Source organism: Lolium perenne, chromosome 5, assembly GCF_019359855.2.
Source record: "Lolium perenne isolate Kyuss_39 chromosome 5, Kyuss_2.0, whole genome shotgun sequence".
In the NCBI taxonomy this organism is placed as follows: Eukaryota; Viridiplantae; Streptophyta; class Magnoliopsida; order Poales; family Poaceae; genus Lolium; species Lolium perenne.
This window is the reverse complement of record NC_067248.2, coordinates 604,794-669,756: the sequence shown is the minus strand read 5'-3', so window position 1 is coordinate 669,756 and position 64,963 is coordinate 604,794. Positions and strand designations below refer to the sequence as shown.

Below are 64,963 nucleotides of genomic sequence, written 5' to 3'. Positions count from 1 at the left end.
TGGCTCAGAATTGACGGTTACCATCACTCATGGTTATAACTTGTCATCACTGTTTAGAAAACCGGTTAAAACTGTGTTTCAGAATTTGTTTTGCCCATGTGTTTCAGATTTTCTTTTTTACTTTTAGGTTTCTTTTCAAGTGGGTGAAAACTGTATACCACATGGAGATCATTAATTAGCATTCCTATAGTCTGTTTAGTACTCTGTTGTACTAGTGTTTAACTATTTCCTGTTAAAAGCATGATTAATTCTACAAATGTCCAAAAATCACAAACTTAGTACTGTTAGCCTCTTGTTGTCATGCTTCATATGTAAAAAATGCCAGAGGCTCATGATCTGATAATTTTATTCCCACCCAAGAATTTGTACCTTTAAGCTTGTATAAATCACCTTTAAATCATATAATGTCCACAAAATGGTAAAAATGTGAAATGTTAGCTATTGTCACTTGTCATTTTTGTGTAGAAAATATCATAAACCCAAATGATATGAAACCAACTCCTATCTAGGAAAAATAATGGCCATCATGTTAAGTATGGCTCAATAATAATGCCACTTGATTCCTTTTCTTTCCTATACGAAAAGTTTAAAACACATACATTGATTCATTTTCTTTCCTATAAAATAATATTATTGCATCTTTCTATGCAACAATAATCCAGTTGTCGAGTAAGTACCATGGAGCGTAAGAAACCAGAAGAGGGCGCCCCGGCACAGACGCCGATCAATAGCGGGCACTCCGGCACAGACGCCGCTACCAATAGAGGGCGTCCCATCACAAGATGGGGCGGATACAAGCAGGAGGTCGGATAGGAGCCCAAGCCCTCACCAGTCATCCCCCTCCAACAGCAGCGGAAGCTCGGGGTCGTAGTGCAGCCCGAGCCCTATTCCATCCGTTCGGGAGACCCGATGTCAGGAAAGTGACAACGACTACGATCCCACCGAAGAGGTATTTAGTTGAGTCAATGCATTTTATACTTCATAAATGGAGGAATATCTTTTGTTTATGTCAACTCTCCTTTTTTTCTCTCTAGAGGGTGAGGGTGCAAAGATCTTCGCATCGATCATCTGCGCCACAACCCACCGCTACCTCTGTGCCCAAAACTTCGGGCCCCTCTGGGGGTACGCAGAAACAAAGAAGGGCGAGCGTAGCAGAAACAAGTTGTCGTCCGGCATTTATACAATAACACATGTCAGTGTTGAAGGGGAGCCTGTTGCACCTCGTGAGGCCTGCGCCAAATTCCGCAACAGTTGTGGATTTCAAAACAAAGAAAATGAATTTCCCTTTTTCCAAATTTTGGAACCAACAAAAACTTTTATTAAATTAAGTTTGATGCATAGTACTCATGCTTAATTCTTGTGCTATTGCCATGATTGTGTGTTGAAGTATTTTTGAAATGATCTTGAACCCTAAACCCTATCCTTTTCACCATCCAAGGTAAAACAAAATAAAAAGAAATTAAATAAGAAAAAAGCCTATGTGCCTATGGCTACTTTTGGTAAAACCTTTACCTAGGCTTTTCTACCTTGTTTATATGTTTTGAAAATCCTCAACAAACCTAACCTAGTACTTACCAACTAATTCAAGTGAGAAACAAAAAAATAAAATAAACTTTGCATAGAGGCATATGTGACACATAGCCATATTACCCAATCTTGCCCTATGCCCTCATACTCTACCCAAATGGTTTGAAACCATCTCTAAACCTAATCTAACCCAAAATGGACCCTAGACCATGCCCAAGTAAAGCAAGGGGAACAAAATATAAGATTAAGGAAAATTGGAATATCACCTCTTATGTGTTTATGGCCATTTTTGCAAATCTTCGGACTAGGCCTTTTGGAATGGTTTCAATGGTTTGGAAATGTTCCTAAACTAATAAGAATCACTGTTGATTCAAGAAAAACCAAATCAAAGATGGAGAAATAAAATAAATGAAAAAAAATGCAAATCTCACTCACATACCCATTTAGCCAAATATGCAAATCATTAACCAAGGCCACCATTGCTTGTGCCATTGCTTGTGAAACACTAATACATCAATAACAAACACATTTGCATCAAAGAAACACAAATCAAATCGAAGGAAATATCAAAATTCACTCACATGTGATAATGGTCACTTTTGACCTTTTTAACATCATGCCCACTTTGAGCCCCTGGTTTGGCAGATTTCTAAACTAAACTTGGCCAACTCTTTCCACCTCATCCAAGACCATGTCAAGGTGAACATTTTTGGTGTTGACCATCAGGGTTGACTCTGCCTACATTGACCAGAATAGAGATGACAAGTGGAGACTTTGAAACAAAGAGAAGATCATCTCATTTTTTAAATTTTGCAAACCAGCACCAAATTGACCACCACCACCACCATTCTACTCCAATATTTATTCAAACCAACTCCACCAAAAAGATTTGAAAAATTCAAATATTTTCTTCATGCGGCCATTGTGTCGAACACATGGCAGGCAACAATTTGCAAAACTCACACACCTCTTTATCCAGCAGTTCTTTGCCTAAACCCCTTTACATTTGTGATGATTATTGCTCCTCTGCATCTCCTGCATCAACACAAGTACTTGCTCGTGGTGATTAAAGGGTGGAGATGCTCAGAACAAGACCATGCCGAGCACCCTTGCCACCATCATGCCAACCCTGCCCCTGGACCTCACCTCCCCCTCTGACCATGTCACCTAGCTCCCCTTTTCTATGCTGACCCTGCTAGACAAGGTTCTAGGTCAAGGAGAAGCAGCCAAGGTCCAGTACTTGACATGCCCCAGCGTGATCACCACGCCCAGGTCGTGCCAGAGCGCGCAGGAGCACGTCTCTGGACACGACAGAGCGCACGCTCGCCCGATCGCTGTCGTCCTCCTCTCGCCTTTCCCCTTCGCACGCGTGATCACCACTGCACCAGCTAGCCCCTAGATAACCTCACTGGCTCGCGGAAGCCCCGTCGACGTCGCCATGATCGCCATCCTTCCGACAGTACACGCACGGACATGGAAGCAATCCGAGCCGTCCCCTCATCGATTCTCTGCGCCAGCTAGACGTTGAGAATCGCCATGATGCCAGGAAGTGCATGCCCTCCTCGCCTTGCCTCCTCGCGCCTCAGAGACGCCGCGCCACCATCGACCTTGCCCGCACCCCACGGCCACCTCTCGACTCTATAAAAGGAGAGCTCCTCCTCATCAATTGATCACACCCCTCGACTCCCCTCCTCTCTCTGATCATTCTCAACCCCTCTCCACTCCACCTCATCGCCGGTAGACCTCCAATCGACAGCTGAAGCCCGCGGCGGTGCTGCAGAAGGCGCCCTCGATTTCCGCCACCGTTCGAGTCGCCGTCGGTACCAGCCGCCTCGCCGTCGTCCGCAACATCACCTCGCGTCAACGCCGCCGTTCGCCAACCTCCGGTGAGCTCTCCCACCCCCTAGCCTCGCCGTGCCAGAGAGCCCCTCTCGTCGACGTAGACGACGAGCGTGAGCCGTCGATCCGTGTTCTAATCCTACGGCCCGCATCACCCCGTACCGCTTCGGCGTTAAACGTCGCTGACATGTAGACCCCACCCTGTCAGTTGGCCCACGGCGCACTGAAGCGTTACTGGGCCAGCCCAGCTCCTTCTCCCCCCCTCTGCAGCCCATTTCCTTTCCCGCGCTGGCCCTTTTATTTGAATTTGGTTAATTCTTTTAGTTTCAAATTCAATACTGGTGCTTACTTAGAATTTGAATAACTCTCAATCCACTCAACCAAATTTGACCAACTTTATATTTTTGGAAAGCCCCTGAAATGCTCTATCTAACCACACTGGTTTCAACCTCATAGCTGTTGTAGTTTTCGAATAGCAAAAATAACAAGGCAGAGAGTTTTCAAAATTCAAATAAATTTATAAAATCAACCATAAATGATTTTGAGGTGATTCCACCTCCCATAATTCACATTTCACAAACTCTAATTGTTTATGCAAAAATATGATATGGGTACTGATACGTCTCCAACGTATCGATAATTTCTTATGTTCCATGCCACATTATTGATGTTATCTACATGTTTTATGCACACTTTATGTCATATTCGTGCATTTTCTGGAACTAACCTATTAACAAGATGCCGAAGTGCCAGTTGCTGTTTTCTGCTGTTTTTGGTTTCAGAAATCCTAGTAAGGAAATATTCTCGGAATTGGACGAAATCAACGCCCAGGGGCCTATTTTTCCACGAAGCTTCCAGAAGTCCGAAGACGAAACGAAGTGGGGCCACAGGGTGCCCAAACCTTATGGCGGCGCGGCCCCCCCCTTGGCCGCGCCGCCCTGTCATCTGGGGCCCCCGTGCCGCCTCCTGACTTGCCCTTCCGCCTACTTAAAGCCTCCGTGACGAAACCCCCAGTACCGAGAACCACGATACGGAAAACCTTCCAGAGACGCCGCCGCCGCCGATCCCATCTCGGGGGATCCAGGAGATCGCCTCCGGCACCCTGCCGGAGAGGGGAATCATCTCCCGGAGGACTCTACGCCGCCATGGTCGCCTCCGGTGTGATGTGTGAGTAGTCTACCCCTGGACTATGGGTCCATAGCAGTAGCTAGATGGTTGTCTTCTCCCCATTGTGCTATCATTGTCGGATCTTGTGAGCTGCCTAACATGATCAAGATCATCTATCTGTAATTCTATATGTTGCGTTTGTTGGGATCCGATGAATAGAGAATACTTGTTATGTTGATTATCAAAGTTAAATCTATGTGTTGTTTATGATCTTGCATGCTTTCCGTTACTAGTAGATGCTCTGGCCAAGTAGATGCTTGTAACTCCAAGAGGGAGTACTTATGCTCGATAGTGGGTTCATGCACGCATTGACACCGGGACAAGGATGACAGAAAGTTCTAAGGTTGTGTTGTGCTGTTGCCACTAGGGATAAAACATTGATGCTATGTCTAAGGATGTAGTTGTTGATTACATTACGCACCATACTTAATGCAATTGTCTGTTGCTTTGCAACTTAATACTGGAGGGGGTTCGGATGATAACCTTAAGGTAGACTTTTTAGGCATAGATGCAGTTGGATGGCGGTCTATGTACTTTGTCGTAATGCCCAATTAAATCTCACTATACTCATCATGATATGTATGTGCATGGTCATGCCCTCTTTATTTGTCAATTGCCCAACTGTAATTTGTTCACCCAACATGCTGCTTGTCTTATGGGAGAGACACCTCTAGTGAACTGTGGACCCCGGTCCAATTCTCTTTACTGAAATACAATCTATTGCAATACTTGTTTTACTGTTTTCTGCAAACAATCATCTTCCACACAATACGGTTAATCCTTTGTTACAGCAAGCCGGTGAGATTGACAACCTCACTGTTTCGTTGGGGCAAAGTACTTTGGTTGTGTTGTGCAGGTTCCACGTTGGCGCCGGAATCCCTGGTGTTGCGCCGCACTACATCCCGCCGCCATCAACCTTCAACGTGCTTCTTGACTCCTACTGGTCCGATTAAACCTTGGTTTCTTACTGAGGGAAACTTGCCGCTGTGCGCATCACACCTTCCTCTTGGGTTCCCAACGGACGTGCCAAGCACACGCATCAAGCAAATTTCTGGCGCCGTTGCCGGGGAGATCAAGACACGCTGCAAGGGGAGTCTCCACTTCTCAATCTCTTTACTTTGTTTTTGTCTTGCTTAGTTTTATTTACTACTTTGTTTGCTGCACTAAATCAAAATACAAAAAAATTAGTTGCTAGTTTTACTTTACTTGCTATCTTGTTTGCTATATCAAAAACACAAAAAAATTAGTTACTTGCATTTACTTTACTTATTTCATCATGTTTCCTTTTAATTTTACCACAAAAGAAATACCGGTAGGACGTGGGTCTATAGTTGGGAGAAATAATATAGAAGAATTTTTCAATCATGTTAGTACCATTGAAAATTTTGAAGATAGACACTTGGTAGACCTTGCGCCTACTTATGAAATTGCTGCTGCGCATTTAGTTCGCCTGTTGGAGACTAAATTTGTTAATCTTAATCCTATAATCCAACACATGTTTCTCACACTTGGTGATATGGAAGAAGGGGAAAAGAAAGATTTTGTTTTAGAAACCCTTCTTAGAGAATTTGGTGGTCTAGCAAGAGAAGCTAGAAAGGTCTTTGCCAAACTTAATATGCTTGGTTCTCATACTAATTTTGTTAGTCTCCTTGAAAAGATGGACATGGATAGAATAAGATGCACTAATAATATTGATGATGGTGGGGAGATCAAAGCACCAATACCATGTAAACTCCTAGCTATGAATGATGCACTAGAAAATAACTATGCTTGGCTTGTTCCTGAAAATTTGTTTGATGAGAGTAGCACGCCTAAGACTAATGAAAAGGGAGATGCTAAAACTTATGTATCTAATATACTATGCCTGGTTGAGAAAACTCCACACCCTGCTAAGAATGCATCATCATTTGATAATACTTGATATACACTTTCTGCGCCTAGCTGAAAGGCGTTAAAGAAAAGCGCTTATGGGAGACAACCCATGTTTTTACCTACAGTACTTTGTTTTTATTTTGTGTCTTGGAAGTTGTTTACTACTGTAGCAACCTCTCCTTATCTTAGTTTTGTGTTTTGTTGTGCCAAGTTAAGCCGTTGATAGAAAAGTAAGTACTAGATTTGGATTACTGCGCAGTTCCAGATTTCTTTGCTGTCACGAATCTGGGTCCACCTCCCTGTAGGTAGCTCAGAAAATTAAGCCAATTTACGTGCATGATCCTCAGATATGTACACAACTTTCATTCAATTTGAGCATTTTCATCTGAGCAAGTCTGTGCCATTTTAAAATTCGTCAATACGAACTGTTCTGTTTTGACAGATTCTGCCTTTTATTTCGCATTGCCTCTTTTGCTATGTTGGATGAATTTCTTTGATCCACTAATGTCCAGTAGCATTAGGCAATGTCCAGAAGTTTTAAGAATGATTGTGTCACCTCTGAATATGTCAATTTATATTGTGCACTAACCCTCTAATGAGTTGTTTCGAGTTTGGTGTGGAGGAAGTTTTCAAGGATCAAGAGAGGAGTATGATGCAACATGATCAAGGAGAGTGAAAGCTCTAAGCTTGGGGATGCCCCGGTGGTTCACCCCTGCATATATTAAGAAGACTCAAGCGTTTAAGCTTGGGGATGCCCAAGGCATCCCCTTCTTCATCGACAACATTATCAGGTTCCTCCCCTGAAACTAAATTTTTATTCCATCACATCTTATGTGCTTTTTCTTGGAGCGTCGGTTTGTTTTTGTTTTTGTTTTGTTTGAATAAAATGGATCCTAGCATTCACTTTATGGGAGAGAGACACGCTCCGCTGTAGCATATGGACAAGTATGTCCTTGGTTTCTACTCATAGTATTCATGGCGAAGTTTCTCCTTCGTTAAATTGTTATATGGTTGGAATTGGAAAATGATACATGTAGTAATTGCTATTAATGTCTTGGGTAATGTGATACTTGGCAATTGTTGTGCTCATGATTAAGCTCTTGCATCATATGCTTTGCACCCATTAATGAAGAAATACATAGAGCATGCTAAAATTTGGTTTGCATATTTGGTTTCTCTAAGGTCTAGATAATTTCTAGTATTGAGTTTGAACAACAAGGAAGACAGTGTAGAGTCTTATAATGTTTTCAATATGTCTTTTATGTGAGTTTTGCTGCACCGGTTCATCCTTGTGTTTGTTTCAAATAAGCCTTGCTAGCCTAAACCTTGTATCGTGAGGGAATACTTCTCATGCATCCAAAATACTTGAGCCAACCACTATGCCATTTGTGTCCACCATACCTACCTACTACATGGTATTTTCCGCCATTCCAAAGTAAATTGCTTGAGTGCTACCTTTAAAATTCCATCATTCACCTTTGCAATATATAGCTCATGGGACAAATAGCTTAAAAACTATTGTGGTATTGAATATGTAATTATGCACTTTATCTCTTATTAAGTTGCTTGTTGTGCGATAACCATGTTTATCGGGGACGCCATCAACTTTTCATTGTTGAATTTCATGTGAGTTGCTATGCATGTTCGTCTTGTCTGAAGTAAGGGCGATCTACACTGAGTTGAATGGTTTGAGCATGCATATTGTTAGAGAAGAACATTGGGCCGCTAACTAAAGCCATGATCCATGGTGGAAGTTTCAGTTTTGGACAAACATCCTCAAATCTCTAATGAGAAAAGAATTAATTGTTGTTGAATGCTTAAAGCATTAAAAGAGGAGTCCATTATCTGTTGTCTATGTTGTCCCGGTATGGATGTCTAAGTTGAGAATAATCAAAAGCGAGAAATCCAAATGCGAGCTTTCTCCTTAGACCTTTGTACAAAGCGGCATAGAGGTACCCCTTTGTGATACTTGGTTAAAGCATATGTATTGCGGTGATAATCCAGGTAGTCCAAGCTAATTAGGACAAGGTGCGGGCACTATTAGTACACTATGCATGAGGCTTGCAACTTATAAGATATAATTTACATGATGCATATGCTTTATTACTACCGTTGACAAAATTGTTTCATGTTTTCAAAATCAAAGCTCTAGCACAAATATAGCAATCGATGCTTTTCCTCTATGGAGGACCATTCTTTTACTTTCAATGTTGAGTCAGTTCACCTATTTCTCTCCACCTCAAGAAGCAAACACTTGTGTGAACTGTGCATTGATTCCTACATACTTGCTTATTGCACTTATAATATTACTCTATGTTGACAATATCCATGAGATATACATGTTACAAGTTGAAAGCAACCGCTGAAACTTAATCTTCTTTTGTGTTGCTTCAATACCTTTACTTTGAATTATTGCTTTATGAGTTAACTCTTATGCAAGACTTATTGATGCTTGTCTTGAAGTGCTATTCATGAAAAGTCTTTGCTTTATGATTCACTTGTTTACTCATGTCATATACATTGTTTTGATCGCTGCATTCACTACATATGCTTTACAAATAGTATGATCAAGATTATGATGGCATGTCACTCCAGAAATTATCTGTGTTATCGTTTTACCTGCTCGGGACAAGCAGAACTAAGCTTGGGGATGCTGATACGTCTCCAACGTATCGATAATTTCTTATGTTCCATGCCACATTATTGATGTTATCTACATGTTTTATGCACACTTTATGTCATATTCGTGCATTTTCTGGAACTAACCTATTAACAAGATGCCGAAGTGCCAGGTGCTGTTTTCTGCTGTTTTTGGTTTCAGAAATCCTAGTAAGGAAATATTCTCGGAATTGGACGAAATCAACGCCCAGGGGCCTATTTTTCCACGAAGCTTCCAGAAGTCCGAAGACGAAACGAAGTGGGGCCACAGGGTGCCCAAACCCTAGGGCGGCGCGGCCCCCCCCTTGGCCGCGCCGCCCTGTCATCTGGGGCCCCCGTGCCGCCTCCTGACTTGCCCTTCCGCCTACTTAAAGCCTCCGTGACGAAACCCCCAGTACCGAGAACCACGATACGAAAAACCTTCCAGAGACGCCGCCGCCGCCGATCCCATCTCGGGGGATCCAGGAGATCGCCTCCGGCACCCTGCCGGAGAGGGGAATCATCTCCCGGAGGACTCTACGCCGCCATGGTCGCCTCCGGTGTGATGTGTGAGTAGTCTACCCCTGGACTATGGGTCCATAGCAGTAGCTAGATGGTTGTCTTCTCCCCATTGTGCTATCATTGTCGGATCTTGTGAGCTGCCTAACATGATCAAGATCATCTATCTGTAATTCTATATGTTGCGTTTGTTGGGATCCGATGAATAGAGAATACTTGTTATGTTGATTATCAAAGTTAAATCTATGTGTTGTTTATGATCTTGCATGCTTTCCGTTACTAGTAGATGCTCTGGCCAAGTAGATGCTTGTAACTCCAAGAGGGAGTACTTATGCTCTATAGTGGGTTCATGCCTGCATTGACACCTGGACAAAGGATGAAAGTTCTAAGGTTGTGTTGTGCTGTTGCCACTAGGGATAAAACATTGATGCTATGTCTAAGGATGTAGTTGTTGATTACATTACGCACCATACTTAATGCAATTGTCTGTTGCTTTGCAACTTAATACTGGAGGGGGTTCGGATGATAACCTTAAGGTGGACTTTTTAGGCATAGATGCAGTTGGATGGCGGTCTATGTACTTTGTCGTAATGCCCAATTAAATCTCACTATACTCATCATGATATGTATGTGCATGGTCATGCCCTCTTTATTTGTCAATTGCCCAACTGTAATTTGTTCACCCAACATGCTGCTTGTCTTATGGGAGAGACACCTCTAGTGAACTGTGGACCCCGGTCCAATTCTCTTTACTGAAATACAATCTATTGCAATACTTGTTTTACTGTTTTCTGCAAACAATCATCTTCCACACAATACGGTTAATCCTTTGTTACAGCAAGCCGGTGAGATTGACAACCTCACTGTTTCGTTGGGGCAAAGTACTTTGGTTGTGTTGTGCAGGTTCCACGTTGGCGCCGGAATCCCTGGTGTTGCGCCGCACTACATCCCGCCGCCATCAACCTTCAACGTGCTTCTTGACTCCTACTGGTCCGATTAAACCTTGGTTTCTTACTGAGGGAAACTTGCCGCTGTGCGCATCACACCTTCCTCTTGGGGTTTCCAACGGACGTGCCAACCACACGCATCAGGTACTGTTTATGATCATGGGCTAGAGCAAAATATTGGCTATGTAGTCAAATTCTAGCCCATTTGAACTACTTCAAAATTAGGGTTTCAAATCTATGAGGTGTAGCACCTCATTTAAATCATCTTCCCAAGCAGTATGAAGTAATGTGATGACCCTTGTTGCATGGTCTCATATTTGCTCACTTGAGGATATTAAATCAAATAGGATTTAAAATACCTGAGGTATAGAACCTCATTTAAACCATGTTTCTCAAATAATAAGTGTGAAGTGTTGACCTTGGTCAACATGTGACCATACATTGTTATTTGAGGAGATTAAATTTTAACCAGGTTCAATGAGAGGAAATTATTTCTCCAAACTAAATAGAAACCCTAATCCACATTTCAATGAGAGGAAATTATTTTCCCAAACCCTAAGAAGAAACCCTAGCATAATTTTGAATAAATGTTAAGTGATGATGCTAGATCATCTTGAGTGAGCCATTAAGGCTAATTAGTCTACTTAAGTATTGTTTGGTGATTGTATCCTCGTATTCGTTTATAGACGCTAGTACCGGAGACTATCAAGAGGAGGAGGTTTACTTTGAAGAAGAGGAAGAGAACTTTGATCACCTCACCAATCAAGGCAAGCTAACACTCTTGCAAAGTTCCCAAGTGCAAAGCTCTAATGGAGCAAGGCACCATTACACTTATTTTTCTGTTCAAGGATCCAATCCCAAGTTTTATTCTTACAAGCTTTTACTTTGGTTATTTAAAGCTTACTTTTATAGTTACCTTTGGTCTAAGTATAGAGTGTTACAAGAGTATCAAACTTAGCCTAGATAGCTACAAATTAGTTAGCACCCCTCATGACTAGTTGCTAGTGCTAAACTAAAATTGTTTACTCTAGATGGGAACTTGTGAAAACCAATGACTTTGAAAACCTTGGAATGATGAGTCATTCTATTGAAAGATTTTGAAGGTGAATGTGTCTTGTGAATGACATGGTGAACTTTACAAAAACTGATGGTTAGGTTCGGATGCGATACCATTCCAATTCTTGAGCACCCCCACAATACCTAATTATGGGTAAAGGCTTAACTAGAAATTTATGTGCTTTAGTATGGGTTCCCTCTAAACAAGCGTCATCGGGGTTATGCCGAGGGTTGCCTCCACAAAGAAATGTGAAATGATGTGAGATGACGTGAAATGAGGTGAATGTCCGGCCCAAGCCCTGTGCAGTTCCCAGGCTGACAGTTTGTCTTCACTGGGAGGCCAAGCTCATGGGGAGAGGTGCCTATACTAGGGTATGTAAGTGAAAGGTTATGGTTGGTAGTCCGCACACGGAGTGTGATAAATCAGGGCCAGTTAACCCTGACGGATTATTACAAATATTGTGGCACAAGTGTGCGACCTCTGCAGAGTGTAAAACTATTCGAATAGCCGTGTCCACGGTTATGGACGGTTGAAAAGGCCATACTGTTCCGTCATCAGATCTTTTTTTTCAAAAATGTGAAGGGTGACTTGTGACTTGATCTTGAAAGGTGAATTTGAATTGATCACAACTTAGTTGTGGGAATGACCCTAATGTTCCCACTGGAGTTAGTTAGGCAAATGAAGAGTCTTTTATTACTAAAGTGCTTCTGAAATAAAACTGGCTTTATGCAAATGAACCTAGAGCTTAGAACCCCCTTACTATAGTTGTGTAGTGCTTACACTAGTTTTAGTTTGCGAGTACTTTAAAGTACTCATGGCTTTGTCCCTGGCTATTCAAATGGCCAGACTTTGAAGACGAGCCCCAGTACCAAGGTGAAGGACATCAGGACGTCTACGACAACTAGGACCACTCCTGACGTCAACAGTTGCCTGTGGAATAGATGGACCACAACCACTACTTCGCTTCCGCTATGTGTTTTGTAATAGGATCTCTAGATCCACTATGTTGTATTAAGACTGGATCATGTGATCCGTTGTTGTAAGACGATTATGTTATGTAATGAATGATGTTCTGTGATATCAATCTATTATGTCTCGCAAAAACAATATTTATGGGATTGCGATGTACGGCATAATAGGCATCTGGACTTAAAAATCCGGGTGTTGACAAGTACGTCCCAATCACTGTAACTGATTGGCGGTTGCTGCCGGATGAGATGAAGGAGTTCCTGTGGGCAACATTGCAGAGTACCATCCGATTCCCCTCGGGAACAGAGGAAGCAGCCAAACAGAATGCATTGAACACTATGGGAAAGAGCTTCCGGGGCTGGAAGAGTGAGCTGAATAAGGAATTCATGAAGAAGAACCTGGTACCTTTTAATAAATACGGAAATGTTGGGGATAGCCTCACTAGCCCCCTTCGGTCACCAGGTCAAAGACTAATTATGCACAATCTTGACTGATGTAGACTGCAGTCGCAGTCTTCGTGCAGGGATTCAGCCGATGGTCGAAGGCCGAGTGAAGCCTTCGGCGTGAAGGCGAAGGCCCTCACGAAGTGTTGGATGTTAAAGCAGCCGCGAAGAGCCGAAGTAGCCATCAGCAGCGAAGCCTCTATTGGGCCTTCGCATGAAGACCGAAGGCCATAACGCTTCATGACGCTGAAGACAACCAAAGGCATGCGACCCTTCGGAACTTGGCGAAGGGAATGACCTTCGCTGGAACTAAGAACGAAGAAGGGTGCGGTTGTAAATACGATAATGTAATCATAATTGTACCAAAATACCTTCAAATATTCTAGAAATGTAGCAGTTGGAGGGATAGAATTGTAAATTGTATCAGTGGGTAGTTGAGTACGGGCTAGAAATAGCCCGCCACTGTAACTGACATGACATGTGAATACAGTTGCTACCACAGTTACCCTTGGGCGTGGGCTGTTGTGTTTCACCAAGCCTTCGGTTCCTCTCAGATCCGAAGGTCCCCTTCAGTGTTGGTAACTCTCATTCCAACAGTTGGCGCCGTCCGTGGGGATCGACACATTCCGAAGCCATGTCTCTCCAGAAGAAGGCGAAGGATATCAAGGGATCGAAGGCTAGTTGGATGCAGTACTAGCCGGGGCCTTTGGCTATGACAAGTTCTGGAATATCAATATCAGCAATTATTGGTGGATCCAATCAGGAAACTGAGTCGAAGAGACAGAGGAAAGAGTATGGGCGAAGAGTCAGCCATGTCTGTGTAGGACCCACTTATGTCAGCAACAGATGGTCTCATATGCTAATCGCCCTCTCCCAAGAAGACATGAGGGTCTTGGATTATCGTCACAAGGATGCCTTCGTCGTCATTGCCGCAAATATTTCAGGGAACGAAGTGCACATAATCCTGATAGATGGTGGCAGTTTAGCTGATATAATTTTTGCTAGTGCTTTCGATAGGATGGGTTTAAGGCGAAATAATTTGCAACAAGCCGCCTCCATGTTGATAGGCTTCGGAGGAAAAGAGGTCAATGCTCTGGGTAAGACAGAAATTCGAATGTCCTTCGGCGAAGACTCAAATTTCAGGACAGAAGACATAATCTTCGATGTGGTCCATATGGATTATCCCTACAATGCAATCTTCGGCTGAGGAGTCTTAAAAAAGTTCGGTGCGATACCGCACCACGGATACTTGTGTATGAAAATGCCAGGTCCTAAAGGTGTCATAAAAGTGCTTGGGGATCAGAAAATGGCCCGGAGGATCGAAGTAGGCAGTACTCCAGAACGACACAACATCTATGTTGTGACAGAACCTTCGGAAGAGAAAGAAAATGATGAAGACTAGTTGCAGGAGCAGCACAGGATGAAAGCTGTACATGGAGGACAGACCAAGAAGATACAGCTCTCCCCAAACGGGGAGTAGAGAGAGGTGATCATTGGAGCAGAAATGGCGGAAGAGGACGAACGAAGGTTAGTACAATTCCTTCGCAGCAATGAAGAAATCTTTGCCTAGTCACCAAAGGATATACATGGCGTCAGCAGAGAGATCATTGAGCATGAACTGAAAGTTGACCCGAGTGCTAAGCCGAAGAAACAGAAACTTCACAAATCTTCGAAGGAAAGAGAAGAAGTAGTGATGGCCGAGGTCTAGAAATTGCTCGATACCAGAGTAATACACGAAGTGCTGCATTCTGAATTACTAGCTAATCCAGTTCTGGTCAGTAAAAGCAATGGTAAAAGGAGAATGTGTATTGACTTCACAGATCTCAACAGACCATGCCCAAAGGATGATTTTCCTTTGCCACGCATCGATCAGTTGGTGGACTCCGCAGCAAGATGCAAAATGTTAAGTTTTCTGGATGCATACTCTAGGTATCACCAAGTCTGGATGGCGAAAGAGGATGAGGAGAAAACAAGCTTCAGGACATCCTTCGGTATATATTGTTATGTGAGGATGGCCTTCGGCCTCCGCAATGCCGGAGCCACCTTCGCAAGGCTAGTCCAAATTTTATTGAAGTCACAGTTGGGCCGGAATGTATCGGCATACGTGGATCACATAGTTGTCAAGAGCGTCAAGCAAAATGACCACCTGAGTGATCTTCGCGAGACCTTCGCTAATCTGCGAAGTGTTGGGCTCAAGTTGAACCCAAAAAAGTGTGTCTTTGGCGTACGCTCAGGCAAGCTATTAAGTTTTTTGGTGTCCAAAAAAGGCAACGAAGTAGATCCAAAGAAAATTCAGGCAATATATACTAAACATGAGGCCTCCGCAAAACAGGAAGCAAGCACAGCGTTTATCAGGAAGACTGGCAGCTCTAAGTCGATTCATTGCCAGATCCGCAGAGCCAAGCCTGCCTTTCTTTAAAACACTTAAAAGTACAGATCCTTTCAGATGAAGCACTGAGCAGCAGCAAGCTTTCGAAGAGCTGAAGCAGTACTTGACAAAACTCACCGCTTTATCAAGTCCAGATCCGGCTTTATCAAGTCCAGATCCGAAGGTTGAGTTGTTACTATACATAGCAGCGTCACTTTCATCAGTGAGCGTTGTGCTTGTACAAGAGAAGCAAGTGAATGGAAAGTTGCAACAATGCCCTGTCTACTATGTGTCAGAGGCATTGACAGGGCTGAAGAAAATCTATTCTGAAATGGAAAAATGGCATACGCAGTGGTAATGGTTTTGCGAAAGCTTCACCATTATTTCACGGCGCACAAGATAACAATACCTTCTTCTTTTCCACTGCGCGATATGTTTGAGAATCGCGAAGATATTGGGAGAATTGGAAAATGGGCAACAGCAATCGCTCCGTTCACATTGACCTTCGTTGCAAGAACAGCACTAAAATCGCAAGCCTTGGCAGAACGGACACCACAAACTGAAGTCCTCAAAGAGATGCCATTGGATCCAGTTTGGATAGTATATTGCGACAAAGCTTGGGGGTGGGGCTTCGGGAGCTGGCGCTGCAGCAGTGATATCTTCTCCTTCGGGTGCGAAGTTGAGATATGCTGCAAGACTCGACTTCCGAACGACAAACAATGTCGCAGAGTATGAAGCAGTTCTACATGGGCTTCTGTTGGGGATAGCCTCAATAGCTCCTTTCGGTCACCAGATCAAAGACTAATTATGCACAATCTTGACTGATGTAGACTGCAGTTGCTGTCTTCGTGCAGGGATTCAGCCGATGGTCGAAGGCCGAGCGAAGCCTTCGGTGCGAAGGTGAAGGCCCTTGCGAAGTATCGGAGGTTAAAGCAGCCGCGAAGAGTCGAAGTATCCATCAATGGCGAAGATCGAAAGCCATAACGCTTCATGACGCCGAAGACAACCAAAGGCATGCGAAGGGTCTGACAGCAGACAACCCTTCAGAACTTGGCGAAGGGAATGACCTTCGCTGGAACTAAAAACGAAGAAGCGTGCGGTTGTAAATACAATAATGTAATCGTAATTGTACCAAAATACCCCCAAATATTGTAGGAATATAGTAGTTGGAGGGGTAGAATTGTACATTGTACCAGTTGGTAGTTGAGTACGGGCTATAAATAGCCCGCCACTGTAACTGACATGACAGGTGAATACCGTTGCTACCACAGTTTCCCTTGCGCGTGCGCTGTTGTGTTTCACCAAGCCTTCGGCTGCACTTAGATCCGAAGGTCCCCTTCAGTGTTGGTTACGCTTGTTCCAACAGTTGGCGCCGTCCTTGGGGATCGACAAATTCTGAAGCCATGTCTCTCCAGAATTAGACGAAGGATATCAAGGGGTCGAATGCCGGTCGGACACAGTACCAGCCGGGGCCTTCGACAATGACAAGTTCTGGAAGATCAATATCAGCAATCATTGGTGGATCCAATCAGGAAATTGAGTCGAAGAGACTGAGGAAAGAGTATGTTCGAAGAGTTAGCCATGTCGGTGTAGGACCCACTTATGTCAGCAACAGCTGGTCTCATATGCCAATCACCTTCTCCCAAGAAGACATAAGGGTCTTGGATTATCCTCACACGGATGCCTTTGTCATCGCTGCAAATATTTCAGGGAACGAAGTGCACATAATCCTGATAGATGGTGGCAGTTCAGCAGATATAATTTTTGCTAGTGCTTTCGATAGGATGGGTTTAAGGCGAAGTAATCTGCAACAAGACGCCTCCCCGTTGATAGGCTTCGGAGGAAAAGAGGTCAATGCTCTAGGTAAGACAGAAATTCCAATTTCCTTCAGCGAAGGGTCGAATTTCAGGACAGAAGACATACTCTTCGATGTGGTCGATATGGATTATCCCTACAATGCGATCTTCGGCCGAGGAGTCTTAAACAAGTTCGGTGCGATACCGCACCACGGATACTTGTGTATGAAAATGCCCGGTCCCGAAGGTGTCATAAAAGTACTTGGGGATCAGAAAATGGCCCGGGGGATCGAAGTAGGAAGTACTCCAGAACAATGCAACATCCATGTTGTGACAGAACCTTCGGAAAAGAACGAAAATGACGAAGACCAGTTGCAGGAGCAGCAAAGGATGAAAGCAATAACTAGTGGCCAGACCAAGAAGATACAGCTCTCCCCAGACGGGGAGCAGAGAGAAATGATCATTGGAGCAGAAATGGCATAAGAGGACGAGCGAAGGTTAGTACAATTTCTTCGTAGCAACGAGGATATCTTTGCCTGGTCGCCAAAGGATATAGAGGGCATCAGCAGAGATATCATTGAGCATGAATTGAAATTGACCAGAGTGCTAAGCCGAAGAAGCAGAAACTTCGCAAATCTTCTAAGGAAAGAGAAGAATTAGCGAAGGCCGAGGTCCAGAAATTGCTCAATGCCGCAGTAATACGTGAAGCACTGCATTCTGAGTGGCTGGCTAATCCAGTTCTGGTCAGGAAAAGCAGTGGTATATTATAAACCAGAAGATCATATAGAGGCGAAGCGCATGGCGCAAAGAGCAAGAAACTACAAGCTTGTTGACACAGACTTGTACAAGACGGGAATCTGCGCACCGATGCTTCGCTGTGCGAAGTGCCAGTATGTGGCCAAGGGATCAAATAGGCCTTCGACATACACATACACTAGTGGAGAACGGGCCTCTAGTCCCGGGTCGGAACTGGCTTTAGTCCCGGTTTTCCATCCGGGACTAGCCAATCGGGACTAGAGGCCCTCCTCCTTTAGTCCCGGTTTGCCACGAACCGGGACTAAAGGCCCTCCACACAATACTAGGAAACAGGCTATAGCTGCAAATGATACCACCGGCGCACCAAATAAGTGGTGCGCTAGCGCTATTTACCGCCGGCGCACCACTTATTTGTTGCGTCGATGTTATCCTAATATGGCCGGCGGACCAGCACTTTTATACGCCGGTGGTAATGGGCAGATAGATCCCAGTCCATACGCAGTGGCACTTAAATTATTGCTGCCGGCGTAACAAGCTGTGAGCGCACCGGTAGTAGTAGTACATCCAAACGCCGCCTAACACCAGTAGACCACGCGTCGACCCACGCACCGCACAACACACACCACCCCACACAACGCTACACCACCACCCCACGCTACCGCACACCACACACCACACATCTCCACCACCGCACACCACACCGGCGGCAGAGGAGCACACCTGCGCCCTCCCTGCGCGCTTGAGGCGGCGTGCGGCGGCCGCTCCAGGCGGGGCACGGGCGAGGCGGCGTGCGGCGGCCGCTCGAGCGGGGCACGGGCGAGGCGGCGTGCGGCGGTGGCTCCGGCGGGGCGCGGGCGAGGCGGCTTTCGCGGCGGTGGCTCCGGCGGGGCGCGGGCGAGGCGGCATTCGCGGCGGTGGCTCCGGGCGGCGCCGGCGAGGCGGCGTTGACGGTGTGCGGCGGTGGCTCCGGGCAGGGCGCGGGCGAGGCGGCGTGCGCGGTGTGCGGCGGCGGCCGGTTTCGTCGTCCTCCCAGGCGGGGAGCACCTCCGCGACTGGCGCACTGAGAGGAGAAGGTGGCGACCGCCGGCGCGGCAAGGACGGCGATGTGCAGTTCCGTCAGGCGGTGGAGGAAAAGGCGTACCCGATTGCATTTTTCTTTTCTTTTTAGGGTGATGTTTGTAAATGTTCCTGGCAGGTGTAGATGCTTTTACTGATCTGTAATAATGAAAGTAGCTTGCGCTGCAGATGCATGCGGGGCGCATGGCCCTGCTTTTTTTTATTCCCAAAAATTTATAGCACCGGCGAATCTAACATGCTGCGCCGGTGGTAGCTCCCCATAGTGCAGGCGAACGCAGTGGTGCGCCAGCGATAGCTACTTATCACCGGCCTGTTACCACCGGCATGCACATGTGCGCCGGCAGTAGCAAAAAATGGTGCGCCAGCAATAGACTATTTCCTAGTAGTGACATGGCCACGCCTAGGCGCTCAGGCTGGAGGACCTTTAGTCCCGGGTGGTAACACGAACCGGGACTAAAGGCCCTCCACGTGGCCGTGCCCAGGCGCTCAGGCTGGAGGACCTTCAGTCCCGGGTGGTAACACCAACCGGGAGTAAAGGTATTTTTTCTATTTTTTTTTTGAATTTTTTTTTGAATCTCAGGCTGAAGGACCTTTAGTCCCGGGTGGTAATACCAACCGGGAGTAAAGGTATTTTTGAATTTTTTTTAGAATTTTTTTTAGAATTTTTTTAGAATTTTTTTTGTTTTCGATTTTCAAATCTTTGAATTATTTGACAATTTAATCTCTAATTACCCCTCCTCACTGCCCCAGCCCCAGCCCTCATTCCAAATCGTCTAACTTTCCGGCCGGTTACCCATCCTCTCACTGCTCCAGCCCCAGCACGTTTAACTTTCCAGTTCCCTCTCCCCTAGCTTCCAAGTCTGCAGTTGTTGTTTTCTTGACAATAGTAAGCTATCAATCATATTAACCCTTAGGTCTTGATGTCACATGATTTAATTTTTTAAATTCCAAACAATTATTAAAATAAACAACAATGATAAACAAACAACAATGATTAATTAAAGAACTCAAAAAAATTCAAAAAAAAGGCAAAAATTTCAAAAAAAACTCAAAAATTGTCAAAAAAAAATCTAAAATAATACAAAAAGTTCAAAATAATTAAAAAATAACCTAAACAACAAAAGAAATTCAAAAATTTCAAAAAAATCATAATTTTCCATTTTTTCTGGCAAAACCTAAAATCTTCCTGCTTTCATATTTCCCTTTGGAATTTTGAGGATCTAAAAAAAGCCAAAATGGCCGAAGGCCGTTGAAATCAGAGAGAAAATTTTGAGACGCACATTTTGATAGGTTATAGATTTTTTCCGACATCTTATGCAACCAGAAAAGCTGTTTTACCGAGAAATAAACATTTTTTGCAAAAAAAACTCGAAATTCAAATTTGTTAATTTTCTCTAATAGTAAGTTGCATAACAAACATGAATCTCAAAGGATTTGAATTTTTGAACTTTTTATCATTTTCGTTTATTTTTCGCAAGACTAAAAAAGGCAATCCACGGGGAGGTGAAGGGTGAACGGCCAAAATTTGAAAAAAAAATTCTTTAGTCCCGTCTAAAGGTCTATCATTAGTCCCGGTTGGTGTCCAACCGGGACTAAAGGTGGTGTGTGTGGGGGCCAAAATCTGAAAAAATAATAGTTTTAGTCCCGTTGGTGTCTCCAACCGGGACTAAAGATAGACTGGGACTAAAGGTTTTGGAGCCTGCCGCTGCCTGGCACAACCCCTTTAGTCCCGGTTCGTGACACGAACCGGGACTAAAGGTCCCGTTGGCCGTTGGAATCGGAGCATTAGTGACGGAAGCACTATTCTCTACTAGTGATAGTTAATCCCGCCAATCTGGCCTTTAGCTCGATGGGGAATTGATATAATCGGACAGCTACCCGTTGCCCCATGAAGCTTTCGCTACGCTGTCGTGGCGGTGGAGTAACTCTCCAAATGGGTTGAAGCTATGCCGTTAGTAAGGATAACATCAAAGAATGTTCAGAAATTCTTGTGGCAAAATATCATATGCCGCCTCGGATACCACGCGAAGTGACGGTTGACAATGGCACACAATTCGACAGCGAAGGGTATAGGCAATTTTGCGAAGACCTAGGAATCAAGGTTCACTTCGTTTCAGTATACCATCCTCAATCAAATGGAGCCGTTGAAAGGGCAAATGGCATAGTCTTAACTGGCGTTGCAAGAAGGCTACAAGGTTTGGCGAAGGGAAAATGGGTTGAAGAGTTGTCGAAGGTTTTATGGTCAGTAAGAACAACAGTAACAAGATCAACCGGGTTCACGCCATTTTGCCTTTTATTTGGCGAAAAAGCGATGACCCCGGAAGATTGCAGGAACAAGTCATTCCGAGTCAAACAGGAAGACGACCCAATCGAAGAAATGACATCGAAGGATGCATTGGAAGAGACAAGAATGAAAGCCGTATAAAATTTGACTAAGTATCAAGAGGAAACCAAAAGATGGCGAGATAGAAAAGTACTCCCGAAGGAGTTTTTCCTAGGAGATATAGTGCTGCAAAGGCTTCCAAACGCAGCAACCATTGGAAAATTACAGGACTGAAGGGATGGTCCATTCGTGATAAAAAGTTCAACAAGGCCTGGGTCTTATCATCTGGAAACCCTGGAAGGGAGCGAGCTTCAATTCCGCATACCTGGAATGCTGACAATCTTCGCACGTTTTTTGTTTAAACAAGGATGAAGGGGGTTACCTTCGCAACAACAAGCGTTGTACCCATAGATAGATTATCTTCATGCAATGTTAGAATAGTTTTAAATTCAAAAGTATGTACGGGTGCCGCACTCTTTTCCTCACAAGGGGAATCCTTCGTAGGGTGTGAGGTTTTTGATGAGGCAGATACCTTTGTAAACCCAGTGTGGTAAATAATTTTATCCCTAATCGAAGCCTGAGCATTTGTGGAATCAGCACACAATTCACCGTCGAAGTGTATGAACCTTTGATGGAATGATGCACACTGATCGACGGCGGAAGGCGGGGCCGAAGCCTCGCTAGAAAAGTCACAGTACTGAGTGCCTTGGCGTAGCAGACACTGTACCATTTGACTTCGCACGGGTATAAAACCGTTTTCTTCGGAATCCTGTATATTTTGGTTCTCAAAACAAATCCCTCACTATTAAGATGTAATATTCATTAAATGCATCATTTCATTCGCATATTCGTTCGACGCATGAAAAGTCGAAGTGCTGGTCGACCTCCAAAATGAAGTGTTTGGTAAATACCGCATATACAATTTTTTAATGCTGAAGTTAAAATTTAACATCAGGTAGTCAATAAAGTAAACTCAAACGGAAGTTGTATGCTTCGCTCTCAACATGAGTTTATATTCAATAAGGAAACTTTCGCTAGATCTAGCAATCCATTTTATAAGTCCCCCAAGTCCAGCGTCCTTAAGCGAGGGAGCAGCCACTAGTAGAAACAAGGGCTTTGGTTTTTTGCCCCAAATGGCTTTTGCACCGGATTTGGTACGAACCGGTGCTAAAAGGGGTCATTAGCACCGGTTGGTGGTGCGCAGCCGGCCGAGAGACCTTTTGCACCGGTTCGTGTTACGAACCGGTGCAAAAGAGCTATCTTTTGCACCGGTTCGTAACACAAACCGGTGCAAAAGCTTCGTCGCCAGGCACGTGTCAGCCGAGGAACCTTTAGCACCGGTTCGTGTTACGAACCGGTGCAAAAGATAGACCATTTGCACCGGTTCGTAACACGAACCGGTGCTAAAGGTCCCCAGCCCTATTTCAGCTCAGCTACCCGGCCAAACAGCCCACTCCACTTCATTTTTGCTAGGAGAAGGTGTGTGTGTTGAGTGCTAGCTTGCATTTCTTTGGCATGCAAACAAGGTGCTCGATGAAATGTCTGAGAGAATGATTTCGCTTGATTTTACACAAAATAAAAATGAGATGAGGTGCCGGAGCGACACTTAAGCTTTCTCCTCTTTCTTTCCCTCCTCGATCAAGGTTTAAGCAACAACTTAACCCTTTCATTTGTACGGTGCTAATTTCCACTATTTATAAATATTATGATGTTTTGTAATTGTTTATTGATAAACTTAATTAATTATTTGATGTAGATGAACCGGCGGCAATGGATGTACGTTGACCGACGTCTACCCGAGTTCAGATCGGGCCTGGAAGAATTTATCCGTGTGGCTCTGGCAAACCCACAGGCGGATGGTTTTATGTGTTGTCCATGTGTTGATTGCCATAACTTGAAGCAATACCCTGAATGGCAAGTCATTCACTCACACCTGCTTTGGAAAGGTTTCATGCCCAGCTATAATTGTTGGACCAAGCATGGAGAAAGAGGGGTTATGATGGAAGACGACGAAGAAGAAGAAGAGGATGATGATATGTACCCTAACTACGGTGATACTGCAACAGGGCATGATGAAGATGAAGATGCAGGAGGAGGTGATCAAGATGAAGAGGCATCAGATGAGCCCGTTGATGATGATCTTCGTCGGGCCATCGCCGATGCACACAGAGATGCAGAAACAGAAAACGAGAAGCGAAAGTTAAAGGGCATGTTAGATGATCACAAAAAGAAGTTATACCCAAATTGCGAAGATGGCAACACAAAGCTCGGTGCCACCCTGGAGTTGCTGCAATGGAAGGCAGAGGCTGGTATATGTGACAAGCCATTTGAGAAGTTACTGAAAATAATGAAGAGGAGGTTTCCAAAGAATAACGAATTGCCTGACAGTACGTACGAAGCAAAGAAGGTTCTCTGCCCTCTAGGATTAGAGGTGCTGAAGATACATGCATGCATTAATGACTGCATCCTCTACCGCGCTGAGTATGAAAATTTGGAAAAATGTCCGGTATGCACTGCACTTCGGTATAAGATCAGGCGAGATGACCCTGGTGATGTTGAGGGCGAGCCCCCTAGGAAGAGGGTTCCTGCCAAGGTTATGTGGTATGCTCCTATAATACCACGGTTGAAACGTCTGTTCAGAAATAAAGAGCATGCCAGGTTGTTGCGATGGCACAAAGAAGACCGTAAGAAAGACGAGATGCTGAGACACCCCGCTGATGGGTCGCAGTGGAGGACAATCGATAGAGAGTTCCCGGATTTTGCAGATGACGCGAGGAACTTAAGGTTTGGCCTAAGTACAGATGGAATGAATCCTTTTGGGGAGCAGAGCTGCAGTCATAGCACTTGGCCTGTAACTCTATGTATCTATAACCTTCCGCCTTGGTTGTGCATGAAGCGGAAGTTCATTATGATGCCAGTGCTCATCCAAGGCCCAAAGCAACCCGGCAACGACATTGATGTGTACCTACAGCCATTATTTGAAGAACTCTTACAGTTGTGGAGCAAACCAGGTGTACATGCATGGGATGAGTACAAACAGGAGTCATTTAACCTACGAGCGTTGCTTTTCGTGACCATCAATGATTGGCCTGCTCTTAGTAACCTTTCAGGACAGACAAACAAGGGATACAATGCATGCACGCACTGTTTAGATGAGACCGAAGGTGCCTATTTGCATAAATGTAAGAAGGTTGTGTACCTGGGGCATCGTCGATTTCTTCCAAAGAGGCACCCCGTCAGAAAGAAAGGCAATCATTTCGGAGGTGAGGCAGATCGCCGGGTGAAGCCTGAACTCCGTACCGGTGATGCTTTACTTGATATGGTCAAGGACCTAAAAGTAATCTTTGGAAAGGGTCCTGGCGGCCAATCTGTTCCGAATGACGACGTTACCGGACACGCACCCATGTGGAAGAAAAAATCTATATTTTGGGATCTACCCTATTGGAAAGTCCTAGAGGTCCGCTCTTCAATCGACGTGATGCACGTGACGAAGAATCTTTGCGTGAACCTGCTAGGTTTCTTAGGCGTGTATGGGAAGACAAAAGATACACCAGAAGCACGGGAGGACCAGTATCGTATGAAAGTCCCAAAAGACAAGCAAGAACAGGATTACAAGGATACAGGGAGTCGCTTAAGTCCTACCAGCTACGCTCTTACCAAAGCAGAGAAGGATATCTTTTTTGAAGTCCTTTACAGTATCAAGGTCCCGTCTGGCTTCTCCTCCAATATAAAGGGAATTATAAATATGGAGAAGAAAACATTCCAGAACCTGAAGTCGCATGACTGCCACATTATTATGACGCAGTTGCTTCCGGTTGCACTGAGGGGGCTTCTGCCGGAAAATGTTCGAATACCCATTGTGAAGCTATGTGCATTCCTTAATGCGATATCTCAGAAGGTAATCGATCCAGCTAGTCTTCCAAGGTTACAGAAGGATGTGGTGCAATGTCTTGTTAGCTTTGAGTTGGTGTTTCCACCATCTTTCTTCAATATTATGACACATCTCCTGGTTCACCTTGTCGAAGAGATTGCCATCCTCGGTCCTGTCTTTCTACACAATATGTTCCCCTTCGAGAGGTTCATGGGGGTCTTAAAGAAATATGTTCATAACCGTGCTAGGCCGAAGGAAGCATCTCCAAGGGCTATGGAACAGAGGAGGTCATCGAGTTACGTGTTGACTTCATTCCCGACCTTAAGTCGATTGGTGTTCTGAATCGCGACACGAGGGGCGACTAAGTGGAAAAGGCACGCTAGGAAGGAAATCAATGATATGTAGGGACGGCATTTCTTTCACTCAAGCACACTACACAGTTCTACAAAGTTCCACCTTGGTGGCCCCGTATATCACTGATCACAAGAATATTGTGCGCTCGTAACATCCGGGGCAGTCTCGAAGACTGGATTACGCATAAACATATGCGAGACATTCGCGGTTGGCTCCGAGAACATCTCATTAATAACAACAGTATTGTAGATCAGTTGTACATGTTGGCTGGGTCACCATCTTCGACTATAGTGACTTTCCAGGGGTACGAGATAAATGGAAATACCTTCTACACGTTCGCCCAAGATAAAAAGAGCACCAACCAAAACAGTGGTGTCCGCATTGATGCAACAAACACTAGCAGTGGCAAAAAGGACACATATTATGGTTACAGAGAGGAGATATGGGAACTTGACTATGGACCTTCTTTTAAGGTCCCTTTATTTCGGTGCAAATGGTTCAAGCTGGATGGAAAAGGGGTAAAGGTAGACCAGCTGTACGGAATGACAACGGTGGATACCAACAATCTTGGTTACGAGAGACGAACCATTCGTCCTAGCCAATGATGTGGCTCAGGTTTTCTATGTGAAGGACATGTCCTCTAGACCGAATAAAAGAAAACATAAGGAAACGAGCTCATCCGATGAGCCAAAGCGTCACATAGTTCTTTCAGGGAAAAGAACCATCGTGGGAGTCGAGGACAAGACGGACATGTCAGAAGATTATAATAAGTTTGCTGAAATTCCGCCCTTCACAGTGAACATTGATCCAACCATCGCGTTAAATGGTGAAGATACTCCATGGTTACGGTCGAAGCGATCATAATGTATTAATTATTATCATGTACCTTGAGCTCATATTGTGAAGCGTTTGTTGTGATATGTATCCGTAACATTGGTCGTTTTAACTAAATGCAATTATCCAAGTTTATTATTTTTGTAGATACACATGTTTGGAAATTTATCCTCACCTACTGGTTGTTGGGTGTATAGTAGCAGCTTCCGAGCGGGACTTGCGGGAAGAGTTACTCGCGGCTTTGGAGGCATTGTGCAATGGGCTAGGGTTCAGTGATGAGTGAAATGGGAGACACGGGGGAGTACTATTTATAGAGGGCATTTAGGCGGGAAATCTCCGCGCTGGGCGTCGTGGAGGGAAAATGTCAAGTGCGGCGTCGTGGCGGGAACATATCCCGCGCAGCGTCGTGGCGGGAAAATGTCCAGCGCGGCGTCTTGGCGGAAACCCGCGCAGCGTCGTGGCGGGAAATGTCCAGCGCGGCGTCGTGGCGGGAACATATCCCGCGCGGCGTCGTGGCGGAAACCCGCGCAGCGTCGTGGCGGGAACTCGATCCCGCGCGAAAGAGAGAAAAAAAGGCGGGAAGAATGCAAAATTTTCAGCCAAAATTGGGGTCTTTTGCACCGGTTCGTGGCTGGAACCGGTGCAAAAGACTCTTTTGCACCGGTTCCAGCCACGAACCGGTGCAAAAGACCCCAAATACTTAACTGTGCGCGCGCCCCTCTTCTTCCCCATTCGCGCGAGGAGAGCTTGGACGCCGGCAGGCTGCCAAAATCGCGCCCGCCCGCCCGCCCGCCGCCCGCCCGCCGTCCGCGCCCGCCCGCGTTGTCGCCCGCCGCCGGCCGCGCTGCCCGCCGTCGCCGCCCGCGCCCGCCGCCCGCCGCCCGCGCCCGGCTCCTCCTCTTCCTCCTCCGGCCACACCGCGCCCGCCGCGCCGCCGTCGCCCGCCGCGCCGCCGTCGCCCGCCCGCCCGCCGTCGCCCGCCGCGCCGCCGCCGCCCGCGCCCGCCGCCCGCCCGCGCCGCGCCGGCCCTGCTCCTCCTCTTCCTCCTCCACACCGCGGCCGTCGCCCCGCCGTCGCCCGCCGCCGCCGCCCGCCCGCCGTCGCCCGCCGTCGCCGCCCGCCCGCCGTCGCCCGCCGCCGCCGCCCGCCCGCCGTCGCCGTCGCCGCGCCGCACGCCCTCAGGTGAGCAGCGCCGCCCGCCCCTGCCCCCTCTTTTTTTTTTTTTTGTTAGTTTTTAGTTAGGAAAATTTAGTTAGAAATTTTAGTTAGAAATTTAGTTAGAAATTTTAGTTAGAAAATTTAGTTAGAAATTTTAGTTAGAAATTTTAGTTAGAAAATTTAGTTAGAAAATTTAGTTAGAAATTTTAGTTAGAAATTTAGTTAGAAATTTTAGTTAGGAAATTTAGTTAGAAATTTTAGTTAGGAAATTTTAGTAGTGTTAGAAATTTTAGTTAGGAAATTGTTAGAAATTTTAGTTAGAAAAAATTTAGTGTGTTAGAAAAAAGTTAGTGTGTTAGATGTGTTAGGAAATTTTAGTTAGAAAAAATTTAGTGTGTTAGATGTGTTAGGAAATTTTAGTATGTGTTAGATTTTAAATATGTGTTAGAAAAAATTAGATGAAATATGTAAGTACTTTATTTTAGATGTGTTAGAAAAAAATTAGATGGAATATGTCAGTACTATATTAGTATGTGTTAGAAAATTTTTAATTACTTTGATTCATATTCATAAGTACTTTATTCAAATTCAATATTATATTTGTTAGTTTGCATACGATGCCGCGGCCTCCGCGTCCTGGAGCTAGGACAGTTTTAGAGGAGATGCAGCAGATGGGGGAAGTCCGGGACTGGGCTCCGCCGGGGTGGCACTGGGAGGTGTTATCTTCCGGGGCGCGCACCTTGGTGCGGAATCCGGGTCCCGTCGTCGACCCGGATATTCTCTGGTGGAGGTCCTATGGGCCACGTTCGTTTCAGAGGGAGCCGGCCCCGCCGGAGGAGGTAGCTCAGCGCATTGAAGCGGAGGACCAGCACGTTCGCCGTTACATGTATGCGTTAGACAACATGTATAGGGGCGGATGGAGCGTTATGCAGGGATCTCATGTTAGCTATGCTCCCGTTGTTGTTCCGTGGCTTTGGGGGCACACCCAGCGCGGCTCAGGACCCGGTCGGCGCCCTCTAGGACCCGGTCTGCGCGGTTGAGTGTTTGTAGTAGTGATTGATGTATTATCGATCTATGTATGCATGTAACTGCACTATCTGCTTTCAGCACTATTATTGATCATGTATTGAGCATTATTCTTAATTACTTGTAAGTCTTTGCAGAAACTTGTAAGTCTTTGCAGAATAATCTAGCTTCGTTGTGTTTATAGCATTAGAATAACTTTTAAGTCTTTGCAGAAACTATGGAAAGAGACCTAGAACAAGAATACCTCGTCGAGGAGATTATCCGTGATGATGACGATATCACCTCTCTTTACCTAAACCAATCCGGCGAGGGAGACGAGCGAACCCGAGGAGACGGCTCTGATGAGGAAGATGATCAAGACCACCGTGGAGACGGCTCCGGTGAGGGAGAAGGTGACGACTGCGAGGGAGAAGCTCACCACGTCGAGGTGTATATATATTAATTAACCAAGCCTACAGATATGTGCATATACATATATTAACGTTGTTTCTTCTTTTAGACCTCCCAATCAACACACTCTACTGGCAGAACTAAACGAGGCGCGGCCAGAAAGATGGAAGAGCATGAAAGGTGCATCATCACGGAAATCGCTATAGACGGCGAACCGATTTCTCCCAAGGATCACGCAAAAAAGTTTGTAAGTCAATGCGGAGTTATTGTTAGGGACACCATCCCGATCACCACTCAAGAATGGAAGAAACCTTCAAAGGAGGACAAAGGAGTTACTTACGTCGATACGAGATCCAAAAATCTGATGTTTAGGAAACTCATGGTAAATTTCACTACAGTTCTATGGCGAAAGGAATTCATTGTGATTCCGGGTTGGAAGGCGCCAACAAGGTCTCCACCGAGCCAGCATTCTCCACCGATGCAGCCGTCTCCAGTGCGTGAGCCTTCCCCGCCGGCGCGTGAGCCTTCCCCGCCGACGCGTGAGCCTTCTCCGCCGCCGCGTGAGCCTTCTCCGCCGCCGTGTGAGCCTTCTCCGCCGCCGCAGCCCAAGTCTAAGAGCAAAATTAGGCGGTCCGCTACGACACAGCTGAGTCGTAACAGATCACCGAGACGCAAACAAGAGCCCCTCCCAAGAGTGCCTAAGGTTCCTCCCAAGAGACCTTATGACTATACAGTTGAGGAAAATGCCAAGATCGTAGCTGAACAACACAAGCAACAAATGTTGAAATTGAAAAAGCCCCAGCTTGAGCCGGAGCCAGCTATATCTCTGGAAAAGAAGTTGAAACTGCTGAAGAACCTTCATCAACCTGAGCCAAGTCTTTCATCGAACTATGACCGGTCTATTCGCAAGTCAAATGTGTTAGCAAAAGAGCGGTGGGAAAAAAGTAAGGTAGATGGGAAACCAGTTCCCCAGCTTGGAGCCCAGAAAAACTCCTGCCCCCCGCTCCAAGTGTATCCCGATGTCCTAGCGTGCCTTGATCCAACGATGGTAAAACTATACAAAGATGAGGCAGATGCGGCCGGTATGAGTATTCCTGAGTACTTAAGCCGCATCGAATTCATGGCCACGGACGATGTCCAATTAGCATACCATTACACATACGGGGAACCTCTTGTCAGAGCTGCGGAGTTGCCTAATCTATCAACACAGCTGCGAAGACTACATAATTGGTACTTGGATGCATGTAAGGACGGCCAGAACTGGATCATGGTGGCAATAAGAGATGAGCACTACGGGCGAACTGACGTGATGAACATCGAATTTTGTGAATTATTTCAGTTATTCAACCAAGACGCCCTCGACAAATCTCTGCTGAGTGCATACTGTCTGTAAGTATTATTTATGTAATTAAGTCTCTACCGCGACTCGTCCATTATTGCTAGCATATAACCATACTCTCAATGTATTATGCAGAATGAAGATTCGCGAATGCCGCAAGGGGCAAATCTATGATCTTGGGTTCGTTGACCCATATACCGTGAATGGGTATACTGTCGACAACTCTCCCAAGGACACGGAGAATAACTTGGTATATGTCTTAAGGAAAAACTCATACAAAAGGGCAATACTATTTCCTTACAACTTCGCGTGAGTGTTACTGTCTTCACACATTAAATCTTTTTCGCTTACTCCATGTGTTAAGTGTAATTGATGAGTTATGCATATATATGTGTGTCCGCAGGTTTCACTATATCCTGCTAGTCATTGAACCCGACACCGGGATAGTAGAAGTCATGGACTCGAAGAGTAAACCCCTTGAGGCGTGGGGGGACATGGCTGATATCCTCCTCAAGGCTTGGAAACGGTTCACCAACAAGTCTCCGGGTTTAAAGAATAAAGAACTTCGAATAAAACATGTACCGGTAAGTACTACTGGCTAGGCCGCGCATCTCTTTGATTGTAGTTTCAATACCATTATTATCATCCTTGATTATATATATATTATTTTGATTGAACTTTGTTCTCGTAAAGTGCTTGAGGCAGGAGGACGGGAATAATTTATGCGGGTTCTACGTTTGCGAGTTCATCCGCCAGAATACCCACCATAAGAGGGACATTTTGGAACAAGTTCATGTAAGTAATTAAACAACATTCATGGCTTTATTTTATCGATCACCTTGTGTTTCATTCACATACACACATATATATATACTGACCATCGTACCTTCTTCAAATTATTAGATCGAACGGTTGCGGGATGGTCTTCTAGCAACAGAGCGTGTACGAGCAATTCAAGAAGAACTGGCGGGGTTCTTACTTGAGCAAGTCATAGCTCCAGATGGAGAACACTATGTGGACAACCGCCAATATCAATGTTGATGTAGACATATATATATGCATGAACGTGTGTCACTTTGATCGATATATGTAATACAATGGTTTCCTATATATATATTTGAATTGTCTGCATTAATATTATACCGTGTTTCGAATGGGGCAGAGTCTCTGCCGCGGCAGCATTTTAGTGCAATTCCCTGCCGCGGCAGAGTCTGCCGCGGCAGGGAAGGGCATTAAAATGCTGCCGCGGCCCAACCCTTTTGCACCGGTTCGTAATACGAACCGGTGCAAAAGCTTCCCCGCCGAGCGCCCCACAGCCGGCCACGTGGAGACCCCTTTAGCACCGGTTTGTAAGCCAACCGGTGCAAAAGGGGGGGGCCTTTTGCACCGGATGGTTTGCACCGGTTGCCCATCCGGTGCATATGGCCTTTAAAAACCGGTGCAAAAGAGCAGTTTTCCACTAGTGAGCGGCCGAAGAACCAACGTTCTCGAAGGTCTTGCTCATAGTTTTGATGGCTGAAACAGCAGTCGGCTCCAAGATTTCTTGTTGTTTCTTGGTAATGACACTGAGAGCTTGCTTCGCCTCCTCCAACTCTTTGAGAAGTCGTTGGTTTCCTTCTTTTTCAGATTCAAGAAGATTTTGAAGCACTACCACGTTAGCTTCGGAATCTCTTACATTTTTGCAAAGCGCAGTGACTTCTTCATCCAGCCTAGCCTTGTCTGAAAGAAGTAAATCTTTCTCTTTCTCGAGTTCTTGCGAGCGCTGAACATCTAGTTGCATTTGCTGGGCGTGCTCTCTTTTTCTTTGGCTTCGGCTTCTTTTGCCAGCTGAGCAAAATATATGAAATTTTAATTCCTTCGGTAGCTTGAGCACGTCCTTCGGCCTGCGCCACTTGCCTACGAAGAGCACGAGACAAAAGAAGACTCTGCAAAAAAAACGGTGATGTCAACTAAAAGCAAGAAACAAAACTAAAGCGATAAAAAAGGGAGTAAGTAAAAATAAAGTTAGCCGTGTGCATCTTATTGATGCAGAGGCTGGGGCGATGCTCCCATATCGAAAAAAAAAGAAAAAATAATTACCTTCGCTTTTGCAACATCGAAGGCGTCAAGTAGATCGGTGGGATCCTTCTTCGCAAGCCTGATTTTGAGCTCAGGGGACATAATGCTGTGAAGTATCTTTTTGGCATCCCTCACTTGCCCTGAGTCCGGTTCGAGCGAAGCAAGATCAATAGCTTCGGCCTTAATCGCTCTGGCGTCATGAAAGAGGCCCAAAGACGCCAATCCTTTTCCACCAGAGCGATGCGGAGTAGGCGAAGCAACATTTTTATCTTCGCTATCAGAAGTCTCCTGGCTTTCGGAAGAGCTGGAATCCGACGTACTAGATGCTTCGGAACTGGAAGATGATGAGCGTGAAGATGATCCGGCTGCGCCTCTTTCAATTTCTTTCACCCCTTCGGATTTCTCGGAGTCCTCCTCCACAACGACATGCTTGTCCCGTGAATCGGTGTCTTCATCATCGCTAATGATGACCATAGGAATAGAAACATCACCAACTTCTGGAGATTTAGGCGCAGCACTATTCTTTGGCGACGCTTGCCAAAGGGGGGGCTGAAGCTATGGCCTATGGCTTTTGCCTTTCCTTGGTCTTCGCCCTTGGTCGCCTCATCAAAGATGGTTTTTAGTAAACCACTAGAAGCAACCTTCGCCACCCTATTCTTGTGACCGCTCATTTTAAACCTATGGCCTTGGCAAATCGAAGGTTTCGTTGCCACAGAAGATTCTTGACCTTGCTTCTTATCGGTGATTAGTCCCTCGTTTCCGGCAACAGCCTGCGGACTTCGAGGCTTCTTCTTCGGAACACAGGAAAGTGAACTCTCAGACCTTCTTTTGCCCCGGTCTTGGGCGCTGGAGGCTTTGCTGGATTCAACGGCGCCTGTTGAGGACTTTGGAGGCATGGGCCTATCTTCGTAGTCAACTCCTCGCAGGTCGAAAATCCGGTTCTACCGGCGACCAAGATCTTGATCAGCACAGAGTTGAGCTTCGCTAGGGGTAAATTTACCGAGAAGATCTTCAACTTCGGCCTCGACCCTAAAAACTGTTCACACTAGTGGAAAACTGCTCTTTTGCACCGGTTTTTAAAGGCCATATGCACCGGATGGGCAACCGGTGCAAACCATCCGGTGCAAAAGGCCCCCCCCTTTTGCACCGGTTGGCTTACAAACCGGTGCTAAAGGGGTCTCCACGTGGCCGGCTGTGGGGCGCTCGGCGGGGAAGCTTTTGCACCGGTTCGTATTACGAACCGGTGCAAAAGGGTTGGGCCGCGGCAGCATTTTAATGCCCTTCCCTGCCGCGGCAGACTCTGCCGCGGCAGGGAATTGCACTAAAATGCTGCCGCGGCAGAGACTCTGCCCCATTCGAAACACGGTATAATATTAATGCAGACAATTCAAATATATATATAGGAAACCATTGTATTACATATATCGATCAAAGTGACACACGTTCATGCATATATATATGTCTACATCAACATTGATATTGGCGGTTGTCCACATAGTGTTCTCCATCTGGAGCTATGACTTGCTCAAGTAAGAACCCCGCCAGTTCTTCTTGAATTGCTCGTACACGCTCTGTTGCTAGAAGACCATCCCGCAACCGTTCGATCTAATAATTTGAAGAAGGTACGATGGTCAGTATATATATATGTGTGTATGTGAATGAAACACAAGGTGATCGATAAAATAAAGCCATGAATGTTGTTTAATTACTTACATGAACTTGTTCCAAAATGTCCCTCTTATGGTGGGTATTCTGGCGGATGAACTCGCAAACGTAGAACCCGCATAAATTATTCCCGTCCTCCTGCCTCAAGCACTTTACGAGAACAAAGTTCAATCAAAATAATATATATATAATCAAGGATGATAATAATGGTATTGAAACTACAATCAAAGAGATGCGCGGCCTAGCCAGTAGTACTTACCGGTACATGTTTTATTCGAAGTTCTTTATTCTTTAAACCCGGAGACTTGTTGGTGAACCGTTTCCAAGCCTTGAGGAGGATATCAGCCATGTCCCCCACGCCTCAAGGGGTTTACTCTTCGAGTCCATGACTTCTACTATCCCGGTGTCGGGTTCAATGACTAGCAGGATATAGTGAAACCTGCGGACACACATATATATGCATAACTCATCAATTACACTTAACACATGGAGTAAGCGAAAAAGATTTAATGTGTGAAGACAAGAACACTCACGCGAAGTTGTAAGGAAATAGTATTGCCCTTTTGTATGAGTTTTTCCTTAAGACATATACCAAGTTATTCTCCGTGTCCTTGGGAGAGTTGTCGACAGTATACCCATTCACGGTATATGGGTCAACGAACCCAAGATCATAGATTTGCCCTTGCGGCATTCGCGAATCTTCATTCTGCATAATACAGTGAGAGTATGGTTATATGCTAGCAATAATGGACGAGTCGCGGTAGAGACTTAATTACATAAATAATACTTACAGACAGTATGCACTCAGCAGAGATTTGTCGAGGGCGTCTTGGTTGAATAACTGAAATAATTCACAAAATTCGATGTTCATCACGTCAGTTCGCCCGTAGTGCTCATCTCTTATTGCCACCATGATCCAGTTCTGGCCGTCCTTACATGCATCCAAGTACCAATTATGTAGTCTTCGCAGCTGTGTTGATAGATTAGGCAACTCCGCAGCTCTGACAAGAGGTTCCCCGTATGTGTAATGGTATGCTAATTGGACATCGTCCGTGGCCATGAATTCGATGCGGCTTAAGTACTCAGGAATACTCATACCGGCCGCATCTGCCTCATCTTTGTATAGTTTTACCATCGTTGGATCAAGGCACGCTAGGACATCGGGATACACTTGGAGCGGGGGGCAGGAGTTTTTCTGGGCTCCAAGCTGGGGAACTGGTTTCCCATCTACCTTACTTTTTTCCCACCGCTCTTTTGCTAACACATTTGACTTGCGAATAGACCGGTCATAGTTCGATGAAAGACTTGGCTCAGGTTGATGAAGGTTCTTCAGCAGTTTCAACTTCTTTTCCAGAGATATAGCTGGCTCCGGCTCAAGCTGGGGCTTTTTCAATTTCAACATTTGTTGCTTGTGTTGTTCAGCTACGATCTTGGCATTTTCCTCAACTGTATAGTCATAAGGTCTCTTGGGAGGAACCTTAGGCACTCTTGGGAGGGGCTCTTGTTTGCGTCTCGGTGATCTGTTACGACTCAGCTGTGTCGTAGCGGACCGCCTAATTTTGCTCTTAGACTTGGGCTGCGGCGGCGGAGAAGGCTCACACGGCGGCGGAGAAGGCTCACGCGGCGGCGGAGAAGGCTCACGCGTCGGCGGGGAAGGCTCACGCGCCGGCGGGGAAGGCTCACGCACTGGAGACGGCTGCATCGGTGGAGAATGCTGGCTCGGTGGAGACCTTGTTGGCGCCTTCCAACCCGGAATCACAATGAATTCCTTTCGCCATAGAACTGTAGTGTTCTTGGCCTCTCCCGGCTCTAGCAAATCCCCTTCACCGGCAGGGTGGACAAGCCTCGGCGGCCCATACCCATCCATAACTTGATCCACCCCGGCAACAGCGTATCCAGGTGGAACCGGCTTGAAGTGATATCTTTGATCAGGTACCGGCGGTAAGACATAGCCGATCGCCGCCTTGAGCGTTAAGTAGCCCATCGTTTGGAAATGTAGCTCACAAGGTGTCGACTCTGTGATAAAGTCCACAGGGTAGAGATCAGAAGGCATCTGCGGATCCACAGGGGAGGGAGGAGCCATCTGCGGATCCACAGGGGAGGGAGGAGCCATCTGCGGATCCACATCTGCATCATCACCAGGCAGCTCCGTGGAAGCCACGCTGCTCTTCCGCTGAGATCCCTGGCCGGTAGCATCGAATGCAACTTCTTCTATCCGCGGATTAGGTTGAGGTTGGGTGACTGTGACTGAGCCTGACATTATCATCCTCACTTGCTCCTCTAGCTTAGCAACGCGTTCTTGAACCACATCCTTTTGCCTCTGACGGCTTCTATCCGGATATTTCTTCGTTTCGCAGAAACCCAATACACCACGGCTTGCCACCTGATGTGGTTCGTGTTCGTCCTGAGTGTTCAGGATTCCCAAGGGCGCGTGTGAGCTGGTCCTTCTCTCTTTCGGGACGGAACTTCCCCTCTTCAACTTCCTTTGCAGCATTTCTAAAGGCTTCGATGGGAAGTGGGTTTTCCCGATGTCTTTGTGTATATATGCAGAACCCTTGTGCGTCCAACGTGCCCCCATGCGCGTAAAACCAATCCCTTGACCGCTGGTTCCATTTCCGTACCTCTGGCTGGATCCCGTTCTTAATTAGGTCATTCTCCCATTTCTCCCACTTAGGTCTGCCAGCCTTGTAGCCTCCTCGCCCCATGGTATGGAAGTACATCTTATTAGCAGCATTTTTCTTGTTGGTGTCTGACCTTGTCTTTGCCCTCTCCGATGTCTTGTACTTCACAAATGCCTCCCAGTGATCTTTTATCTTCTCATAGGGGCCCTTGAAATCTGGAGTCTTCTTTTTCTTGATAAAGGAGTTGTCCAATTTCTTCTTGTAGTCGTTGAACTGCGTTGCCATCTTCTTAAGAGCCCACTTCTTGACTCTTCGTTGTATGCTATTCAGCTCGGGATCCTCAGGGTCTGGCCTTTTATTATCACTATCAGAGTCAGCTGGCTCCGGAAATGTGAAATTTACCATGAGTTTCCTAAACATCAGATTTTTGGATCTCGTATCGACGTAAGTAACTCCTTTGTCCTCCTTTGAAGGTTTCTTCCATTCTTGAGTGGTGATCGGGATGGTGTCCCTAACAATAACTCCGCATTGACTTACAAACTTTTTTGCGTGATCCTTGGGAGAAATCGGTTCGCCGTCTATAGCGATTTCCGTGATGATGCACCTTTCATGCTCTTCCATATTTACGCCGCGCCTCGTTTAGTTCTGCCAGTAGAGTGTGTTGATTGGGAGGTCTAAAAGAAGAAACAACGTTAATATATGTATATGCACATATCTGTAGGCTTGGTTAATTAATATATATACACCTCGACGTGGTGAGCTTCTCCCTCGCAGTCGTCACCTTCTCCCTCACCGGAGCCGTCTCCACGGTGGTCTTGATCATCTTCCTCATCAGAGCCGTCTCCTCGGGTTCGCTCGTCTCCCTCGCCGGATTGGTTTAGGTAAAGAGAGGTGATATCGTCATCATCACGGATAATCTCCTCGACGAGGTATTCTTGTTCTAGGTCTCTTTCCATAGTTTCTGCAAAGACTTAAAAGTTATTCTAATGCTATAAACACAACGAAGCTAGATTATTCTGCAAAGACTTACAAGTTTCTGCAAAGACTTACAAGTAATTAAGAATAATGCTCAATACATGATCAATAATAGTGCTGAAAGCAGATAGTGCAGTTACATGCATACATAGATCGATAATACATCAATCACTACTACAAACACTCAACCGCGCAGACCGGGTCCTAGAGGGCGCCGACCGGGTCCTGAGCCGCGCTGGGTGTGCCCCCAAAGCCACGGAACAACAACGGGAGCATAGCTAACATGAGATCCCTGCATAACGCTCCATCCGCCCCTATACATGTTGTCTAACGCATACATGTAACGGCGAACGTGCTGGTCCTCCGCTTCAATGCGCTGAGCTACCTCCTCCGGCGGGGCCGGCTCCCTCTGAAACGAACGTGGCCCATAGGACCTCCACCAGAGAATATCCGGGTCGACGACGGGACCCGGATTCCGCACCAAGGTGCGCGCCCCGGAAGATAACACCTCCCAGTGCCACCCCGGCGGAGCCCAGTCCCGGACTTCCCCCATCTGCTGCATCTCCTCTAAAACTGTCCTAGCTCCAGGACGCGGAGGCCGCGGCATCGTATGCAAACTAACAAATATAATATTGAATTTGAATAAAGTACTTATGAATATGAATCAAAGTAATTAAAAATTTTCTAACACATACTAATATAGTAATTGACATATTCCATCTAATTTTTTCTAACACATCTAAAATAAAGTACTTACATATTTCATCTAATTTTTTCTAACACATATTTAAAATCTAACACATACTAAAATTTCCTAACACATCTAACACACTAAATTTTTTCTAACTAAAATTTCCTAACACATCTAACACACTAACTTTTTTCTAACACACTAAATTTTTTCTAACTAAAATTTCTAACAATTTCCTAACTAAAATTTCTAACACTACTAAAATTTCCTAACTAAAATTTCTAACTAAATTTCCTAACTAAAATTTCTAACTAAATTTCTAACTAAAATTTCTAACTAAATTTTCTAACTAAAATTTCTAACTAAAATTTCTAACTAAATTTTCTAACTAAAATTTCTAACTAAATTTCTAACTAAAATTTCTAACTAAATTTTCCTAACTAAAAACTAACAAAAAAAAGAGGGGGCAGGGGCGGGCGGCGCTGCTCACTCGAGGCGTGCGGCGGCGGACGGGCGACGGCGGGCGGGCGGCGGGCGGCGGGCGACGGCGGGCGGGCGGCGACGGCGGGCGACGGCGGGCGGGCGGCGGCGGGGCGACGCGGGCGACGGCCGCGGTGTGGAGGAGGAAGAGGAGGAGCAGGGGCGCGGCGCGGGCGGCGGGCGGCGGGGGGCGGCCGGCGGGGGCGGCGGGCGACGGCGGCGGGCGACGGCGGGCGCGGGCGGGCGACGGCGGGGCGCGGGCGGGCGCGGTGTGGCCGGAGGAGGAAGAGGAGGAGCCGGGCGCGGCGGCGGGCGGCGGGCGCGGCGGGCGAAGCGGCGGCGGGCGCGGCCGGCGGCGGGCGACGGCGCGGGCGGGCGCGGACGGCGGGCGGGCGGGCGGGCGCGATTTTGGCAGCCTGCCGGCGTCCAAGCTCTCCTCGCGCGAATGGGGAAGAAGAGGGGCGCGCGCACAGTTAAGTATTTGGGGTCTTTTGCACCGGTTCGTGGCTGGAACCGGTGCAAAAGAGTCTTTGCACCGGTTCCAGCCACGAACCGGTGCAAAAGACCCCAATTTTGGCTGAAAATTTTGCATTCTTCCCGCCTTTTTTTCTCTCTTTCGCGCGGGATCGAGTTCCCGCCACGACGCTGCGCGGGTTTCCGCCACGACGCCGCGCGGGATATGTTCCCGCCACGACGCCGCGCTGGACATTTCCCGCCACGACGCTGCGCGGGTTTCCGCCAAGACGCCGCGCTGGACATTTTCCCGCCACGACGCTGCGCGGGATATGTTCCCGCCACGACGCCGCACTTGACATTTTCCCTCCACGACGCCCAGCGCGGAGATTTCCCGCCTAAACGCCCTCTATAAATAGTACTCCCCCGTGTCTCCCATTTCACTCATCACCGAACCCTAGCCCATTGCACAATGCCTCCAAAGCCGCGAGTAACTCTTCCCGCAAGTCCCGCTCGGAAGCTGCTACTATACACCCAACAACCAGTAGGTGAGGATAAATTTCCAAACATGTGTATCTACAAAAATAATAAACTTGGATAATTGCATTTAGTTAAAACGACCAATGTTACAGATACATATCACAACAAACGCTTCACAATATGAGCTCAAGGTACATGATAATAATTAATACATTATGATCGCTTCGACCGTAACCATGGAGTATCTTCACCATTTAACGCGATGGTTGGATCAATGTTCACTGTGAAGGGCGGAATTTCAGCAAACTTATTATAATCTTCTGACATGTCCGTCTTGTCCTCGACTCCCACGATGGTTCTTTTCCCCTGAAAGAACTATGTGACGCTTTGGCTCATCGGATGAGCTCGTTTCCTTATGTTTTCTTTTATTCGGTCTAGAGGACATGTCCTTCACATAGAAAACCTGAGCCACATCATTGGCTAGGACGAATGGTTCGTCTCGTAACCAAGATTGTTGGTATCCACTTGTTGTCATTCCGGACAGCTGGTCTACCTTTACCCCTTTTCCATCCAGCTTGAACCATTTGCCCCGAAATAAAGGGACCTTAAAAGAAGGTCCATAGTCAAGTTCCCATATCTCCTCTATGTAACCATACTCTGTGTCCTTTTTGCCACGGCTAGGGTTGGTTGCATCAATGCGGACACCACTGTTTTGGTTGGTGCTCTTTTTATCTTGGGCGAACGTGTAGAAGGTATTTCCATTTATCTCGTACCCTGGAAAGTCACTATAGTCGAAGATGGTGACCCAGCCAACATGTACAACTGATCTACAATATCGTTGTTATTAATGAGATGTTCTCGGAGCCAACCGCCGAATGTCTGCATATGTTTATGCGTAATCCAGTCTTCGATCGCCCCGGATGTTACGAGCGCACAATATTCTTGTGATCGTTGATATACGGGGCCACCAAGGTGGAACTTTGTAGAACTGTGTAGTGTGCTTGAGTGAAAGAAATGCCGTCCCTACATATCATTGATTTCCTTCCTAGCGTGCCTTTTCCACTTAGTCGCCCCTCGTGTCGCGATTCAGGAACACCAATCGACTTAAGGTCAGGAATGAAGTCAACACAGAACTCGATGACCTCCTCTGTTCCATAGCCCTTGGAGATGCTTCCTTCTGGCCTAGCACGGTTATGAACATATTTCTTTAAGACCCCCATGAACCTCTCGAAGGGGAACATATTGTGTAGAAAGACAGGACCGAGGATGGCAATCTCTTCGACAAGGTGAACCAGGAGATGTGTCATAATATTGAAGAAAGATGGTGGAAACACCAACTCAAAGCTAACAAGACATTGCACCACATCCTTCTGTAACCTTGGAAGACTAGCTGGATCGATTACCTTCTGAGATATCGCATTAAGGAATGCACATAGCTTCACAATGGGTATTCGAACATTTTCCGGCAGAAGCCCCCTCAGTGCAACCGGAAGCAATTGCGTCATAATAATGTGGCAGTCATGCGACTTCAGGTTCTGGAATGTTTTCTTCTCCATATTTATAATTCCCTTTATATTGGAGGAGAAGCCAGACGGGACCTTGATACTGTAAAGGACTTCAAAAAAGATATCCTTCTCTGCTTTGGTAAGAGCGTAGCTGGTAGGACTTAAGCGACTCCCTGTATCCTTGTAATCCTGTTCTTGCTTGTCTTTTGGGACTTTCATACGATACTGGTCCTCCCGTGCTTCTGGTGTATCTTTTGTCTTCCCATACACGCCTAAGAAACCTAGCAGGTTCACGCAAAGATTCTTCGTCACGTGCATCACGTCGATTGAAGAGCGGACCTCTAGGACTTTCCAATAGGGTAGATCCCAAAATATAGATTTTTCTTCCACATGGGTGCGTGTCCGGTAACGTCGTCATTCGGAACAGATTGGCCGCCAGGACCCTTTCCAAAGATTACTTTTAGGTCCTTGACCATATCAAGTAAAGCATCACCGGTACGGAGTTCAGGCTTCACCCGGCGATCTGCCTCACCTCCGAAATGATTGCCTTTCTTTCTGACGGGGTGCCTCTTTGGAAGAAATCGACGATGCCCTGTGTACACAACCTTCTTACATTTATGCAAATAGGCACCTTCGGTCTCATCTAAACAGTGCGTGCATGCATTGTATCCCTTGTTTGTCTGTCCTGAAAGGTTACTAAGAGCAGGCCAATCATTGATGGTCACGAAAAGCAACGCTCGTAGGTTAAATGACTCCTGTTTGTACTCATCCCATGCATGTACACCTGGTTTGCTCCACAACTGTAAGAGTTCTTCAAATAATGGCTGTAGGTACACATCAATGTCGTTGCCGGGTTGCTTTGGGCCTTGGATGAGCACTGGCATCATAATGAACTTCCGCTTCATGCACAACCAAGGCGGAAGGTTATAGATACATAGAGTTACAGGCCAAGTGCTATGACTGCAGCTCTGCTCCCCAAAAGGATTCATTCCATCTGTACTTAGGCCAAACCTTAAGTTCCTCGCGTCATCTGCAAAATCCGGGAACTCTCTATCGATTGTCCTCCACTGCGACCCATCAGCGGGGTGTCTCAGCATCTCGTCTTTCTTACGGTCTTCTTTGTGCCATCGCAACAACCTGGCATGCTCTTTATTTCTGAACAGACGTTTCAACCGTGGTATTATAGGAGCATACCACATAACCTTGGCAGGAACCCTCTTCCTAGGGGGCTCGCCCTCAACATCACCAGGGTCATCTCGCCTGATCTTATACCGAAGTGCAGTGCATACCGGACATTTTTCCAAATTTTCATACTCAGCGCGGTAGAGGATGCAGTCATTAATGCATGCATGTATCTTCAGCACCTCTAATCCTAGAGGGCAGAGAACCTTCTTTGCTTCGTACGTACTGTCAGGCAATTCGTTATTCTTTGGAAACCTCCTCTTCATTATTTTCAGTAACTTCTCAAATGGCTTGTCACATATACCAGCCTCTGCCTTCCATTGCAGCAACTCCAGGGTGGCACCGAGCTTTGTGTTGCCATCTTCGCAATTTGGGTATAACTTCTTTTTGTGATCATCTAACATGCCCTTTAACTTTCGCTTCTCGTTTTCTGTTTCTGCATCTCTGTGTGCATCGGCGATGGCCCGACGAAGATCATCATCAACGGGCTCATCTGATGCCTCTTCATCTTGATCACCTCCTCCTGCATCTTCATCTTCATCATGCCCTGTTGCAGTATCACCGTAGTTAGGGTACATATCATCATCCTCTTCTTCTTCTTCGTCGTCTTCCATCATAACCCCTCTTTCTCCATGCTTGGTCCAACAATTATAGCTGGGCATGAAACCTTTCCAAAGCAGGTGTGAGTGAATGACTTGCCATTCAGGGTATTGCTTCAAGTTATGGCAATCAACACATGGACAACACATAAAACCATCCGCCTGTGGGTTTTCCTGAGCCACACGGATAAATTCTTCCAGGCCCGATCTGAACTCGGGTAGACGTCGGTCAACGTACATCCATTGCCGCCGGTTCATCTACATCAAATAATTAATTAAGTTTATCAATAAACAATTACAAAACATCATAATATTTATAAATAGTGGAAATTAGCACCGTACAAATGAAAGGGTTAAGTTGTTGCTTAAACCTTGATCGAGGAGGGAAAGAAAGAGGAGAAAGCTTAAGTGTCGCTCCGGCACCTCATCTCATTTTTATTTTGTGTAAAATCAAGCGAAATCATTCTCTCAGACATTTCATCGAGCACCTTGTTTGCATGCCAAAGAAATGCAAGCTAGCACTCAACACACACACCTTCTCCTAGCAAAAATGAAGTGGAGTGGGCTGTTTGGCCGGGTAGCTGAGCTGAAATAGGGCTGGGGACCTTTAGCACCGGTTCGTGTTACGAACCGGTGCAAATGGTCTATCTTTTGCACCGGTTCGTAACACGAACCGGTGCTAAAGGTTCCTCGGCTGACACGTGCCTGGCGACGAAGCTTTTGCACCGGTTTGTGTTACGAACCGGTGCAAAAGATAGCTCTTTTGCACCGGTTCGTAACACGAACCGGTGCAAAAGGTCTCTCGGCCGGCTGCGCACCACCAACCGGTGCTAATGACCCCTTTTAGCACCGGTTCGTACCAAATCCGGTGCAAAAGCCATTTGGGGCAAAAAACCAAAGCCCTTGTTTCTACTAGTGTCAAATCATTTCAAATGTTAAAGCGAAGCAGAAATATAAAAAAAATCAGACGCAATCGGAGCAAAAATGAAATATACCTGTATATCCTTCAAGCTTCAAACAAGGACGCCACAACCCTTCGGGTCCTTTCGGTCCGAAGGAAGGAATAGACTAGCCTGCGCTTAATGGCCATACGCTAGCCGCCACGAATTCTTCGACGAGATCTCGTGTACTTAGATGCTTCGCACACCTTATGAAAGCGTCGAAGGATTCCTGTTCGGAGGCACTCAACTGCACCGAAGGACATGTGACGCCTTTTACCTCTAAACACTTCGAAACCAGATAATCCTTCTTGGCGACCTTATGGTAAAACTAACACATCGTCCAGTCCTTCGATATTTGATAACCGGAGGTGACTGCAGGGGTAAGAATTCCTGGTCAGTATGCGAAGTTAATGCAACCATATTGAGCTTCGCTTTGTACACTTCATGAGAAGATAATCTTCGACGGATGATGAAGTTTATCGGCTGCAGCGAAAGCCCTTGCCGAAGCCTTCGCACCTTCAGAACGAACCGCCCAGGCTAAGAATCTGAGTCGAAGAATTGCGCTTGGTGTCAGCTGGTGTAACGTGACGTCCCAAAACCGGTACCCTGCGGATTCCAGCGATCCCGCCAAAATCCGCAAGATATCGATTCTGAGACGCCCTCCTGCACGACGTGCGTGACGAAGCACACACGTGATGCAAGAGGAATTAACACATAGTAGTAATCATTACAACAGGTTTACAATAGAGCCAACAAGAGACATATATATACAACAACGTCTCCAACGAGTCAAGAATACAAATATACAATACAAAGATCCAAGTTACAAATAAAGGAATACAGCGTCCGAGTACGGACAAGAGTGTTGAATATAAATAAACTGCCTAGTCTCTTTCCATCAGTTCGGACTTTTGGTTCAATTGGCTAGTGCAGCAATCTTTCATGGTATCAGAGCCAAGAGGTCTCAAGTTCAAGACACTGCTCACGCAGTTTTAAAAACAAAAGAAAAAAGATTCTGCGGTCCGCACCGAACCCACGCTAAGGACTAAAATGGCCTAGACGTGAGGGGGAGTGTTGAATATAAATACACCGCCTAGTCTCTTTCTATCAGTTCGGACTTTTAGTTCAATTGGCTAGTACAGCAATCTTTCAAAGAGTACAAATTAGACTAAGAGTCCTGTAGATAACCAGTGGCGTTAACCCTGCCCAGGCCAAGCCGGAAGGGTAACCTTGCTAACGTCGCCGATCTCGTACCTGTCAAAGTATCGGGCCAACGGTTGCCAACAAAAGGGAGGGAGAGACAAAAGAAGGAGAAGCAGAGCGTGAGTACCAAGGCACGAAATCCATGGCACGTACTCAGCGAGACTAGAACTAGGCTGTGCTCGCTGGGCTATATGGTGAGTTTAGCGGCAGCTAAGCATGCACTAAAAACCAATATAGACACGCTACAACATCGGTCTAATCAGAGAAGATAAGAGAGCGCATAAAGGTAACCAACTAGATACTACAACAAACATAACCCAGCCAAATACACAACTCCCCTACGCTCATAGCGAAGAAGCAATGTAAAGGCACTCACACGGTTGACAAGTTTTATTAGATATTGGTTATAGTAATGCTATATTACTACGCAGGTTATTAGCAGATTATTAGCAGCAATACAAGGTGTAAGTTGTTCTATGATCGAGTTAAATAGCTCCAAGTCGTCCATAACCGCTGACACGGCTTTCCGAAAAGATTTACCCTGCAGGAGTGCACTACTGGTCCCATACTGACACGTTCAACACTGCTGGATCAAAACAGAGTCTCACGACAAGACGGTTCCCGAATCTGCAAGAAAGTCTAGGGCGGGGCCACCCCACTAAGCTACCCGTAACGAAGTTCGGCCGTACTCCGAAGCGGACTCATAGTTGCGTAATCGTCTAGGCGGGTGTGAACAACCGGGCACTAGATAAGTCGACTAGCAGGATGCAGTACAGTACGGAATGTAAACACCCGAAGGCAGCGGTAAATAAAGCACCCGAAGGCAACAGTAAGTAAACGTGCATAACGTGCATAGGAGCAAATAAAACCAAAGTTGTGGCCCCCTTTTCAACAGTATTGAGAAAAGGTAGTAAGTCAAGGATGGTCCCGATAAAACCTCCCACGAGTGGTTAGTGCGCTCAGCCTTAGAACAGATAACAGGAACTCGGGTCTTAGGGGACACAAGCGAGACAAAGATCCGATGCTCGCGCAAAGGGGCTCACCGGTGCCACTGCTTAGCAATTTTAGTTGTTAACAATTAAATAAGCCATGATTATCTCCAACAACTGGTATAACATGTGACAACATCCCAACAACACCGTTAAGATAACAAGATATAACAACATATCCCTAAGCATGCGCTACGACTCGCAAGGCTGGCAAACAACAAACAACAGGGTATAGGTAGTGGAAGGGTAACACGGCTTATTGGGTAACAAATGGAATAGGACACGTGACTCGATAAAGAATCGCAACACAAGGATAGCAATAAGAGAGCGAGAGCAAAACTGTAAAATAGGTGAAGAGAGAGGGCTCGCCTGTGAAATACTACAGAAGAACTGTCGGGGAACTTGTCGTATCTCACATCACCTCAGCGTCCTATCCGTGAAGAAGCAAAGCACTAGAACAAACAACAGAGTTACAACTTACTACTACGATATAAGATCCGGCATGTATGCATGACATGGCAAACATGATACGATGCAACTTATCCAAATTAAGCGGAATCGGAATCCCGACATTTAATTAGGTTCGAGTTATTTTTCTACCCGCAAATTAAATATTGTTAGGCATGGCAAAACATGGCAGGGGTGAGCTACGCAAAATTAAATGGAACCGGGACAAGATAAACAATCCCGCACATTCCATATTTAATTATTAGGTGAATCGCTATTACCCACGAACAACCAGAAGATATGCAATGCGATGCAACATGTATGATTGATGTAACCAGATAGATGCACATTTATAAAATAGGTATAGGTTAGGGTTCACATGTTTAGGTTCGGAGACAGGATTTTTCGGGTTTGGAGAGGAAGAAGACGTCTTCGGGTTCGGTGCTCTGCGGTTTCCATGTCGGAGATCTTGGGGCATCCTTCGAGTCCGTGAAGGAGGTCTTCAGGTGTCGTCGGGTTGCACTTGTATCACCGTACCGCTGGGTCAAGGGTGTAGTAGACGTCACGGTAACACCATCGCAGCAGCACACCATCACCGCACAAGTCGAAGTCGGGGTTCGTAGTCGCAGTACCACCTTCTCGCATCCACCACCGTGCTGCACATCGCGAAAGCACTTGAGATTGAACAGAAGGCCTTGGTCAGGAACACAAACGAGCATGGCGATGAAGAACAACAGGAGATGCACACACGAGTGCTAGCAGTGGAGCTGGCCACACGACGCACAGCAGCCGCTCGAGCGAGCTGGATACTGCTGCAACTACATGCTCGTGCGAGTTGCCAAACAGCTGTGTAGGCGGAGTCCTGCACATCGGGAAGGAGGGTGCATGGCCGCCGGATGCTGGGAAAACCGGAGCAGCACCATGCGAAGGAGTGGAGGCCTAGTGGTCATCGACGTGGGGAGGCCCATTGTAACATCCCAAATTTTTAATAAATAAAGAAAAGGAGTTTCCAAGAATTCAAAATTCAGAACCAACAAAAACTTTTTATTAACACATGTGCTATGCATAGTACCCATGTGTAGTTCTTGTGCTATTGCCATGATGATGGTGTGTGTACCTAGCCATGATGCTAAAACCCTAATATATGAACCAATGATCAATAGTAGGGAAAGAAAAAGAAATAAAGAAAAATACAAATTTCAACACATGCATATGCTTATGTCCATTTTGCAAAACTTTGATCTATGCCAATTTGGCTTGGGCCATTGTTTGTAGAATGTTTCTAAACACTTAATAACACTCTGTGAATCAAAGAAAATCAAATCAAAGCAAATTTGAAATCAATTTGAGCTCACATGAAATGATGGTCAAGTCTGCCCATCATAAAATGTTACCCACTTTGAGCCCTTCTATTAAGCAAATCCTAAACTAAACCCTCCCATCTTTTTCCACCTCATCCAAGAGCATATCAAGTTGAACACTTTTTGTGTTGACCACCATAGTTGACTCTACCTACATTGCTTAATATAAAATGGGCAAGTAGCAACCTTGAAACAAAAAGAAGATCATACCCATTTTGTGATTTCCCAAAACTGCACCATTTTGTGCACCACCACCACCATTCTACTCCAAACATTATTCCAAGCAACTCCACCAAAATTCACTGAAAAATTCAAAAATTAATTTTTTGCGGCCATTTGGTCGAGCACCTTGCAGGCAGGGAGAAGGATTGAGCCCATGCTGGAAAATTGGGTGGACTAAGTCCAACCCTGGCACCCCTCTGCTGCCCTGGAACCCTAGCAACTCCCTTGGCATAAGTGCAACCCTCTGCACCCCTCCCACTTGACCTCCACGACCAAGACAAGGCCATGCCGTGGCATGACATGCCCTCTCCATGCCATCACCCTCTCCTCTCCCATCCACCGTGCACCACCATGTCTCTGAGCTTCCCCTCACTCCCACGCACCTGCTGGTACACGCCCTCGACGCAGTAGAGCAAGCCACTGCCCGGAACGTGACGCGCCCAAACCTGCCAGGACACGCCAGAGCGCGCACCGGCATGGCCCTGGACGCGCCAGTGCATCCGCTCGCCCCGTCGCCTCACCCTTCCCCTCGCTCTCTCCTCTCTCCTACGCCATCACCACATCACCAGCAACCGCCCAGACAACCCCATTGGCCCGCGGGAACCCTGTAGACGACGACATCGTCGACGACCTCCGCCGGTACCCGCGCCAGAGACGACACGCTCCCGCCCTCGTCACTGCTTGGTTTTCCCCGCCGTCAAGCGCTACGTGACCGCCGTGACGTCGCCGACCCGCCTGCGTCAGCACCCGAGCCATGCCACCCCTGTAGACGCATCGCCATGGACGAACCGGTCGCCCGAGCCGCAGCACCCCTCGCCGCTATAGAAGGAGGCCCTCCCCTCTCGATTTCTTCACACTCTCAGCCTCCCCTCTCATCCCTGACTCTCCTAGTCCACTCTCCGCTCCACATTAGCCACCAGAGCTAGCCAATTCGTCGCCGGAGCCCGTGGAGCCGCCGCAGAAGGAGGAGACGATTGCCGCCACCTCGAGCGACGCCACGTGTACCAGGAGGTTCGCCGTCCTCGACAACGACGCTGCGCACAACACCGATCATCGCCGGAGCGCCGGTGAGCTCCCCGACCCTCTGCACGTGCCGCCGGTGAGCCACCCTCTCGCCGTCGACGACGATGGCTGTGAGCCGTTGGATCGTCGCCTAATCGTGCGTCTCAGATAGAACTTACCGTTTCGCCGTTTTAAGTGGCGCTGACAGGTGGAACCCACCTCGTCAGGCGGCCCACTCGCGCTGGACGCGTAGCTGGGCCGGCCCAGTTCTTTTTCCCCCTTTGGCCCGTTAAGCCGTTCCCGCCAAGCCCACGTTTTCAAATTCTGATTTTTAGTTTATTTCAAATTTGAATATTGTTGCCCACTTCAAAATTTAATAGAAAATTATCCACTGAACAAAATTTGACAAATTTTATATTGTTGGAAAGCTTGTGAAAAGCTCTACCCAACCCCACTGGTCTCAACCCAAAATTAGTTATAGAATTAAGGTGGTAAAAATAACAAGGCAGGGCCTTTTCAAACTTCAAACATTTATTAAAAATCAAACAAAAATGATTTTTAGTTGATTCCAACTCTCAAAAATCACAATTCATATTGTCTAATTGTTTATGCAAAAAAATTACATGGGTGTTTCATATGATCATGGGCTAGAATAAATAATGGCTATATGGCTATTCTAGTCCATTTTAATTTATCCAAAATTCTTTATTAATTAATATGAGAGGTACTATCTCATTTAAATCTTTGTCTCAAGTAAGTCAACATGAGGTATTGACCTTGGTCTATATAATCTCATCTTGAATTATTTGGTGATATTAAATTATATTTAGGTTAGTGTTAAATTGTATGAGGGTGATACCTCATTTAAATCATTTTCCCAAATGGTGATTATGAAGTGTTGACCTTGGTCAACATGAGTTCATACATTATTATTTGAGGAACTTAAATCTTAACAAGATTCAATGAGAGGAAATTATTTCTCCAAGAACTAAATAGAAGCCCTAATCAATATTTGTAATGAGAGGAAATTATTTTTCTTAAGAAGAAAACAAAGTCAACCAACATGATAAGCAAGGTTGTGATGATAGATTAGCTTGTGTGAACCTTGTGTGTGCTTAGTCTAGCTCTTAAGCTTTGATTGGTGATTGTATCTCGTATCCGTTTTTAGACGCTATTACCGAGTAGTACCAGGAGGAGGAGGTCTACTTCCAGGAAGAAGAAGACCACTTTGATCAGTACACCAACCAAGGCAAGCTAATATTCTTGCAAAGTGCCAAGCTCTCCCAGAGCAAGGCACACTCACCTATTACTTTATGCTTCATGATCAAATCCCAAGTTTAATCCTTACAAGCTTTTACCTTGATTATTAAAGCTTACTTTTATAGTTAACTTTGGTCTAAATATAGAGTACTACAAGAGTATCAAATTTAGCCTAGAAGAGCTACAAGATAGTTAGCACCCCTCATGACTAGTGCTAGTGCTAACAAATAAAATTGACTACTCTAGATGGGAACTTGTGAAATGAAATGACTTTGAAAGATTTTTGAAGGTGAATATGACTGGAATGACCCGATGAATTTGATTAAAAACTGATGGTTGGGTTTGGTGCGATACCTTTCCAATTATTTAGTACCCCCACAATAACTGATTATGGGTAGGGCTTAACTGGAAGTTTATGCATCTTAGTATGGGTTCCCTCTAAACAAGCGTCATAGGGGTTATGCCGAGGCTGCCTCCGTTGAAAGTGAAATGATGTGAAATGAGGTGAATGTCCGGCCCAAGCCCTGTGCAGTTCCCAGGCTGACGGTTTGTCTTCACTGGGAGGCCAAGCTCATGGGGAGGGGTACCTATACTAGGGTATGTAAGTGAAAGGTTATGGTTGATGATCCGCGTACTGAGTTACGATTATTCAGGGTTATCCCTGACGGATGAAATCAAATGTTGTGGCACAAGTGTGCAACCTTTGCATAGTGTAAAGCTATTCGAATAGCCGTGTCCACGGTTACGGACGGTTGGAAAGGCCATACTGTTCCATTGTCAGATGTTTTCTTGAAAAGGGTGGATGATTTGAAGGGTGACTTGACTTGAACCACAACTGAGTTGTGGGAATGACACTAATGTTCCCACTTGAGTTAGTTAGCAAATGAAGAGTCTTTCACTAAATGCTTATGCGCAAAAATTGGCTTGCTGCAAATAAACCTAGAGCTTAGAACTATCTTAATAAAATTGATCGCACCTACACTAGTATTAGTTTGCGAGTACTTTAAAAGTACTCACGACTGTGTCCCTGGCTATTCAAATGGCCAGACTATGAAGAGGAGCAGCAGTATGAAGATGACGGCCGGCAGGACGTCTACAACAACTAGGAGTATCTTCTGACGTCAAGCGTTGGCCTGTGGATTAGATAGTCCACTACTACTACGCTTCCGCTATGTAATGTGTTTGTTGATCCTTAGATCAACTATTTGTGTAATATTAGATCATGTGATCTATATTTGTAAGACGACTATGGTTTGTAATGAATGATGACTTATGATATCAGCTGTTATGTCTCGCAACAACAATCTTCCTGGGATTGCGATGTATGCCATAATAGGCATCTGGACTTAAAAAGCCGGGTGTTGACACCCATGCGCACTGCAGAGAGGGACAACCAGAGGCGAAGGTCAGGGGCGGCGAGCACGAGGCCGAAGCGGACTCGGGACGACGTGGCGTTGAGCTGCAGGACACAGAGAGAAGAGGCGATGGGGTGCGCGGACGAGGGGACCTGGAGGCGAAGGCGAGCTTGGGGCCGTGGCAGAACGAGTTCGTCCGGGACGAGCGGGGATGGGTGGCCACGGGGTCGAGGAAGAGGGGCCGATCGAGCGGCGGCTTCACATCGAGGCAGAGCAGGGCGACGGCGGAGAAGCAGAGGAGGGCGAACATCCGGGTCGCCCGCGAGAACCACAAGCAGAGGCGAGAAACGGCGGCGCGGTGCTCCGCGTGGACGTGCGAGAACAGAGGAGGAGGGGAAACCGCGTGGCCAGGGTCGCTCGGGAAGGCCGAGGCGGCACTGGGGCTGGTGCTCGGAGGCGAACGACCGGCAGCTGGCGAGGTGCAGAAACGGCGAGCAGGGTTCGAGTGCGCGAGGTCAGGGTCGAAGACGAAGGAGACACGGCGTCGTGTTCCCTGGTGGCGCCGGATGGAGGAGAAGCTCCTGGCCGCGCGGCAGAGCAAGGCCGGAGAGAGCCAGGGCGGCGACACGCTCGTGAGCACAAGGGAGGAGGGAGATGCGAGGCGAGCGAGAGGGGCGTGCGGGCTCGGGTTGGGTTGGTGGCGATGGTGGGAGGACCAGGCTAGAAAAGAAAAGAAGGGGAGGGGGTTTTGCAGAAAAGGGCCGGCGGCGGGGGGGCTAGGAATGCAAAACTACCGGGGGTGCTAGGGTTGGCTTTAGGGTTTCGGTCAGGGTGGGCCGATTGCTGGGCTAGGAAGGAGGTTGGGTGGGCTTCTGGCTTGATCCGGCTGGGCCTCGGTTGGCCTGCCGGTTGGGAAGGGCTTCTCCCTTTTTATTTTTTTATTTTTTTTAACACGTTTTCTTTTATCAATTTCTGTTTTGTTTTGAAACAATTTCCAAATAGTTTTATATACGAAAATAATCAGAAAAAATTATGTTTTAATTTGAGGCAAAGAGAAAAGAAATAATTTGGCAACGAAAATAAAGTTTAATAAAAATAAATTTGGGATTCAAATATGCATGATGCCATGATGATGCACAAAAAGAAAAATAAACAAATAAAACTAATAGGGTATTTTCCTGGACCGTTACATGTAAGAAGATCTTAAAAATCTTCAGCACCTCAGGAACCACGTCATCACATGGTAAGAGAAGTCCTTCTCCATGCGGAAGCCGAACAAGGGCAGCATCACTAATCAGCCCTTCCTTGACTAGATCCTCTATGACTTCGTCGTCCGCCCGAGACTGACCAATGAAGTAAGTCTTCGGCCTAACAACCTTTCCCTTCGGAGCCATCTCGGAGCTTCGTCTGAGGGGACGGAAGAACGATAAATACCTTCGGAGGAGAGCGCTACAGCTTCAGGGGGAGGCAAACGGTAAAAAGTAACACAGAATAGACAGTATTTATAGGAGGTAAAAAACAGAGCATGCTGTAAGACGAATGGGCGCGCGTTTGAAATTGAACCGGAGCCTTCAATGTCAAAAAAAGACCAAAAAAGAGCAATAACCACCGCAATCCATTGAAGGGGTAAAAATGGAATCCAAGAAAATAATGAAAATTCGAAGGCACAACGAAGCTGTAAGCCGAACAACGAGACAACAACTGATGAATCTTCGACAGGCCGAAGGGGGACGGTGTTCGGTAATACCGTTTGATCTACGGCTTTGGCACATCGTAGAAGGACCTTACTCGTGGGGGGCTACTGTTGGGGATAGCCTCACTAGCCCCCTTCGGTCACCAGATCAAAGACTAATTATGCACAATCTTGACTGATGTAGACTGCAGTTGCTATCTTTGTGCAGGGATTCAGCCGATGGTCGAGGGCCGAGCGAAGCCTTCGGTGCGAAGGCGAAGACCCTCGCGAAGTATCGGAGGTTAAAGCAGCCACGAAGAGCCGAAATATCCATCGATGGCGAAGCCTCTATTGGGCCTTCGCCTGAAGATCGAAGGCCGTAACACTTCATGATGCCGATGACAACCAAAGGCATGTGAAGGATCTGACGACAGACAACCCTTCGGAACTTGGCGAAGGGAATGACATTCGCTGGAACTAAGAACGAAGAAGGGTGCGGTTGTAAATACGACAATGTAATCGTAATTGTACCAAAATACCCCCGAATATTCTAGGAATGTAGTAGTTGGAGGGGTAGAATTGTACATTGTATCAGTGGGTAGTTGAGTACGGGCTATAAATAGGCCGCTACTGTAATTGACATGACAGGTGAATACAGTTACCACCACAGTTTCCCTTGGGCGTGCGCTGTTGTGTTTCACCAGCCTTCGGCTCCTCTCAGATCCGAAGGTCCCCTTCAGTGTTGGTTGCACTTGTTCCAACATCTTCGTAAAGCACGAGCATTGGGTGCCTGAAGGGTTCTTGTTAAAACAGACTCCCAGGTTGCAGGCCATATCGACAAGAGATTCCAAGTGAATATAGCCGGAACTGGTTAAGTACATGGCAGCCATGCGAAGCATGGAGAAGCATTTCTTGCGATTCACAGTAAAAAATATATCAAGAAATGATAACTTCGAAGCCGATGACCTCGCAAAAGCCGTGGCACAATGTCTGAAAATCCCGCCGGATGTTTTCTATCATAAATTGAAGGTACCATCTGTTGAAGAACCCCCGCAGGTGGCACGGCATATCACTGCAATCGAGAGCGAAGAAACCAGAAGATCGTATAGAGGCGAAGTGCATGGTGCAAAGAGCAAGAAACTACAAGCTTGTTGACACGGACTTGTACAAAACGGGAGTCTGCCCACCGATGCTTCACTGCATACCTCAGGAAGAAGGGCAGAGTTCGCTCAAGGAAATACACTAAGGATTATGTGGTTCACACAATGGAACCAGGGCCCTAGTTGGTAAAGCATTCAGGCAAGGGTTTTATTGGCCGAAGGCTATAACTGATGCAGAAACAGTTGTTCGCAGCAGTGCGAAGTGCCAGTATGTGGCGAAGGGATCAAATAGGCCCTCGACGTCCACACAGCTAATCCCGCCAATCTGGCATTTAGCTCGATGGGGAATTGATATAATCGGACAGCTACCCGTTGCCCCAGGAAGCTTTCGCTACGCTGTCGTGGCGGTGGAGTACCTCTCCAAATGGGTCGAAGCTATGCCGTTAGTAAGGATAACATCATAGAATGTTCAGAAATTCTTGTGGCAAAATATCATATGCCGCTTCGGAGTACCACGCGAAGTGACGGTTGACAATGGCACATAGTTCGACAGCGAAGGGTTCATGCAATTTTGCGAAGACCTAGGAATTAAGTTTCACTTCGCTTCTGTATACCATCCTCAGTCAAATGGAACCGTTGAAAGGGCAAATGGTATAGTCTTAACTGGCATTGCAAGAAGGCTGCAAGGTTTGGCGAAGGGAAAATGGGTTGAAGAGTTGCCGAAGGTTTTGTGGTCAGTAAGAACAACAGTAGCGAGATCGACCGGGTTCACACCATTTCGCCTTTTATATGGCGAATAGGCGATGACCCCCCAAAGAGTGCAAGAACAAGTCATTCCGAGTCAAACAGGAAGACGACCCAATCAAAGAATCGACGTCGAAGGATGCATTGGAAGAGACAAGAATGAAAGCCGTAGAAAATTTGACTAAGTATTAAGAGGAAACCAAAAGATGGCGAGACGGAAAAGTACTCCCGAAGGAGTTTTTTCCTGAGATATGGTGCTGTTGTTGCAGGAATGGCCCAGGCCCACAATATAGCCCATGTAATCAAGCATCCTATGTAATTAAAAGGACATACTCCCTCCGTACTCTCACATGTAAATGCCCAAGGGCCTCCTTGTAATATTTGTATCCCACCAAGGGTTGGAGAGGAATTTTACCTCTCCACCCTCACCGATATAAAGGACCCATGGGGTCATTTGGAGGGGACTTTCTCTCTCTCCACTCTCACATGCTCTCCTCTCTCTTTACCCAGGTTAGAGCCTTCATCACTGTTCACTGCTAAACTAGATTATAAGCCAAAACAAATTCGGGGTTCGGGCTTCTAGGAGAAGCTGGTGGGGAGAAGCTTCTCCCATAATTAAGCCGCCGGAGAAGCCGAAAAGAAGTGGGCCGTTAGGCCTCGCCCCTGCGCTGATAGCCTTCGCTTGGCCTTGGGCACCGTGGGTGAGCATTCTCACCAAGAGCGTCGCACCAGCCTCTCGAAGAGCTTCGCCACCTAACGCAGGCCTTGGTGAGCTTCACGGCTAATTCGTGGTTGGCTCATTAAATGAGATTGCCTTCGCTACATGCACTAGACATTAAAAGGACATACTCCCTCCGTACTAGATTTAGACGTCGTTCTGGGCGAGCCTCTCGTTTTCGCAAAGGAAGTCGCCCAGGCTGCATGGGGCACCAGATGGACGCGTTTGCCCCTGACGCTTCGTTCCCGCACGCCCGCCGCTCGCATGGCTCGACAATGCATTAATCACGGCTCTTCGTTTTGCGCTGGACTCCGTCGAGCAGGCGCTGGACACCGTCGAGCAGGCGCTGGACAACGTCGAGCCGCTGGACACCGTCGATGTGGTGCCGGACTCCGTCGAGAAGGCGCTGGACTCCGTCGAGATGGTGCCCGACTCCGTCGATTCCCTGTGTCCTCGCTGCGGCACGTTCCACGCTGGCGGCGTCTTCGGAGAAGCCTGCTTCCAAGCTCGCCGCCGCGCTCGCAGGTGTGCGCGTTGTGGCCTTTTACATGAAGACTACGATCTGCTAGCAAGGTGGTTGGATGGCATGGAAAAGTTTGATTGTGAGTTCTATGTTCCTGGTGTGGAGAAACTTCAAATGGATGGTGACACAATACTGCTACCCGACGACGTTATCAAGAAGTTGGACGAGATCTACAACATGAAGAAGTTGGAAGATGCAAAGATGAAGCAAGATGCAAAAGAACAGTAAGGTACATGTTCCATTCTGTCGACTTAACATGCATGCAAAAACTAACTTGCTACTAATAGTACTCTTGCTTCGGCAAGAATGCTGCAAAGACTAACATGCTTGCATCTCTTCTTCTAATTTGCTGCAGGAAGGCTAGCAATGGCTTCGGCTAGCAATGAAGCTTCACAAGAGATTTGCAATGGCAGCCTATCTTCTCTCTCTAGTTTTTCTTTTTGCATGTGACACTAGTGGAAAACAGGGCTTCCGTGGGAGCCTTTTGTCGCGGGCGCGCCTGCACCCGCGACAAATGGCCTGGCCACGTCGCCCCGAAACCATGTGGAGCGCGCGGAGGCTTTTGTCGCGGCCTTTTGTCGCGGGCCGTATTACGACCCGCGACAAAAGGGGTAGGAGCGACGTGGCCACCCCTTTTGTCGCGGGTCGTAATACGGCCCGCGACAAAATGTCCCCCCTATATATATAGAAGCAGCCAGCCACCCCCCACCTCATTTTTTCCTTGGTGGTGAAGGTGGAGGTGTATGCTAGCTCATTTTTTCTACATGTGCACAAGAGGTGTTTGATGGAATGCTTGTGAGAGGGATGCCACTTGGTTTTATTTGATAAGATTTCTCCTCTTTTTGATCCAAAAAGGTTAGCAACTATTTTCTCGACTATATATATATGCATAGTCCGTACAATACTAATTTTAGCAAGGTGATTGCATCTGATACATATATAATTGTACTTATGATGCAGATGAGTCATCCATGGATGTATGGTAGCCGATGTGCTCCCGCTTTCAGAGAGGGCGTGAATTCTTTCCTGCTTGTGGCCGAGGCCAACAAGTCGAAGCAAGGTTTTATGTGCTGTCCATGTCTAAAATGTAAGAACGAGAAGGATTACTCTTGCTCAAGAGATATTAAGAGCCACCTGCTTCGGTTTGGGTTCATGTCCAGCTATAATGTTTGGACCAAGCACGGAGAAGAAGGGGTTATGATGGAAGACGGCGATGAGGAAGAAGATAATGATGAGAAGTACCGATCTATGTTCTCTGAATGCTTTGATACCGCAATGGACGACAATGAAGAAGAAGGAGGTGAAGAACAGGCATCAGATGATCCTGTTGATGATGATCTTCGTCGGGCCATTTCTGATGCAAGAAGAGACTGTGACACGGATAAGGAGAGGATGCAGTTCGACAAGATGTTAGAGGACCACCACAAATTGTTGTACCCAGGTTGTGAAGATGGGCATAGAAAGCTGGGTAGCATATTGGAATTGCTGAAATGGAAGGCAGAGGTCGGTGTGACTGACTCGGGATTTGAGAAATTGATGATAATATTAAAGAAGCTGTTTCCAAGAAATAATGAATTGCCCGTCAGTACATATGAAGCAAAGAAGCTTGTCTGCCCTCTAGGATTAGATGTGCAGAAGATACATGCATGCATTAATGACTGTATCCTCTACCGCGGTGAGAAGTACGAGAATTTGAATAAATGCCCGATATGTGGTGCATTGCGGTATAAGATCAGAAAAGATGACCCTGGTGATGTTGAGGGCGAGCCACCCAGGAAGAGGGTTCCTGCGAAGGTGATGTGGTATGCTCCAATAATACCACGGTTGAAACGTTTGTTCAGAAACAAAGAGCATGCCAAGTTGTTGCGATGGCACATGGAAGAACGTAAGAAAGACGCGATGTTGAGGCACCCCGCTGATGGTCGGCAGTGGAGAAACATCGGGAGAGAGTTTCCGGATTTTGCAGGTGAGGCAAGGAACTTATACTTTGGTCTAAGTACAGATGGCATGAATCCTTTTGGGGAGCAGAGCTGCAGTCACAGCACCTGGCCCGTGACTCTATGTATCTACAACCTTCCTCCTTGGTTGTGCATGAAGCGGAAGTTCATTATGATGCCAGTGCTTATCCAAGGCCCAAAGCAACCGGGTAACGACATTGATGTGTACCTAAGGCCATTAGTCGATGAACTTTTGGAGTTGTGGGCCAAACCAGGTGTACGTGTGTGGGATGAGCACACGGAGCAAGAATTTGACCTACGAGCGTTGCTATTCGTAACCATCAATGATTGGCCTGCTCTCAGTAACATTTCAGGACAGACGAACAAAGGATACAATGCATGCACACACTGTTTAGATGAGACTGAAAGTAAATATTTGGGAAAAAGCAGAAAAGTTGTGTACCCGTTCAATCGTCGTTTCCTTCCGCGCAAGCATCCCTTAAGGAAAAAAGGCAAGCATTTCGATGGCGAGGCAGACCGCCGTCCGAAGCCTGTCCCCCGTAGTGGTGCTGATATATTTGACATGGTCAAGGATTTAAATGTTATCTTTGGAAAGGGTCCAGGCAGTCGACCTGTTCCGAAAGACGATGACGGACACGCGCCCATGTGGAAGAAGAAATCTATTTTCTGGGAGCTAGAATATTGGAAAGTCCTGGAAGTCCGCTCTGCAATCGACGTGATGCACCTGACCAAGAATCTTTGTGTGAATATTCTAGGTTTTCTGGGCGTGTATGGAAAGACAAAAGATACAACAGAAGCACGGGAGGACCAGGAACTTCATAAAGGACGAAACGGCAATCATCCAGGGCAGTTTGTAGGGCCTGCCAGCTATGCTCTTACCAAACAAGAGAAGGAGATCATTTTTGAAGCCCTATCAGTATCAAGGTTCCGTCTGGTTTCTCGTCGAATATAAAGGGGATAGTAAATATGAAGGAGAAAAAATTCCAGAACCTGAAGTCCCATGACTGTCACGTGCTTATGACACAATTGCTTCCGATTGCATTGAGGGGACTTCTACCAGAAAATGTTCGACTAGCCATTGTGAAGATATGTGCATTCCTGAACGCAATTTCTCAGAAGGTAATGGATCCAGAAACTTTGTCAGGATTACAGGATGATGTGGTCCAATGTCTTGTCAGCTTCGAGTTGTTGTTCCCACCATCCTTCTTCAATATTATGACGCACCTCCTCGTTCACCTAGTTGAAGAGATTAGAATTCTCGGTCCTGTATTTCTACACAATATGTTCCCCTTCGAGAGGTTCATGGGAGTCTTAAAGAAATATGTTCATATCCGAGCTAGGCCGGAAGGAAGTATCTCAAAGGGCTACGGAACTGAGGAGGTCATTGAGTTTTGTGTTGACTTTCTTCCTGACCTTAAGCCGATTGGTGTTCCTGAATCTCGGTACGAGGGGAGGCTGACTGGAAAAGGCACACTAGGAAGGAAAGCAACGGTGTGGAGGGACAAGATTTCTTTCAATCAAGCGCACTACACAGTTCTATACAATTCCAGCTTGGTGGCTCCGTACATCGAGAAACATAAGAATGTTTTACGAGAAATAAACCCGGGCCAGCCCGAGTCCTTGATTACACGTCAACACATGATTACCTTCGGCAGTTGGTTGCAAAGACATCTCATTAATGACCCATCTGCGGTGGAGCAGCTGTACTTGTTGGCCAGGTTACCATCTTCAAACATATGTACATTCCAAGTGTACGAGATAAATGGGAATACATTTTACACGATCGACCAAGATAAAAAGAGCACCAACCAAAACAGCGGTGTCCGCTTCGATGCAACAGACGAGAATGGGCAGACCACCACATATTATGGATACATAGAGGAGATATGGGAACTTGACTATGGTCCCACTTTTAATGTCCCTTTGTTTCGGTGCAAATGGGTGAAGCTCAGCGCTATACATATTGACGATAAGTACGGTATGATAACAGTGGATCCCAACAATCTTGCGTACCTGGACGAGCCTTTTGTCCTAGCCAGCGAGGTGGCTCAAGTTTTCTACGTGAAGGACATGTCTAGCAAATCAAGAAAAAGAAATCAACAAAAGAATACATCAATCGAGGAGCCAAAGCGCCACATAGTTCTTTCGGGGAAAAGAAACATCGTGGGAGTGGATGACAAGACAGACATGTCAGAAGATTATAATAAGTTTAAAGAAATTCCGCCCTTCACGGTGAAAATTGACCCAAGCATCTTGCTAAATGATGAAGATTCTCCATGGCTACGGCGTAGAAGATCACAACACTAGATGGCGATGTAATAATGTATTCTTCATATATAGTTCCCAAGACAATCTCTACATTTATGTAATAATGAGAACCCTTTCCCCAACACTGTTAGAGGAGACATCTTCGAGAAGCTGCGCCACGGGAGATTTCCCAACCCTTTCCTTCATCCATGGGAATGAAACTGTGCTTGGCTTGTTGATCTGCTTGGCAAGGCGTATCGATGCTCCTTTTATAGGCACGGCACCGCTTCTACTTTGTCTTATTCCTTCGACAGGCCGTCGTGCGCTACATGCTTTATCTCATCGAGCAGTGCGTCCACCCACGCGTCCTTATCCTGCCGACACCTTTAGTCGCGGTTGCAGCCACCAACCGTGACAAAAGGTTACCGACACATCCTTATCCTGCCGACAGCTTTAGTCGCGGTTGCAGCCACCAACCGTGACAAAAGGTTACCGACACATCCTTATTATCCTGCCGACATCTTTAGTCGCGGTTTGAGCCTCCACCCGGGATGAAAGTTTCGCGCGCCACTTCGTTCCCGCCTATTTTCTTCCCGCATTCCCGCCATTTTTCCACTATATATATGTAGGCTTGGACTCTCATATCTGCAAACCTCATCACTCTCTCCCATGGCTTCCATCGTATGTCTAACACCCCGGGAGGCGGAGGCGCTTTGCGCCTCGAACTACCCCTGCCCGCCCGGCTACCGCGTCCCGACCGGCTGGTTGCTGAGCGTCGGAGGCGTACCGGTCCCTCCTATCCCTGTAGGTGTGCCACGCGAGATGGCCATCACGAACCACTACTATTTCGAGCTCACGCCTGAGCAGCGGAGGAATCCCCAGTGGCATCCCGACTACAGCCCGACTTGGGACAGCTTCTTCATCAATCGGCGTGAGAGGGCGGTTGCCAGGTACGAGGAGGACGGCCCGCCTCCTTCGAACTTCAACGAGGCCGGCCGTCGGATGTGGTGGCGCGGCCGGACTCTCCAGAGCGTCCTGGCCTATCGTGGCCCCCGCCTGCGCTACCCTCAATCCCAGCCCACGCGTGGTCATCCGCCGAGGTTCGACAACCGCGACCCCGATGCTAGCGACGATGACGTCGGCGACTTTGATGACTACAGTGGCGACGTGTATAGGACTAGGCACGACTATGATTGAATGGCTCCAACATTCAAATCTGGCCATGTATCTTATTTTTCAGTTGAGCTCTGAACTTTAATTTCAGTTCAATCGTAATAAATTTCGTGTCAACCACTTTATTGAACAAAAACAACCGACAATGACTTTATAAACTAAATTTAAACTAATAGAACCAACAACGACTTTATTGAAATTACAATAAAATAGATAAATTACTAGTCTAGTCTCTACTCGTCGTCGGAGGTTGTCTCCGTCCAAAGGTCATCCCACCGAGGGTCGTTTTCGGTCCAAGTTGTATTCGAGTTCTCGAGCTCGAAGGCGGCGACGGCCCGACGGTGGCGCCTGTTGGACCTGCGTTGTGCCCTAAGGTTAGCAAAGAACGCGTCGGGGGACCGCGCCCTCCACTGGCGCATCAACTGCTCGTCGCGCTCGGCGATGGCGATCCTGCGCTGCACCTGGCGATGCCGGCGACGGTCCTCGTCGGTGACGAGGCACGGCGGTGGCGCGAGGAACTCCGCCTCCTCTAGCGATTCAACATCCGGGAAGTTCATGTCGTGCCCTGGCCGCCGAAAGCGCCACGCCGCCGCGTCGTAAGCGCGCGCCGCCTCTTCCGGCGTGTTGTACGTGCCGAGGGTGAGGCGGAAGCCACCGGCGCGTATCTCGGCGGTGAACCTACCGCTCGGATGCACTCGAACGCCACGGAAACCGGACGCCCCTCGACGACATGGAGGCATCCCGGAGATGAATGAGCGGAGGCGGTGGCGACGTGTGGTTGCGCCCGCACTCGTCGCTCTATATAGCGCACGCGGGGCATGGCACGTGTCAGCGGTGGCTACACGTCGCACGCCGGCGTCGGCGGGGTGAGGCACGTGTCAGCGGTGGCTACACGTCGCACGCCGGCGTCGGCGGGGCGAGGCACGTGTCAGCGGTGGCTACACGTCGCACGCCGGCGTCGGCGGGGCGAGGCACGTGGAAGAGGTGGCGACACGTGGCACGGGGACGCGACACGAGTGGATATGATGCGTTTTATATGATGCGAGATGCAAATAGTTATATGGATGTCATATTCATGTTCATTGGATTTTTCTGATCAATTTTCATATATAAAACTTTTCTTTTTGAGTTACCATTTAAAAGTTATTGAAATAATAGTTTTTATTAAAAAAAAACAGAAAAACAAAAAACAGAAAAAAACAGAAAAACAAAAACGGTTGCAGGCCTGATCCGCGTCCAACGGCTCCAGGCCGTTGGATTCAAACGGCCGGAGCCGTTGGATGCGCTTCACGCGGATCGGCCGCCTCCCCCTCCCACCCCCTTTTGTCGCGGGTCGAGCCACGGCCCGCGATAAAAGGACCCCCCTTTTGTCGCGGGTGGTGGCACGACCCGCGATAAAAGGGGGGCCTTTTATCACGGGTCGTGCCACCACCCGCGACAAAAGGGGTTAGGTATAAATACCTAACCCCGCGGGGGAGCCCCACCCGCGACACCCGGAGGCCATTTTCCTTAGCAAAATCGCGCCGCCGTGCTGCCCAAATCCACCGCCGCCGCCGGCCATCTTCGCCGCCGTCGCGCCTCCCTCTGCCGCGCCGCCGTCGATCTCCTCTGCCGCGCCGTCGCCACCGTCGCGCGCCTCCTCGAGCTCCCTCTGCGCGCGCGATTTCCTCTGCCGCGCGCGCCGCCGTGCCGCGCGCGCGCCGGCCGATCTCCTCTACCGCGCGCCCCCGCCGCCGCCCTGTGCCCGTGCCGGCCCCGCCGCCGCGCCCCCTCCGCAGGTACAAGCCGCCATGTGCGCAGGCGCCGGCGCCCCCGGCCGGCCCTCTTTTTTTTTAATTTTTTTTTTCTTAGTTAGATAATTAGTATATTTGTAAGTAGTAATTAGTAGTAATTAGTTAGATAATTAGTAGTAATTAGTTAGTTTAAATTTTGTTGTATATAGACATTTTAGTATGTAATTAGTTAGTTTATTTTTGTAAGTATTTTGTTGTAATTAGTTAGTTTATTTTTGTTGTAATTAGTTAGTTCAAATTTGTAGTTTAAATTTTGTAAGTATTTTGTTGTAATTAGTTAGTTCAAATTTGTAGTTTAAATTTTGTAAGTATTTTGTTGTAATTAGTTAGTTTATTTTTGTTAAATGTAATTAGTTAGTTCAAATTTGTAGTTTAAATTTTGTTGTAACCGCGACACCCTCTCGCAAACACACCCTCGCCCAAACACCCGCCGAGACCCCTCTCGCAAACAACTGACGTCGACTCCCTCCCCCCTCGCAAAAACCCGTCGCCGACACCCTCCCCCTCTCGCAAACACGCGCCCTCTCCCGCTCGCAAACACGCGCCGACACCCCTCTCCCCCCTCGCAAACACGCGCCGCCGACACCCTCTCCCTCTCGCAAACACGCGCACTCTCCCTCTCGCAAACACGCGCCCTCTCCCTCTCGCAAACACGCGCCGACACCCCTCTCCCTCTCGCAAACACGCGCCGCCGACGCCCTCTCCCTCTCGCAAACACGCGCACTCTCCATCTCGCAAACACGCGCCGACACCCCTCTCCCTCTCGCAAACACGCGCCGCCGAGACCCTCTCCCTCTCGCAAACACGCGTCGCCGACACCCCTCTCCCTCTCGCAAACACGTGTCGCCGATTAGGGTTAGGGTTTGGTTTGTGTTTGATTAGGGTTAGGGTTTGGTTTGTGTTTGAACATTTACTTATCGATTTAATTCTTTTGCAGAAACAATGGATCAATTCGAACGGGACTTGGAACAGGAAGACATATTCGCGGACATAATCCGCGATGGTACAGAAGCCGACCGAGCCGACTCCGGTGATGGAGAAGCCCGCGGCTCCGGTGATGGACAAGCCGACGGCTCCGGTCATGGAGAAGCCGACGGCTCCGGTGATGGAGAAGCCGACGGAGCCGGTGACGGAGAAGCCGACGGCTCCGGTGACGGAGAAGCCGACGACGGCTCCGGTGACGAGGTATTAATGGAATTCTATATGTACATATGTATTGAGGCATTAGTATAGAGGCATTAATGCAATTCTATATGTATTCTCTTAGGCCTCCGAAG

General features: G+C 47.0%; 2 protein-coding genes, 1 long non-coding RNA gene and 1 pseudogene across 3 annotated transcripts; 3 read left to right on the top strand and 1 right to left on the bottom strand.

Annotated features, from left to right (window-relative positions):
- The first annotated feature begins 13,689 nt into the window (after window positions 1-13,689).
- On the top strand, window positions 13,690-56,743 carry LOC139831180 (uncharacterized; annotated as a pseudogene).
- On the top strand, window positions 22,460-25,510 carry LOC139831160 (uncharacterized). The gene has a single exon (XM_071820519.1). The coding sequence runs from the start codon at window positions 23,054-23,056 to the stop codon at window positions 25,508-25,510; it is 2,457 nt and encodes an 818-aa protein (XP_071676620.1). The 5' UTR covers window positions 22,460-23,053.
- Window positions 30,411-31,053, top strand: LOC139830946 (uncharacterized). Its single transcript, XR_011744490.1, has 3 exons — window positions 30,411-30,578; window positions 30,673-30,853; window positions 30,963-31,053. It is a non-coding gene; the product is annotated as an uncharacterized lncRNA (long non-coding RNA).
- On the bottom strand, window positions 31,729-43,830 carry LOC139831159 (uncharacterized). Its single transcript, XM_071820518.1, has 2 exons — window positions 41,829-43,830; window positions 31,729-32,165 (listed from the first exon to the last, which is right to left on the bottom strand). Exons 1-2 carry the CDS (start codon window positions 43,234-43,236, stop codon window positions 31,729-31,731), a joined length of 1,845 nt encoding a protein of 614 aa, XP_071676619.1. The 5' UTR covers window positions 43,237-43,830.
- Window positions 56,744-64,963: the final 8,220 nt, after the last annotated feature.

Coding starts and splice junctions, on each gene's coding strand:
- LOC139831159 (XM_071820518.1), bottom strand. CDS start 43,236: ATGAACCGGCGGCAATGGATGTACGTTGACCGACGTCTACCCGAGTTC. Junction 32,166..41,828: donor CTGTTTAGATGAGACCGAAG/GTGCCTATTTGC, acceptor TGCTCTTCGTAG/GCAAGTGGCGCAGGCCGAAG.
- LOC139831160 (XM_071820519.1), top strand. CDS start 23,054: ATGAACCGGCGGCAATGGATGTACGTTGACCGACGTCTACCCGAGTTC.